A 67014-nucleotide genomic window follows, 5' to 3' on the forward strand; every position below is an offset into this window, starting at 1 on the left:
GGAGATGAAGGTGGTGGTTAGGGTTAGGGTCTGGTGGAAGGTTAGGGTTTTATGGTGGAGTGATGGGAAGAAGGTGAAAGATGGTGGAATTGGGGTTAGGGTTTGTGGGTCTTTCATGGATTTGGTTATTATTGTTATTATTATGTGATTGGAAGCATGGAGTTGCAGGTGGTGAGGAAGAAGAAGAAGTGTGTGATTGATTGGGGATCTTGCAGGTTTCTTTGAATCTAAGGTTGACTTTTTTTCTAATTTTGACTTTCTTTTGAAGTTTCGAATATTTCGGGTGGGATTTTCCGAGACGGGATGCCAGTATTTCTATACGGATTTTGTCATTTTAACGCTCCAGTTCAGACTTATTCATAGGGGTGAGAATTTCATGGGTCATGCCCGTCAAACCTGTGAACCCGTCTGGTATTTCACATACGGTTTAGGATCCAGGTTTGAAAATTCCATCTAAACGGGAAACGGTACGGTACGGGTCATACCCGGCAGAATAATGACGGAACAATGGGTCATATGGGATGTTGGTATTTCTATGTTGATTTTGACGTTACGGTTCGGACTTATTCATAGGGGTGAGCATTTCACGGGTCACACCCGTCAAACACGTGAACCCGTCTGGTATTTCATATACGGTCTGGGATCCGGACTTGAAAATTGCATCTAAACGGGAAAAGGTCCGGTTCGGGTTTTTACGCGGCGGAACCATGATGGAACCCGCGAAGCAATCCTCTTCCGGTTATATCATAATGGATAGAAGCAATACGTTAGTTCTTCTCGTCTAACTTCTTTGCCTAAAGTTTATGTTGACTAACATTATGTTATGTGACGTCATATTATATATTCATGTTCAATATCTACTGTTTCATGTGACATCACATGTTTGAGGTTTTTAATTTTCTATATGTAAATGTCGTAAGTTCTTATATTCAGTGTGATATTAGAAAACTTGTTTGCTAAAGCATAACATCGCATGTTTGTGTAGGAAATCACGGTTTTTTAGTTGTGCTGGAAGTCAAGAATGGGCAGGAAGGCATGCAAACCGGGTTCGCGGGTAACCCGCTTAAAACCCGGGCAGGCCCATATGTTATTGGTCCGATTCCTGGTTTGAAAATCCCTTCTAAACGGTTTCAGGTTTGAACCGGTTCCGGTCCGGGTCAGTCCGAGTTGTACCTGTTGCACACCCCTACTTATTCAGGAATGTTATTAAGAAGGAAATCCACCGTTATGGGAAAACCACTTGAGTCTAGGGGTGTTCATCGGATTGGTAACGGGTTATTCGGTTTGGAGTTTTCAGATTTTAAAACTTTAGGACCTGATATCGAAATCCGATCCGAGTTATGGATATTTCAATATGATTCGAATCTATCCAAATGGGATCGGATTTTTATACAATCTGAATAGTAAAGTTATCCAAATAACACGAAATAAACCGAATAACGAAAATTTCCTAATTTTCAATTCATAACATTTTACTAGTTTAGAATGACAATAAGCATACAAAACTAGAGAATACAAATTATTCAACAATAATCTTAATAAGCATACAAAATCGGAAAATACCACTAAATACATGTTATTTATTTGGGATATCTGAATGATCGAAACATTCCAAAATTTTTAAAATTCCATATCCAAATCCGATCCAATCTGAATAAGAATTATAATCGGTCTATTAGGTTTCGGTTTGGATTTCGGTTTTTTTTCGGATTTCGGTTTTTAAGTTGGTTCAGGTTTTAAATATGAGATGGAAGTATTTTAGAAAAATAAATAAGGACTTCAAATATAAAGTAAATTCAATTAAGCCTAGAACATTAAACATTTAACGGGTCATGTTAAGCCCACAGTTTGGTATGAATGTGTGTTGGATCTTTTGATCCATATAATATTAGAAGTTTTGGACCACTAGGCTTGTGTGCCAAATACAGTAGAAACTCGATAAATTAATATTCGATTATTTAATAAACTCTCTAAGATAATATTTTTTGCTCGTCCCGACTCGGGGATAGAGTGCTAAATTAATAATTCGCTAAAATTATAAGATAATACATTTTTTATAATTTCTTTAGACCCCATATAAAATATAAATTAATAATTCCTTATATATAGCATATTACATGAATGATTTATGAAGGTTTCTTGAAAAATGACTCAATTGTCTTTTGTTTTTTGTTGAAATCAACTTCCCCTTGAATCTCGTCTCTAATTTTCCTTAGCATGGTAAGAACTTCTGGTGTTGTTTTCTCATAGCTCAACAAGAAATTTTTCAATGTGATTGCCGCTTTAATAGTTTCGTTTCGCGAAGGGGGCTCCATTGTAGAACTTTCATCATCTTCTTCATCGATATCATCTTTATTAATTCCAATAACGCTTTCAATAATTTCTTCATCAGTCAACAACTGTGCAACTACATTTTCTTCTGGGTGAGTCAGAACATCTTCGACATCCATTGCATTGCGATAATCCAACTCTTTGATCAAATTCTGGAGTTCTTGAGTGCTTTCACCACCTTGAAAGGTGTTTGTAAACTAAGTATTCTACTATAAATTAATAAAATATTAATTAATATATAAATTAATAATTATTAATTTATCGATTAATTAATAACTCTTTTAATTAATAAATTTTGGTGGTCCCAAGTGTATTATTTTATAGAGTTTCTACTGTAACAGGCTTCTAGTCTTCTAGTAACGAATTTAAACATAAGTTCTAATCATCTTAACATTAGTTGTAATCATCTTTCAGTTGTAACGTAAGTTCAGTACAAACCACTTATTATATTCCTCAGCACTTACAGGCTACAACCTCAAAATAAATGAACTCATCAAGGTAACAATACTAACTTGGTTTTGTGTTCATCGGTTCTCTGAGTATATATCCCAACATGCCTCCATTTGAGTTGTTCCCTTACCGGTTAATCAACAACCAGACTAGACATTCGAATCGGATTTTGAAATCTTTTTAATTAACTTTTTATTTTAAAATCTTTTTTGCTGATTCATTACGGCTTAATGCTCAGCATTTTTTTTTATTTCAAGCTAGAGATGACAATGAGATGGGTAAGCAGGTATTGACAATCTCAATCTCATATTCGTTTATAAAACCATGTCACATGCCCATCGAATATCCACTTTATTACCTTTGTTTGTTAAAAGTTATCATTAAAATTCCCATGTTTTAACAACTACAATAAATTGAATACCTCATATCACATAATTTATTATACCCAAGGACAAATGATATAATATAAAAACAAAATATTGCTAGGTATGCATGTTTCATATACATGAGATGAATATCACCTAATACCATATTCATACCGGTATCCTAAGCCACCAAAATTTTGTCTGTTAATTCCGTACCCGTATACCCGTCTCAATACGTGTTCTTACAAAATACATTAATTTCATATATTATAATATCCTTGCTATGAAGCTTCCTGGATGGTCACACTCACAACCAAACAAGAGTACAAGACACATTTAACGTCTCATTTTCTCTTATTCATTTTTCTTGTTATAATCATCATACAATATATTTAACCATTAAACATATATCTCGTTACCGGTTAAAATATACTAATCCAAACGTTAACTGTTACTAGATCACGTGTCTCTTCTTGGAACACTAAATCCTTAACTTTGTCTTGTTCCGCATTCGGTAATTCCTATGCTTCTTATCCTATGATTGCAACAGCTCGTCTACATATACAACTTTGTTCTTATTGCTCCCTTCAACTTGCCTTTTTTTTATTACTCTTGTGGAATCTGATTAATCGGCATGAATGCATAATGAAACCATCATATATAATTAATAATACGCATGAAGAGAAGGGTGATATAGTCTTATAGACGCTGATAATCTTGTAAAACTATAGCAATATAATACTTAAATTTAATAAAATAAATTGTTGATAATCTTGTAAAACTATAGCAATATGATACTTAAATTAAATTAAATAAATCGTTGATAATCTTGTAAAACTATAGCAATATGATATTTAAATTAAATAAAATAAATGTTTGTTTCTATGGTGTAATTTTTTTAAAGAAAAAATGTTGATGAATGAAAAAATTATGGTTGTTTAAAAATCGTGGAGAAGAGGCGGTTTGAGGTCCAAATGTATAATAATCAATTAGGTTTTATTAATAAAAATTTTAGGCTCAAATTCATTATTTTGGGTCATTTTTTTCGACTCAATTTTCAAACTCAAATGGCTAAACCGAAACAAACAAAATCCTAACTGAAAAACCAAAACAAAGGTTTTTAAAATTCAAAAACCGAAACTTCGGTTTTTGATCAATTTTAGCCCAAAACCGACTAAAACCGAATCATGCACGATTAATAATAAATATGAAACTTAAATATTGTAGCACAAATTTATAATAATCATTAATTATTAACTAACAAAATGGTTTACGTCCAAATTTTTTCGACCCAAAATTTAGAAACATAAAATGCAAAACCAAAAACCTGAAACAAACCGAAATCAAACCAAAAACCGAACCCAAACCGGCAACAAAAAAACCCAAAATAAACGGTTTTCAAAAATTCAAAAACCAAAGTCTCAGTTTTTATTCAGTTTTAACCTAAAACCAACCGAACCCAAACAATGCACACCCATGTTTCTATTCAAACAAAACTAGTTTCCAAATAGTGGGTCTTACTTTTGTCCACTAATAATCACACATCACATATCACATATTATAAATACCCCATTACAAGAGCTTCACTTGAAGTTTTCTTTTCTAATTATCTTCTAATCAAATGAATTCAATACACCAAATAAGGATCATTTTGACCATTTTTACAAGATTCTTATAACAAAAGTTAATATTTTCTTTGAAACATTTTGTCTAATGGCTGGCAAGCTACCAGGAATAGAGTGTGCTCGAAGAAGGCGGTTCCCGGGGAGTAATGGGTGGTCCGATTCTTCGATTATTATCAATTCAGCTTTCGGGTCGACTAGAATTCGGAGATTGTATGATGCCCATTTCACAACCACTTCGTTTTCGGTAAATTGATTCATGCATACAAATAATCTTTGTGTCGTTTGATATGTGGTGTTCATGGGTCGGTTTTGGGCACGGAACAAACTAAAAACCAAAAGTGTTGGTCACTGGCCAGGTTTTGGTTTTACCATTTGGGCTTTAAATTTTTGAGATAATAAAATTGGCCCAAAATGTTGACGTTGAGTCTATAAATTTAACTCTAAAACTTTTTCTTAACTAATGAATAAATATTGATTATACATTTTATTTGAGTTACATTATTTATTAAACTTTTATAAATTACATAACATTCAAAACAAAAAATGAAAAAATATATATTCATTTCGGTTAACCTGAAACACAACTAAAAATTTGGTTTTTACTGAAACATAAAACCAAATTGTCGGTTTTTGTTTGGGTTTGAATTTTTTCAGTTTTCTCGGTTACGGATCGAAGTTTTTTGTTTTCGGTTTTTCAATCTGATTCTTGGAATTAATTACCGGACCGTCCATTTATATGTTGCTTGCGGTACAAAGAAAGAGTCTTGGAATACAAGAAAAGATAATTAATATTAATTTTGTTAATTGTTCTTATTATTTGTATTCGAGTTCTAGCTGTGTTCTTTATGCAGTGACGAAGCTTGGACGAGTTTGTCAGGGGGGGGGGGTTCTCAAAATATATTGAAAAATTCATAAACGCGGGGGCAGGCTCAAATTTTAAGTCGAAAACGAGTACATTTACACTATGTATAAAAATCTTCGGGTGAAAACAGCTAAATTTACACCACTGCGCAAAAAAACAGGGGGGCCCGGGGCTACTAAACTTCGCCCCTAGGTTTATGTTTAGCTATATATATCAAGTCATGATAAGGCTGTAATCAAGTTTTGAGTTATTTTCTTGGTAACATAATTATACAGTTTATTCCAAAATTAATCGTTTTTACTCAAATACGTTTATATCAATTCACCACCAGAGAAGCATGATAAACCAAGCAGACCAAGATGAGAAGCTTGGTGGTGTAGCAAGAAAAGCTAAAGAAAGATTGGATGGGAGGCTTAGAAGCCACTGGAAATCTGAAATCAACAGGTATAGTTTTATTAACCGATAACTGATTAAACCGATTGTTATTAGACAACGTTTCTGTTTTCCAGAATTCGTGAATGCACATTAACTTTCCAAAAAGTGTGAGTTATGTTTTTGTTCGTTTATTTGATAAACGAACGAAAACGAACATGAACAAAAATATGTGTTCTTTTAATTAAGCGAACGAACATGAACACATGTTTCGTTCGTTCATTTATGTTCGTGAACGTTCGTTTATGTTTGCTTATTTATGTTCATTTATGTTCGTTTGCATATTAATAGGAAATAACTAAATATTATCTTGAAGAGTCACTAGTTAGTGTTTTCAAGTGTTCATTTATGTTCGTTCATTTTTGTTTGTTTATCTTTACTCAACTATGTTCATTAATCGTCGTTTGTGTTCGTGAACTGTTCGTTTAGGAAGTTAAACAAACGAACATAAACAAATACGAACATGTTCCTTTTTAAATACACGAACACATATGTGTTCAATTAAGAGTTCCTGACGCAACAGCTCGAAACTCAAATAATCCCGAACGTTTGGAATTAGGCTAGCGTCAAGGCACATTTTATCATAACTACACATAACCCGCTAACTTGCGCATGTGACATCCACTGTACTAAAATCATGTTTGCCTAATCCTAACTGATAAGGCGCATTTTAGCACGAAACTCGGCATGCTAGCATGCTTAATCCCAGTTGTCATAGGGCATTTTAGCACAAGACACATCATGAGTTAACATACGCATGTGACATCGACAAAATTGAAACCACGATTGCCTAACCCCAAGCACAAAACATTAATCGAATAATCCAAATATATATATATGGTAAGGTTAAAATGAAAACCCACTTGAGTTGTGAAAACCCTATGTAACATCGTTTTTTTTTTGTTACATGTAATATATGTTGTAACATTTAATACAAAACATCGAAACATAAAAAAAAAAATGTTTTGCTATTTTTTAACATTTTTTTACTAATTTTTATATATGTTTTCAAGAAACAGAAAAAGTTATATTTATATTTACATTTTTTATTCACTTTAATTGTGGACCACAAGATTTAAACATTAATTAAAAACATGTGGTTAAGAATGAGTTTCTAGAGTTTTCACAACTCAAGTGGGTTTTCATTTTATACTTCCCCTATATATATATATATATATTTTGCCAGTATTCGTATTCGATTAAAAGTTGAACTATTATATTCGTATTCGTATTAAATTCCCAATTCGAAATTCGAATTCAAACAATTCGATCTTATTCAAGTTCACCTATGCAAAAAACTTTGTAAACGATAATCATAATTTCAAAACACACGTATAATTTAAAGTAACTATAGTACCACATGATAATAAATTCAAAGCTAAAGTACAAATTGTCTAAAATTCAAAACGAAAATATTGAAAACGATAAGTCAATAACACCCATAATAGTATGAGATAAGAAACGATAGTATGACCTTTTAGGTTTAATTAATTTGTAATGGACATTTATTATTTTTGTATTTGACACAAATTAAAAAAAATATTATTACATATACACATATGTATGTATATATACTATGAATTCGAATTTCGAATCTAATCGAATAAAAATTATAAATTCGTATTCGATTTATATACTCAAATACGAATTGAATCAAATTCAAATTTTTTAAAACTGAATTCGAATCTTAATAATCGAACTCGAATCGAATTTCGAATGATTCGAATTCGAATCAAAATCTGAACACCCCTACAAACATCATGTTAGCATACACATGTTACACCCACAAAACTAGGGGTGTGTGTGGTGCGGTTCGGTGCGGTTTTAGGCCAAAACCAAACCATACGTTTTTAGATTTTTGAAACCGTTCGATTTTAGTTTTTTCGGTTTCGTTTTTTCGGTTTGTTTACGGTTCAGTTTCGATTTTGCAATTTGAGCTTGAAAGTTTAGGCCGAAAAAAAAGTTGGACAAAAAATAATGAATTTAGGTATAAATAATTTTGTTGATTATTAACTAACTGACTATTATACATTTGAGAGAACCAAAAAATATTTGAGTTGCATATTTATTAAATTCTTGTAAGTTATTTAAAATAAAAAAATCTAGAAATTCGGTTCGGTTTTTTCGGTTTTTATTACATGCAAAACCAAAACCAAACCATAAGTTCGGTTTTTACAAAAACATAAAACCAAACCGTCGGTTTTTGTTTCGGTTCGTTTTTTTTTTAGTTTTTTGGTTTCCAGATCAGTTTTTTCGGTTTCTTGCACACCTCTACACAAAACTAAAAAAATAACCAAAAAGTTGTTTAGTTACCAGAACAAAAAAGTTGCTATCTTTAGTTACCATTTTCCATTTTCTGATATGGGTTTCAATCTTTGTCCTTAATTATGTACCCAAAATAGCCAAGAAAGATCCAGGGATACAAGTCTTGTAGAAGAAACCCCGAGAAAGCCGAAAACTTCCATGACAACGCGGGATTTGCAACCGGGGGGTCTTGGTTCGAAAAAAAGTGGATCAAAGATGTTTAGTTGGGGAAAAATGGGATTTAATCATAAATTGTCGGATCAAGAAGAGTGCGTTGTTTGTTTGGAGAAATTTAAGACCGGCGAGAAGCTAGACCGTTTGCCATGCACGCACAGGTTCCATTCGATGTGTTTGCTACCCTGGTTAAAGAACCATGCACACTGCCCTTGTTGTAGAATGAGTGTGTTTTAGGTTCAACTTGACTTGTTGGTTTTTAACTATGAAGGTTGTAGTTTAATCTAGTGTTTAGTAATAATGTTGTAATGTTTGTGACATAAATATGTATCATGTTAATGTTGGTAAAAGAATTCAATGTGATGTAATGTAAGTAAAAACATTAATCTAATGTTATGATGAAGTTTAATCAAGGTTGTAGTTTAATCTAGTGTTTAGTAATAAGTCTTGTAATGCTTGTGATATAAATCTTGTAATGTTCATTTATCTTCGTTTATGTTCGTGAACGTGAACTGTTTAAATTATTGGTATCATTTGTATCTCGTAATTAAAAGAGAAAAATAAAGAGTGATTAATTTTCTCTACTATTGTCAAGTGTTGTAGTAATCGTTGGTAGTTAGTCGAGTTGTGAGATGAAGCCTAACGATTAATTGGATTTATCGACACCTAGTTTGATTTTTTGCAACTTTTACAGCCATGACTAATTGACTATTGTAGAGTGTCTTTTGGATTAAAAAGGATAACCGCTCATTGACTATTGTAGAGTGTCTTTTGGATTAAAAAGGATAACCGGAATCACATGACACACTTTGCTATTTTTTTAAATCTTTTAATCACACAATACATGTCAAATCAACCCACCCACCCCAGTTGTTCTCGTGAACGTATCTTAATTAGGCTATGGGTGGTACAGAGCTACAAAATAAGAGTGATTTTTAGCATACGTGACACCACATCGACAAATGGACAATTTTCATTTTAAGGGTCAAAATAAGAGTGATTTTTGGCACACGTGGCACCACATCGGCAAATGAACGATTTTTATTTTAGGGGTGCAGTGATGTGTCCCCCCCCCCCTCGCCCCACTTATAGCCAGGGGTTGGTTTAAAGAATTTTTGAAAACCGTCAAATGTGAGTCGGTTTTGATTAAAGATATTTTACATTTGACGTAACCTAACCGACCCATTTTTTTTAACCAACAATATGTTCGGGATTAACTTTTACCTAAACATATTGTCAAGTTATACTATTTTTATTTTTTCGGTTCAACGTTTGTTATCGAAATAACTTGAATTTCATCGTTAGATTATATAATACCGTCTTTTTGAATATAAGTATTGATATTATATAATATAGATTATATACTTTGCTGGATTATGTCATGTAGTTTTTTTTTTATTTGGTACCAAACTTTTAGACTCATTTACATTGTTTTAGTTATAGTTAACCGACCTTAACCGACTCTCTCTAACCTTCAAAATCGATTAACCGAAACTTCCATAACTGACCGATTATGGTTAGGCTATCCATTAACCGACATATCGGTTATGACTATGGGTTTGACCCAAAATCACCCACCGACTATTCAGCGATTATGTTTTTGCAATCCGACATAAAATAAATAATGAAATGCCTTCTTAATTATTACCCGTAGATCCAATTTAATAAAAAAAAAGGTTACTATTTTATTAAATTTCTCTCTTTTCTTATTACAAAGATTTTAATAGAATGTGACATAAATAAAACCAAATTGATATTTCATTGATAAGAACTTTGATTATTGATAAGATGGTACAACATATAGGAGAAAGTCTTCAATAAACATTACCACTTCATTGATATATCATTCATCATATATGATATGAAAGCTTCAATACTTGATGCAAAACACTTAACTCAAACCTCCTTCACTTGAGCTTCCTTAGCCACATCCACTTGTGGTGCAATAGCATCCTTCTTCACTTCCTCAACCACCTTACCATCCTTAGCCAAATCCACACTTTCAACATCTTTCTTAACATCCTCAAGTTGAAAAGCCGACACAGGAAAAGTCCTATACAGGCCAGAACTGGCAGTAAAAGTGATCTTTCCAGTAGGCGGATCATCAACAGTGATCTCACTCAGTGTGATCCACATTAAAAGCTCCTTAGTTTTAACACCCGTGAGTTTCTTGATCTTGAACTTCTCTATGACCGCGGTAACCTCGGTCGCATACGACACAAGTTTACCGATCTTTTCGAACTTGTGCACCTTTGGGTTTTTTTGTTTAAGCCACACAAAGCCAGTGTCCTTGACATACCCACATTCCTCAATGTCCTCTAGTGGCAAAAGACCATTGGGTAGTCCCATTTCAGTCAACAAAAACTTTGACTTTTCTTGACCAAGTGCATCCCCATGGTAAATTTCTGATGCACTTGCCTTGATTTCTTCTGTGACAAGAGACATTTTGGTTTGGTACTTTGATTTGAGTTGGAATTTATCAATTTATAGCTCTTGTTTTGTTTTTTTTTTGTGGAGTGAGATGATTGGTTGTGTGTTGTGTTGCTTATATAATTCATTAGATACATGATTGGTCTAGTTTCTTGTGCGAATTACCAAAATGCCATTTCTAAAATTTTATATTATGGGAGTTTTAAATTATTGTTGGGGTAACATGTACATCTCTTTAAATGTTCGATGGATTGACTTTCCCTATATCATCACAATAAATTGACACGTCTAGAAGAAAGTAAGAAACACACCTTTCAAATAATATGAAGAATTAGTTGTTTGTTAAAAGTTATAAATAGTTTTTAAGAAAGTTGTTATTATTTAATGTAATAGGTCAAGTTATTTTAGAAAGTGAGACAAAAATGAGAATAATAAGAAGAACTTGTTGCAAAAAAAATAAAAATTAATAAAAAAATCATAACTCAAATTTCAATGCAAAAACGAAAAATGTAAAAACATAAAAATGTTTCCAACGTCTTTCTCGTTCAAAAAAAAATCGAAAAAGACACAATATTGAGTGAAAAGATCATTGTGTCTTTCTTGAGTTTCAACAATAAGGTGCTGCATGATTGAAGATATAAAGGCACTTGGTTTTTTTATGTGTCAAGAATAGGTCTAAAGATGTGGGTAGGATTTGAGTAACTTGTAATTTCTGTTTCTAAGATTGTGGTGTTGTTTGCTCTCGTTTCTAATTCAAGGAAAAGAAGTGCCCTTTGTAAAAGGAGGGCGTCAAAGTGGGGAGTGTTCTCCCCATAACGCCTGATGGAGAAAAGAGGGACCCATGGTCCATATACTATACACAACCAATCACTAATTTTTCTTGATCTTTTTTTTCTCTTTTATTTATCTTTTTAGTTAAATCATAACAATCTTATGAAGAGTGAGCTCGTTAAAGTCTCATTGCTTTCATAAGAGTAACGTGTGTTTTAACTAGTATTTTTTAGTTAGCTCATTACACGTAGCATAATAAAATCAAAATTTAAAACACTCTTATTTGCTAGATATGGTGAGGTGTATCTCAATTCAATGACCTTTTACTCGGTCCAATGAAGAGAGTGATTTTGTGTGTGTGAGACAAAGACCATGCGTATGAATTTAGTAAAGAAAGGGTAGATGGGCAAAATAATTAAATGATATAGTTGGGGCCATTAAGTCATATATTTATGGCCAAGTAGGTGTGTGAGGCAACCAATAACCGCCCATATCTTTCAATATAGTTGGGAGGTTCATCAATTTATTGGTCTTTTGTATTTCAATATGATTTATATTGATTTAAATATATCATATCTAACTTAAGGGGATGAATGAAAACAACCATTACTATTCTGCATATAGTTTATATTTCTAAACTAAATTATAATGTACACCCATGAGTGTTGACACAAATGTAACTATGACAACCACTCTTTACTATTTTTTGTACATTAAATGATAAAATTGTAGAGTCAAGTCGAGCTCGAGCTCAACACTGGCTTAAACTAGGTTTGTTTTGACTAATGAGAGTTCAAGCTTGAGCTTGTGAGTTGTTTTTTTAATCTCAGAGTCGGTTTGTTAATTATTTATTAATTAACTTATATGTGTGTTTTTTAAATATTTCTATGTATTTGAATAAAAAACTTAAATGACCTAAGTTCAACTTAAGTTCGTGTAGTACCTTAAACAAGCCAAAGCACAACCCCGAACTCGGATGTACGGTTTGAAATTGATACATAGAAATCCAAAAGAGGTAAAACTCAAAAATACACAAGACTTGTTAAGGCTCAACGAGCCTAAACAATGTTACAATACAAGGCTCGAGCTCATGCTTGATAACTGAACGAGCTTTATTTGAGGCTCGGACTCAGCTTGTTTCAAGCTTTTTGTTGATCTGAACCCAAGTAACTCGCGAGCTCTTGGCTCGTTTGCACCTAATGAATGGTGTATTCCACCTTGTATGGGTAGTTGAGTTTACACTAAATATGTAGTGTAATATAGTAGATGAGACATTTTAAGGAACACATAGCATTGAAAAGGGTAGTTTTGCTCACTTTTGTTTGTTTGGAAAAGTAGGTGACTACCACCTCATAGGGGGCGAAGCCAATTTATAAATTTTACATGTTAACTTACAAAATATGCATTTGACATATGCATATAAAATTTAATTTAAAAACATGCATAGTGGTTTAATAAGAAAAGTGAAAACGAAATTGTTACGTCAGTGCTATGTAAGCATGGAGGCTCTTACTATTTTTTTTCCATAAAAACGTGTAATGGTTTAACCAACAACAAAATTCTTGTTTAATGGTTTTTTTAATATAAATTATGAGTTGATAAATGTGATTGATTGTAAATTTTTTTGGCCCCACACCCGTTTTCCCTTGCGCCTGTTATCCGGTTAGCACCCAAAGAGGTTGAAGCCCCCCCCCCCCCCCCGGGTAATGCCTCTCTTAACGCCCCTATAAGGGTTTGGCTATTGAAAAGTGGGCAAGATGGCGGGAGCACCACTCCAATACGGTTATCTACCGGTGTATCACTTCATTTTTGTTGTTTATATTCCATCTTACTGGTAATATAAGTGGAGTTCAACTTGTTTAACTTACGCTAGCTCACAAGCACGCCTTGTGAATAACTTTTCAAGCTTGAGCTTGGTTGAGACTCACCAAGTAATTTATATACATTTATAGATTGATTAAGTTCGGCTTTATTAGAGTTTTTAGCGAGTCGATCTCAACAATTCAGGCGCGGCTTGACCTTGTTTAAACCCCATAATGTAATACTCGTCCTAAAATAAGATGCCCCCCCCCCCCTCTCTCTCTCTCTCTCTCCTGCAATGTACTTGTCCCCATGTTCGACAAAATGAGACAATGTTCTATGCCCAAGTTTTGTTATCGATTTATGTGCTACCAAAATTTAGTTGCTCGCCGAAAGTTTGGCAATAAGATGACACTGACGTTTATGAATTCATGAAATTTACACTTTTAAGTGTTAGATTTATATGACGTCCGGATACCATCAACATAAGTTATAGTTGAAAAGGTCGTTCTCAAGTTGGAATATTGCAAGTGATTATACGAAATGTGTTGATTTACAGTTGCATAAATCTAGTATGTTCAATAAGTTGGAATGTTTAAAACTAAGCACATCAAATTAATATGGTGATGCCACAAAAAGAAAAACTTAACTCCTAAGTCAAGAGGATTGGAAAAAATAAGATGGAGCTTTTATGTGGAAGACTGAAAGACCACTTTCTCCTTGTATCAAATTAGATGGGATGGAAATGGAATGACAAAGATATGTAACAATGCAATTTAATGTACGGGCGTAGGGCCACGACCATATATTAGTTTTTTTTAACTACTTTAGCACAACTGGTCGAGGGTTCATTAAGGGTTGTTTCTCGATTCAACCATGTGTTACCTAGGCTCGAGTCTTCCCCGTGCGGTGTTACACGTATTCAGGGCTCGCACATGAGTCGGGATTCAAACAAGACCCTAAAAAGGAAAACATAAGAACCCCACCCTGACCACCCATCAAAATTTGGTATGAAAGAGTTAAAGTTGATGTATTATAAAGAAGAGGTGTGACAGTTTAGTTGGTAGTTAGTTTTTTTTATTAATTTGGACCTAAAAAATTATTAAGTTATTATTTAATTAATAGTAGAAAAGAGGAAAGGTTAGTGGCCTACATACATGTATAGTAGTTATTAATAATGTTTTAAAAACAGGTTTTTTACTCATACCGGATGAGACTAAAAAATGGTACAACCGGTTGAACCGGGTTATACCGAGAGGTTCAACCGGTTGAATAGTTTACTTTATAATTTTCTATAAATGTAACTTCAACTCCAAAAATAACCCAAAAGTAAATGATCCCATAACAAAAGATAATCCAAAAGTTAATCCATATTAAAAAAATAATACAAAAGCACTCAATTTTAAAAATTAGTCCTAAAGATTACACATTTGAATGTTAATTGTTGGGTTAAAAGTAATTTTGATAAAATATGGGCCGTAAATATCAAAAATTTCTTGGACTTAAAACCGGTTTGCCGGTAAAAACCGGTATTTTAGAAATAACCTCCGGTACGATGTTCTAGCAAACCGACCAAAAATACCGGGCTCAAAATACCGGACTGCTATGCGAAATCCGGTTTAACCAGTTCAACCGGTTTTTAAAACACCGAGACTTATTATTATTTTTCATGTTACAAATGTCTTGTCATCGATGCTTGGTACCTACACGGATACACCTAGAAGTAGATTTGGAATTAAACAAAATGAAATAAAAGTAAAATTATAAGTAAAAACAAAACAAAATTTTGGTTAAACAGGTTTGAAGGTACGAATATACAAACTGTCGGGGAGGGTCAGGTTGGGAACCGAATTTTAGTGTGATATCGGGTCGGCTCATAAATGGGCATATGTATTAGGCTTGACTGATCCACCATACATATTCAAAGAAAAACTCCGATTAAAAGAAATACTGAATCGACCACGTTAATAAATATAAAAAAAGTGTTAAATATGTCACACCAACAAAATTTCCAGAGACCTTTATTATCATCACAATATTATGAATACAAGCATACAACAAATTACAAATCCATCTGATGGTTTACTATATCAACAAATATGATAATTACATAATGAGTTTAATAAAGAATTTGAATCAATGACCCCCAAAACAAAAAGAACAATAATAATAATAAACATTTTTTTTAATAATTATGGACGCTTATCACTACCAAAATCAACCGATTTATCACTACACATTACTTTACTTCTTTTCTCCATTGCCATAGGTGAAGAATAATTTCTTGAAGCCTTCATAGCTCGAGAATTTTTACATGTTATCGGATATGAAACGTTAGTTACATGAGATGTACACGAACTATGCTCACATGTCAACTTATGAAGAGGGCAATTGCAGTTACGATGATAAGGTCTTCTAGAAATGCTCATATCGTCGAAATTAATGCATACTTCAAATACACCGCCTTGAAGAAACCCGGTGGCCATTTTTGAAGGGTTTCAATGAACTTTCGTTTTAAAGTTCACAAGTTTTATGATACGTATTGTCGGGAAAATGGATGTAGTGGTGCACCAAAATAGCATGTGTGGGTATGATGGTTTATATATAGAGTAGAGGTGTGACAATGGGAGTTTATAGTAAGTTTTATATTTAATTTGGACATTACGTGTAGTTAATTTTTTATGTGATAATAAAACATGCATGAAAGGTGGTTAGTGACCTACATGGTGATTATTTTTTTAGGTTACTAAAATTGGCATTTTATGAGCCTTGTCATCATGGTTGGTACCTACATGGCTATATCTCAGAACTTTAGAACCAGAAATAGACAAATAATAATAATAATAATAATAATAATAATAATAATAATAATAAAATAAAAAATAAAAAAAATGGTTTCCAGAATACAATTAAGGTTGAAGAATGCAGCTGTTAATACAGATTTATAATCCATTTTTGGACACGTAAACTTAAAATATTATTATTATTATTATTATTATTATTATTATTATTATTATTATTATTATTATTATTATTATTATTATTATTATGTGCAATGTTTGTGTTTTAAGTGACATTCGAATTTTACAGATTGGTCTAGGGTCTTCTACAAAGTTGGTTTATTAATCTTCATACTTAAAAATACTTAACACTACATGTTGTTTCATAATTCAAAAATTGTTACGAAAGCGTTATACGTAACATAGGGTTGTCCAGTGGCGGAATCAAGGTTAGTCTGCAGGACTTGGCATCGAACATATGCGAATTAGCTTGGCTTGGGTTGGGAGTTGGGATCCTTTCATGAGCTGAAAATTAAGCTCAAACTTGGCTCGTTTTTAAGTCTAGCTAGCTTGCGGCTCGACTTATCGTCTTGAAATTGAAGAAAATGTGAAAATATAGGCATTTCAATCTTTGTTGTTGACTAAATAGTTTTAACGAAATCATTTTAACTTTTAAATGAAACGGAGATATTTAATAATAGTGTCATTGAGTTTTTGGTGGGCTGATAAGTTGTTGCCTGTTGGAGACTTGAGGACACATTGTCAATGGGCTCATTATTGGTGGGCTGAAAAGTTGTGAAACTGTGTTGATCTGATGGGCCATTGGGCTTAATCTGATATATTAAAAGGCTTAGACAAATATAGTGTTCTACAGTTTTAGATCTTTATATCTTGTAGTTTGATACACATACAATCTTTGTTGATCTTGTAAGGTTTGTATTTTATTGTTTAAGCTGAATAAGATTTAGTTGTAAATTACTAAAGTTCTTGGGTTTTGGCCGGTATAATAAAAGCGTTTCTAAGATTATTAGCAGCATATCACGTGACTCGTTACATATATGCAATGACGTGATGTTGCATACTTGCATGTTATGTTATGTACAGTGTTGGAACCTATTCCTACGAAGGGGGTAAGGTGCCTAACAAGATGTAGAGAATGGTGATCAAATGTTGATAGTGAGTAAAGAGTATGTTATATTATTAGTGAATGTGTGATGATCTTTACATGATTCTTTCCTCCCCTTATATAGAGGGGAGGTATTACATGATGTGTGGTTAGTTTCCCTCCAAATCCATAGGAGGCATGTTCCCTTCAAATCCACAAGAGGCATTTTCCCTCTAAATAAGCTTCTAGAACATTTGGGCTACTGGGCCTCTTGCTGTTGGGCTTGTTGTTGTTACTGGGTTGAAGCCTGCTCATGAGGTCCATCTCATGGATAGGCTCTTCAAGTCCCCAAGTCTATTGCCCTTGTTATTTATGATAAGGGTAATGGACTTAATGACTGTTGTCGCTCGAGTCGTTCTTCACTTTCTTCTTTTTGGGCTTTGGGTACCTGTCCAGTTGTGTATTCCTTCCTTCAGCCTTGGGCCTTCTTTCTTGCTTAATGGATTTTAGCCTACCTCAGGAGCCCAATTCTGAGGTAGGCTCTTCAAGTCCCCCAGTCCATTGTGCTCGTTATTTATGACGAGTACAATGGACTCACAACAAGTCTCTATTCTTCCTTCGTCGTGACCTCTTATGTGATCATCCTTATTCTCCGATTGACCTTTCTATGGTTGGGAGGTACCAAAAGAATATCCATAGAACTATTATATGCTGGTTCTTGACCCACGAGCTTTCCCATAGGCCATTGTTCTCTTTAACTTAGGCCCCATCCATTCTAGCAACATGTGTTATTCTAATCATTTCTTTCGGGTTGATATCACTGTCACACCCCGACCAAAGGCGGCGGAACATGCCGAGGTGTAACGATTGTCCATAAGCACATGACACTAATTAAAGTGACAGTATTTAATAAACTCATTTCATTTCACAACATCGAAAATGTCACATAACAATTATCCATAAAATAACCATGAACAAGATATCACAAAATATGACAAATTGATATTGTTCATTTTTACTAATATCTTAAGGTCTTTGATGTCGTTTTCTTCACAATCATAAATCAACCAAGATGCAAACCTGCAACATTTCATAAAATAAAGTTTGTCAACACAAAGGTCGGTGAGCAATTCATAAGTTTAATCATATTAGTATATAATAAAGATAGCCACAAAACTTGCATACGAAACGATAAATAAAAGTGGTAATTTGGATAAATAGATATCGCTAAACACATTAGCGACACCTAGCTATAAGGGGATGCCAAATAGTCTAGGATTTTATAGTTATCGTTAATTGCATTACGTTAACGACACCTTGCTATAAGGGGATGCCAAATAGTCTAGGATTTTATAGTTCCACCAACCAAAAGCGATAAACACATAGGCATATAAGCATAGAACACCAAATCGAGCAATTATTTAGGTAAAGTATACAACTACGTTTGTGGTTTAAGATTCAAATATAAAGCATTTTGTTGAATAAGTATGAAATGTCACCCCCAAAATAAAAGATGGAAAATGGGGTATGAAGTACTCACCTTCAAGTAGCAAACTTGAAAGATGATAATTTGGAGATTTGTCGGAACGACGAGTTTAACGCACAATGCCTAAAAAGAAAAGAAGTCTTGAATTTAGAAATGTTATCTTGAAGGTCTTTAAACAAAATAAATGTTGAGAAATGTAAATAATTAAAGTTCAAGGTTTAAAATGTGACTATTTAAGAATTTATAATAATAACCCTTTAAAAATGTAAGTTTGCTCGAAACTGGGTTAAAGTATCTAACCTTAATATTTACTCAACCTATGTTAAGTAATAAGATGGGTAAAATGCAAGAATGCAAATCCCTTTGGAATAAAGATACTAAAACGGGGTTTTTTTTATCGAGTGTTCGGGTTGTCGGTTCGGGTCTTGATAATTGGTTAAACCCAAAGTCAACTTTCCAAAATATTGAATGTTATGAGATAACTCAATAAAATTTAATAAGACTTAACCAAGTATGTAGTTCCATTGTTTTAGAACTAACAACGCACGTTAAGCGAGTGTTCGGTTTTGTCGGTCCAAACTTTGTTATGAGATCAAGTTGGATCAAACATTTCCAAGTACTTAAGAAAATATTTAAAAATCAATTTGTAACTATTTTTAAAGAAATATACAAGTCTTGATGGCTAAAAAAACACACTTGTGTGTCTTAAGCGAGCAAGAATCGGTTTGGTTCGGTTTCCATCTTACAACAAGTTCATAGATGGTTTCCACATGTCCAAACACTAAATAACTTGTATAATAATGTACAAATAAAAAAATACCAAAAGTTAACAATAAAGTCTTTAAACAAAAGTTCGGTTTTCGGTTCGAATCGTGTTTCGGGTTAAGACCGAGGTAAGATTCTACAAACCCATAACCATAGAATTTGTAAAAATGATTTTAGAAACTTAGATGTAAAACTAAGTATGTTTAAACAAACAAAACTAGTAACAAAGTTCGGTTTATGGTTTAGAGCTATTTACGGTTAAACCGAAGCATAGACTCTTAAAAACCCATAACCATGGAACTTGTAAACATGACCAACAAACTAAAATAAGCAAGATTAATATGTATGAACAAGTTATATAGATGTATATATATCAAGGACACGAAGTCCTCCATGAAGCCTTGCCTTATGGGGTCCGAAACCTCACCGACCGGAATCGGAGAAGTAACTACCAAAGGTAAACAACCATAAACAAGTATTAATAAGGCTACATAAACTAATTAAGATGAAAGACCAAAATCCTTCAAGAACACTTAAGAAGATAACCTTGAATCTTTGATGTTTGAGAGAGTTTTTTTTTTTTGAGTTGTAGCAAGGGAAAATGAAGAGGAAAGGTGGTGTATATATAGGGTAATGTTGGTGGTCAAATATGGGTGTGAGACACAAAAGTTTTCATGCAAAATGGATCAAGACAAAAACACAAAACAACAAAAAAATAAATAAATAAATAAATAATAAATAAATAAAAATAAAAATAGGATGTTTTCAAGACCCAACAAGTGTGAAACAATATTGTAACATAAATCCATTATTTTGATTATAACATAAGCTTTGGTTTACAAATCGGGTCGGTTTACATAATAAACAAATACAAAAACGAATACAAACAAGACCCGAAATTGTCGAATGTCACAATCACCTCTTGTTTAGATTGATTGGACATGCCCTTAATCCTTTTTTGATTTCATTTAGTTACTTGGAGAAGTCTTTTGGTTACTCTCTTTTGGGCTTCCTTTCTAGGGTAACTTCATCAGGTCTCCCCCGTCTTGTGGTAAGAGTGATGAACCAACTCGGACTTTTCATTGACTTTACTTATCCAATCCCCCTTTTATCTTTTCAGCCTATCGTCACGCCCATACCTAAGCGGGTGACAGTTCTGAAAAAGCTTCTCTTGTTCCCCCAAAGATGTGATGACACATTTTGACTCGCCAGCCTTTCTCATAACTGCTTGTTCCCTTTTCTTACTTTCAAAGTTGCATTTCCTATCTCCTTCTTGTCTGGTTGCCAGACAAGAAAGAGATAGGAAATGCAACTTTGAAAGTAAGAAAAGGGAACAAGCAGTTATGACTAGAACTCCCCAAGTATTTTGGTTTCTTCTGGGCTTTCCTGACTTGGACCTCATCATGGGACGAATACCTATTTTCACAGCAGGCTTTGCAAGTCCCCCTAGTCCTTTTTCTGGTATGGACAAGAGACTAATGTAGTCCTAGCTCATCTATCACATATGAGATAGGTTCATTGCTTTTATACCCACTCATTGGACGAGTTTCGGGCGAGATCCTCCTTTGATATTTTGGTTAAGGTAGATGATACTTAGTTCACATGTTCTTGATCTAATTCTCTTGATAATTTAAATCTACCTTGATAGAAACACGCGGTCCTTCTTCTATTTTGACTTATCAAATTTGGACCCAGTATAGTCGAGATGGAGAAGTCATTGGTGAGACAAAGATTACACATTTCTAAAATCATCCCCATACAATGGACCCAATCCTTGAATCACCTCTTCATTCAGTCATGTAAACAATAGCTATGACACGTTATGCGACCCGCTAGTAAAAAAGTTATTTGTGTGCTTAATAAAGTTAAAATCATATGAAATTTAATATATTTTTATAAGTTCACCTTTATATAAATTACACATATCATATCCTTATCAATCTATCTTGTTGCTTATTTTAATTGAGACTCGGGTTCATTTAAACACGGATTGATTCAAACCTTTAACGACCGAACCTCAAGTAACTTAAAAAGTGACTCGACTCGTCCACATTCCACACCTATATTAATCAGGTGTTTATTCATGAAAGCTAAGCATAGGACACCAAATGACTAAAAACAAAGAAAATAACATTTTGATTTGGTCGTGTATTGTTAAATGTGGATAATATATTACTTGATGAACACGTTGGTTTTACTTGGGCACCAAGGTTGGCATCACACTTATAAGAAAATGACAAAGTCAAAAGGGTACGACAGAAGGTGGTAAGCAGACCTACTTTGTAATCCAAAAGAAGAAGGTTGAAGGTTTTAACTTCATTTCACAAGCTCACATAGTTTTGTTAGTAATTTTTTAAACTCGAGTTTAATTCATTTGTTATTTATTAATTATTTAATTATTTTATTTATATGTCGATGCACTCACACGCTTATACTGTATAACTAAGTGACATTATTAATAGTTATCGAAGTACGAACGTACAAACCTTCAAAGCTACTCAAGGTTTCGTTTTATTGTGGGCCTTTCTCTCTTACAACTTTTAAGATGTGAAGTTTTATATACTTATGAGTTTACCGTTGTGACATTATTAATTTTTAAAAACGTTGCTTAAGCTTTTTCTGCAAGGGTGAAAATTAATGTACAAGCCGTTGAAACCGAGTCTTAAAAGTTCAAACACTCCCCACAACAACACGTGAGTTTCACCCACTAGTTTGTTTATAAGCATTTTCACATATGTTTACGATTTTGGTTTTCATATATAACATAATAAACAATATTCATTTATCTTTTTCATAACTTCATATATAAATACACAGGGTTAAGTTATAATAGGAAGTATATTTTTTATAGGAAGGATAAGAAGTAATATTGTCCATTGATTTTGAATATGGAGGGTTGAGATTGGTTTAGGGAGAAATCAAGTGTGAACACAAGGTAAAGGGCATAAAAGGAATAACACATTTGTTTACTTTCTCTCTCCACATGCAATGCACATACCAAATTCCTCCATCATTTTAAAACGTCAATAACTTTTTTTACGACGTTTTTATTGAAAAACAAATTCACCATAATAACGAGTGTCTTTTTGTCTTTTATATGAGTACCATATTGTAATGTAAAAACCTACACGCAGGTCAGATGAAGGTTAAAGTTTAGCCATCCTACCAAGTGCAAGTGACGGTTCTACCCGCACAATCACGAAGGAGGAAGCGAAACTTTAACCCATTATCAACCACGTTCAAAGGTTCTTATTCTAAACACTTGGAAAATTGCTAATTTAAACTAAGTATGCAAGTCATAAGTTTATAAAGCAAGGAACCCAAAGAAGGAAATAACAATCTTATACGCAAAAAGATTTATATTTCACAAATTAACTATTACAAGAATGGCCGGGTAACTACCCGCCTAAAAGAATAAAACTATACAAGTCATCTTAGCAATGGGAAGGGATCTTCAGGATCAAGCTTCAGGGCCGCTTCCACTTGGACCCGCTCCGTCAGAAGAACGGGGTGGTTCGAGGAACGCTTTGAGGACAGCTAACCCATCATCAGCAGCAGCCACTTCGTCCACCTTTTCCACCACTGGATGCGGGAAGGCGGCGTATTGGTTCAATGCTTGGTCATAAATGGCTTCGGTATCCACATCGAACAAAGGGAAGTTGGAAGGCGGGACGCCTTTCTCAACAAACCCTAGACCAAGCAGGAAGCCGGCCTTTTCCCCATCCTCATGAGAAGCGTTGAGGGCTGCGGTCATAGCATCATCGTAAGAGGTCTCTGAAAAGACCCGACGCACAACCTACAAAGAAAACACAAGTATTAGAACCTTTTCTTACAAAAGAAAAGCGTGAAGATAAAACTAAACATACCTGAGGCAACGCTTCTCGAAGAAGCCATTGGAGGGCAGCTTGAGCTTCGTTATGGGCGCGTTCGGCTTCGCTCTTGTTAAGGTTGGCAAGTAAAACTTCCTTTGCGGCAGCCTCTTCGACGCCCTTAAGTTTCCGCTCGGTGTGGTCAAGCACCCCCCTCTGGTCCAGGATTTCCTGGAGTTTCTTGGCATCTTCCATTGCCAAGGCATCATGAGCGCGTTGGAGAGCCTCTAATTTGGCCTTGAGCTCCTCATTCTCCACACGCAAAGGCTCAGCAACGGCTTCAGCCTTGGCAGCCCTCTCGGTTGCGTTTCGCGCAGTCTCCCTGGCCAGCCGAAGCTGTTCATTCACAGCTTGGGCAGCCTTGGAGCGGGCCTCGAGTCGCGCCTGAACTTCAACCTCGAGGGCCTTGAAGGCCTTCTCCTTGTCGGCGGCAGCTGCCGCCAGCTGTTGGTTCTCCTCCCGAAGAGCACGCGCCTCAGATACGTCCTTGGCGCGAGCTGCTTTCAACTTGTCATTTTCACGACAAAGCAGCTCGACGCACGGCTGCATCCGGGCATGGAGAACCCGAAGCTCATTGGTTAGCCTACCCTCCTGGTAGCTAGCCATGGCTTCCCCCAACGCACCATGAGGAGCAGCGTGGCGAGCCCAGTCCACGCACTCCACAGGGGTACGAAGGGTTGTTCCTCGGCGTATGTTCCATCGCGGAACATACACTTCATTGGAATCCGACACTGCAAAAGAAACAAAGGCAGTAAGGAAAAGATGATAAAAACAAGGGAAAAAGAAAGGAACCCTACGCACCTGTAGGGTCAATGACAGGCCGATAGCCGCCAAACCCATCACCTGAACCTAAAGGAAATCCATCCAACAGGTCAGGCAGACGGGAAGGTGGCAAAGATCGGCGGGAAGCCCTGCGCGTACCTGATGGTCCGGCCGTCGGTGCCGGTGGCGCGGGCATGGTGGCAGCCGCCGTGGTCGCCGTTGTGGTCGCCGCCGTGGTCGCCGCCTCGTAGTCAGCAGCAGCAGTAACCGCCGGCTCTGTGAAGGATGCTGTAAAAATCGCACTCACGGCCGGCGGGGACGTCATCTCAGCTGGAACAGTCTGCTCAGGAGCAACTGAACCAGCGGAAGCAGGCGCGGTCACCTGGGTCGACGCCTCAGGTAGGCTGACCAAGCCTACCGTCATTGGCGGAAGGGTACTCCTCTGCGCTTCACCCCGGAATGCGTCAACATCCACGCCTGCACAAAGAGGAGAATGTTGGATAAATTTATGAAGTGATAAATCTACAGACATTATGATTGTACTTACGGGTTTTCTTGACCCTGAACGTACGGACGGGCGGGGAGGAACCCGATGGAGCCGGCCTCTTGGTACCGGTCACCGTCGTCTTCGTTGGTTCTCCGGAGGTAACGGTCGTAGCCTCCGGAGCAGTGGTCTTCTCACCACCGGGCTTCCCCGCCACTTCTTCACTATCTGACTCCGAGTCAGATAGAACCACTGGATCAGCTGTGGAGGCCTTCTCCTTCCCCTTCACGCCGGCAGCAGCCTTCTTCTTCCGCACCAACGGAGGAGCATCTGAGGATTCCTCAGAAGAAGACGGGTCAGGAATTCCAGCAGCGGGTACAGCATTGAGGGATTGAGGAAAGAATATCGCCTTACCTGGCCGCCGGTGGCTCAGGATCTCGTGGCCCAGCGGATAGACCTCCACAAACCGATCCGCCGTTTGCTCCAGGATGGGCAACTCGCCCTCGTCCAGAGCACGAGTACCCATCCGCGCAGGACCGTCGGTTTCCCGCGGGTACAGAAGCGACTCCAAATCATTTCCCTCTGAAAGAATAAACAGTTAGAAGACAAACGCGTATCAAAAAGAAAGACAAGACATACCATAGGGAATAGAGTTCAAACCGTATTCGAGAAGGATGGGAACCTGAGACGCATCCTTCCACACCCGGCTCATCCCTAACATGACCATCCCGGACTCCGCAAACCGGTAAACCGGAGATTGAATCCGGGATATCTTCGAAAACCATTCCGCCTCCTGGTAGTTGGGGGCGTGAAGGCTCGGTATCGCTTGGCCATTTTTAAACTTCATGGCAAGGGGGATGGCGCGGGCAGAAATGTAGAAGAATTCCTGCTTCCACGCGCGAAGACTGCGCTCGGTGTCGCAAATCTTCAGACCCTTAATACGGGTCGTCAAGGTGTACCACCCCTGGATGCACCTCCAGGTATAGAAGGTCATCAGGCGGTCCACATGGGGCTCGATGCCCAAAATCCGGCACACCCACTCAAAATGGCGATCGCCATGGGGTGCAGCTCGGTCAAATGAACACCGTGCCTCTCAAGGACACGGTAAACAAATTTTGTCAATGGGAATCTAAGATTCCCATAGACAAAAAATGCAGCATAAACCCCGATCTTGCCTCTGGGGGCATCGTACACGGTCTGGTGGGATTCAGGAAACTCAGGCTCGAGATGATCGAGCATGAACTTCCTGACAACATACCGGTACTGATCGCCGGGCAGAGCACACTGGCACTCGCCAGCAGTACCCCTGTCGTCAGCTATAGCTTCAGCATCACGAGAAGACATCTTGCAGAGGAAGAAGAGAACGATTTCGAGAGAATGCTCGATTGAATAAAGGAGTATTCGCCGGAAATCGCCTTAAAGATGAAGAGAAGAGTGAAAAGTGTGAATTGCAAATAACCCTCTCCCCCTTTATATAGTAATCGCAATTAATGCGGTGAATTTAATGCGGAGGAGAGAGAAATCGAATGTGCAATGAAACTATGACATGTGGCAAAAAGCAAGCTGGCAACAGCTGTTGAAAGGACGTGTGCCAGTAATTTCGCGGCCACGCGCCCGAAAAATCGCGCCCACGCGCCTGAAAAAGCGACTGGAATGACCATGTTCTGTCACGTCACCATAACTTCCTGCACGTCCTGACACAGTCAGAAGAAACCGTCGCACGACGTTTCAGAGGTTTGGACTGTTCTGATCTTTTCACCAACTCTTCGAATTTCAAAATTCAAAATTCGAAAATATTAAAAAGTAAGCGGGAAAATACCCCTTTACCCCTTGGCAAACAAGTAACCGTAAGACGGCTGCGGGTACAGTGTAAAGGCAAAACCCTTCACATACCTAGCACCCGCAGGGAATTGAAGCCAAATAAACCTTGGCAAACAAGTAACCGTAAGACGGATGCGGGTACAGTGTAAAGGCAAAACCCTTCACATACCTAGCACCCGCAGGGAATTGAAGCCAAATAAACCTTGGCAAACAAGTAACCGTAAGACGGATGCGGGTACAGTGTAAAGGCAAAACCCTTCACATACCGAGCACCCGCAGAGAATTGAAGCCAAATACCTCGGCAACCAAGTAACTATAAGACGGCTGCGGGTACAGTGTTCAGGCAAAACCCTTCACATACCTAGCACCCGCAGGGAATTGATGCCAGGAATACCTTGGAAGTAAAGTAACCGTAAGACGAGCGCAGGTACAGTGTTAAGGCAAAACCCTTCACATACCTAGCGCTCCGCTGGGAATTGAAACCAAGAAGGATCTTCTGGGCAATGCTTGCGGAAACGGAAATAACATCCCCGCATAGCGGGAACGTCGAGAACTACGTTGTTTGAAGCTCCAGGATGGAATTGGTGGTCTTAACATAATTGATCACTATGTTCAAAACTACCAAAACCACATGGAAAATCCATACAACTGGGACTCAATGCTCCTGACTTGCGAGGAGGTTACAGACCTACCCGCATCATACCCAAAGACCAAGCAGGAAACTCGGGCATTTCTGCAAGTGACAAGGACTTCCGCGGAAAGAATCCCCATGGAAAACCTTACAAAACCCTTTTCAAAACCCTTTGCTCAAGTCCAAAAGTTCACCTCACTTTATTAAACACTCATGAGAAGAACATTGGACTGGGGGGACTTGAAGAGGTAGGTCCCAGCAGAGCCCAGTTGGACCCGCAAGACTCACCTTAAACTGGGAAGTCTGCGCAGAGACCAACTGGATCCGCAGAACCAACCATGCTCAGAGACGTGACGTCCTTACGCGCAGTACGCAAGCTGGTCCCGCAGGAAATGCCTCCCAATGGTGAAGGACTCCGCCTGTCCCCGCAGCCTCGGATACAAGCCATTAGGGAAGGCCACCCGCGCAGCATGGCTACACGCACAAGGCACTTAGCTCTCGATCATTCAGTGTCACCTGAAGGAATGAGCCAAGCCGGGAGCAATCCCGCACAGAGGCGGGAGGGGGAATACTCCCGCCCAAATAAGCCAGTCCGTATACTGAAGGATCTTTTACTGTACCTGACGAGGTATGGGCGAAAGATCTGATCAGAGATACGACAGCTCACTGATACAGTATGGCAAGCAGCATGCTCCTGTGCTGTATCACTATTAGCCGCTGCCTACTCACCAACTACTGTCATACCACGTGCGTAGCCGGCAGTTGGTGGAAAGGGAATAGTACACAGCAGGCCTGGTCACTATCAGCCGCTACCTACCCACCAACTACCAGCAGGGCACGTGCGTAGGCTACTGTTGATGAACAGGAACACTGTAGCAGCCGGCCATACCTCCTTGGAAACCTACCTTCGGCTATAAATACCCCAAATGGTATGATCATCTCAACACATTACATTATCACATTATCATCATATTATACCTGATATCTGCTCTAGCAATCTCTTAATATACTTTTATATTTAAAGAGCAATCTAGTCTGATTCTCACGCCGGAGGGTGGTCACAAGGAGGAACCCCCCCCCTTCTCAGTGACGAGCTCACGGTGTCTGTTTTGCAGGTTATCAGAAGAACCATCTTCCAAGGTTCTAACCCCTCGTGGGAAACAGCTATCCAACCCCCTGGTTACCAGTAATCTGTCTGGGGTCCGGTTAGTGTTTCTTCAGTCACATATGCCAAAATGTACCGAAACCGAATCGGTACAGCACCTATATTCGTTTTTTCATATTTTCTGCATCGGTAACATTCGGTTTCAGTATTTTTTGGTATCGGTGCTCTTCGGTACTTTTCTGTTTGGTACCGGTGAACCGGTACCATATAGAAAAGTACGGAAACCGAAAAATACTGAAAAAGAATGGTACCGATGCTGAAAACATGAGAAAACGAATACGGGTGCCGGTACGGGTTGTGTTCGATCCGTACCGGTTCAGTTTCGGTATTTTTCGGTTTCAGTGATTTTGTATGTAAAAATCACAATTCACATAAGTCATGATACCGAAACCGAACCGGTACGGACCGAACACAATCCGTACCGGCACCCATATTCGTTTTCTCATGTTTTCAGCATCGGTACCATTCGGTTTCACCCGTATTCGTTTTCTCATGTTTTCGGCATCGGTACCGTTCAGTTTCAGTATATTTCGGTATCGGTACTTTCTATACATTTCTATTTGGTACCGGTGAACCGGTACTATACAAAAAGTACAGATACCGAAAAATACTGAAACCGAATGGTGCCGATGCTGAAAACGAATATCGGTGCCGGTACGGATTGTGTTTTGGTCTGTACTGGTTCGGTACGGTATGATGACTTATGTGGATTGTGATTTGATTGAATGTTTATAGGAAAGAGTAAATCAGAAGCGAGAGGTGCGACTGGCAATGGTTCTGGTGGTAAATCGAAAGCTTCGAGTTCCAATTCCAGAGTTATTATTGAATCTCAGAAGCCGAAAATGAATGCTGTTGGTTATAGTTATCCCCAAGTAATGGTTTGTTTCTATACTAAAGCTTGGAGATTGTATCTATTTTCATTTTGCAATTCGTGTGAATTTTGTAGGGCGTAATTTGATTATTTGTACAAAAATTCATGCTCGAATGAGGGGTGTGAATGGGTCGGTTTGGTTCGGTTCGGTTTGGGCTAAAGCCGAACCAAAAACTGAAATGTCGGGTTTTGAGTTTTGAATAGTTTTGGTTTTGCCATTTGGGCTTGAAAGTTTTGAGCCGAAAAAAAGTTTGGAACTTGTTGTGAGGTTAAAATATTTGAATAATCTGTTTTAAGTGAGAAACTGTAGTGAAGTTAAAAGCAGACTCCTTTCATTATTTTGTTGCGATTTGAACCGTGTATTATATACCTAGTCGTGAAATGAAAAATATTAACTTATTTTTGGGTCAACTGAGAAATTTATAGAAGACAATGAAGTGTTGATTTTTCTAATATTTTTAAAACATTTTCATATAAAATCAACATTTTATTATTTTCTATAAATTTAATGACCGGCCCAAAAATAAGTTAATATTTTCATTTCAGAACAAGAAACTATAGGCGGTTGAAAACGCAAGAAGATAATGAAAGGAGTTTGCTTTTAATAAGACTGCTAATTTTTCATTATTATTTTCTATAATTCGTTAATTCGGTTCCATGAATAAAGTTTTAGTCTTTGTTTTGACTCTTGTGATTGCTTGATCATGTGTGGACTGTGGAATGATAATTTTGCTCTACGAGATTTTTGACCGAGTTGACTTAACTGATGTTTTGCAGATGGATCCTAATGAACATAAACAGTTGGACGAATCTGACCCTGTTGTAATGGTTAATACAAAGACCGTTGTTTTCGTTGACCAAACAATAGTCAAAGAATCGGAAACTGAAACTGTCAAGTACACCACCGAGTATGACACAAATTCGGAAGTAGATGATGGTATTCATAGAGGATTAGGATTTCACGAAAAAGAAGACGACCCGTGTGTTGATGAAAAACAAGGTCACGTTTCTGATTCATCAACCTCCGAGGAAATAGAAACCGACCCGTTATCGTCTCCAGAAAAAAATTCAGGATTTTTATCAGTTGGAGGCATGAGAGTATACACCCATGACGTGTCTGATGCGGAAGATGACGAGGATAACGAAAATGAGTCTTCGGAATCTGAAGATTCATCCGACTCGTCGGATAGTGACGCATCGTCTGATGTAGACGACGAGATTGCTAAAGATTACATCGAAGGAATTGGTGGGAGTTATAAAGGTTTAAATCTTGATGTTTCAGACGATGACGATGATGACGATGATGATAATATTAATGATACCGTAAGAAAGTTTGGAGGGATTGCACTTCAAGAGGCATTGAGGGAATACGGTATGAAGAAGCCTCGATCAAGAATGAAAAGTCAAAGTCAACCGAAATCTATGAAGTTTCGAGCTGATGTAAATGATTGGTCTGCTATAGATGATCTTATGCTTGTTAAAGACCCTCGAATTGCTTATAAACAAAAGAAGAAGCATGAAGAAAGTAACCATTCCAGGAGACTCCCAGGTAAAAAATTTTATAAATTTATCTTGATTTAATTTAATTTCAGGCAAATATATAATCTTTAATTGAAATTTGAAAAACTACTAAATTTTCAAGATTTTTGATATAAAGTTAAGTTTTTTTAAAAGTTTGATTTGAGGTGATATGTACAAGCTATTAGGGCAAAATGGTTATGTGGCAGATGACATGTCCATAAGCTTTGATTATACGTACACCACTGACATGTCATACGAGGCGCATGATATGGAGAAAATCCTCATACGGGGTTGTATAGCGTGTTAGAAGAGTACATCATACTGGCCATAACGTTTAATATTTTGTGTGGGGGGGGGTAATGAGTTGGTGTTGTCAACGGCCCGTATGATGTGGTACGCTAACACAAAAGTGATTGGCGTGACCATTGACAAAGTCATATGACTCGTATGACAGTTTTTTCCTGTCATACGAGCACTTACTTAAGTACCTAACGAAAGCATGATAATTTAATTGCTTTCCTTCAATCGTATTGCATATGCTCCTCAGTGTATTATTTCAGGTGAGAAGAAAAAACAACGCCAAGATGCAATCGCTTTGAAGCGTAGGGAGCGTATGATACGCCGAGGTGTTGATCTTGAACAAATCAATTCAGTAAGCACAACTTTTTTTTATTTTTAATATGCAATAAATGTAGTTGATTATACATGTTGATGCATATTTGGCCCTTAAATGTGCAGAAATTAGAGCAGATGGTGCGAAGAAATGATGGTGATATTATGTCATTTCAACTTATGCACTCTCGGGATTGTTCACAGGTATAAACATTCACAAACCATGAATATTTTTTATGATCGATTATTATTATTATTATTAATTTCTGTGCCACTTTAGGTTCAAAGGTTGGCATCAGTTTATCGTTTGAGAAGTTGCAGTCAAGGTTCAGGCAAACGAAGGTTTGTAACCGTGACACGCACGGAACATACTGGGATGCCATCATCCAGTGACAGAATTTGCCTCGAGAAGGCGAGTAAAATTCAGTTTATTCGGTTATTTTACGTATTCATATTATGAATCACATATTCTTGTTGCAGCTTATAGGAGATGCTGATTCTACAGTTAATAATACACCACCAAGCAAAAAAGCTGCAAATAGTAGTAAAAAAGCTTCAAAAGGAATAAGCGGTTTGAGCCCGTTAGACCGAGGCTAACAAAAGCCAAAACCTTTAGCGGATCGAGCGGCAAGAGAATAAGAGAGAAAGATAAGACGGTCGTCACTTACGCTAAACAGCCCGTTTCGTTTATCTCGTGTGGTCACATGGAGCCCGAACCAGATAGACCATTTTACCCTTTGATGAACCAAAACCGAGAGACCAAACCGCCAGCTCATCAAGCTACGGTGCTTTTGAAAACCACACGACTGGTTTCGGCTCAAGAATGATGGCGAAAATGGGGTATGTGGACAGGAACGGGCTCGGGAAGGACGGGACGGGAATAGCCGAGCCGATTGAGGTGATCCAACGGCCCAAGTCGCTCGGGTTAGGAGCTGAGGTGGTTACCGAAGAGACGAGTCCGCCACAAAGGTTAAAGGGTCAAAGCTCTGGGAGTGGTCAAAGTAGGGGCGGGTCGGGGAATGCCCGGTTCGGTTCGTTTGAGAGGCATACGAAAGGGTTCTGGTCGAAAATGATGGCGAAGATGGGGTATGTTGAGGGGTCGGGTCTCGGGCGAGAGTCGCAAGGGATTGTTGACCCTCTTGTGGCTACTAGGCTTCCTAAGTCTAGAGGTTTCGGTGCAAATGGTTGACTTTTGTTGACCATAAAAGTGGTTTAAATTGTTATGTTCTAACACATGATCTTGTTACTTGTCTTGTTGTAGTGTTTTATGTCATAAGATTTTAAAGTTCTTCATGTTGTATTTGTATAACCATAAATGTTTTAGACTAACCATTTTAAGAGAAAATAATGTTAATCTATGACATATTGTAATACATCAGGAAGACATTTTAAGAGTTTTACAGCTTTTTATGTGTTTAATACGACGATACCTAATGCATTTATTTATACAGAACTCGAGCTCGGCTTGTCTCTAGCTTAGCTCGTGAGTAGCTTCTCGAGCTCAAGATTGACTCCGGCTCGGCTCGTTTACTATTTATTAATTATTTTTATATAATTATATTATTTTTAAATATTTTTTCTATTATAATTTTATGTATAAAAATTATATTTTATTTAGTTATGTCGTTTTATTTTTTCATAACATTATATATATTAATTAATAATTGTTAAATATATATTTTAAAAAATTATATAAATGACATGCTCGTTTAGATTCACGAGCCGGCTCAAGCTCGATAAGTGAAGCTCGGGCTCGGACTCGATTATTAAACGAGCTTACTTTTAGGCTCGATTAAGCTCGACTTGATCGAACTTTTAACGAGCCGATCTCGAATAACTCGCGAGCAGCTCGGATCTTTTGAACCCCTAGATATTAATCTTTGAAGTGTAACTGTACTTTTGTCCTTAATCTTTACTGCTAAATTTCTTTTAATTTAATTCTTACGTCAGTTTTTTTACTATTTTTAAACGGTCATGACCTTTTTCATACGCTAATATTTATATTAAAAAAAATTACACTATAAAACAAACATTTTATTCATTATGATTTGTTTATGATACTGCTTTAGTTTTTTCCTGATTAAAAAAAAAATTAACATGTCATGTGATTACCAATGTCTATGTTTCATATGCAATACGTGGATATGTTTTTAGTATTTTAAATGAAAATAAAATGGATATGTATAACTAAAGATATTTATAGAAAATACGTTCATGAAAAAGTACATTATAAATAAAGAAAAAAAAAAGTAAAAAGCTTGATATAAAGACGTGAAATAATTTACTCTGAAGTCTCAACTAATTTTTTATTTATTTATTTTAGTGAATTAGTGGTGTTTAGACTGCCGTTTAATTGTCGGTGGACAAAAACGTTAAGGGTACGTTGTCACATTCACTTTGTATATATTTCTCTTTTCAGATCTATACTTTATATAATGTTAGATGGCCAGCAATCAATTGTTGTACCTTGTAGTTGTAAATTTCTTTATGTTAATACACAATTTGGTGTTAAAATATCTATAAAAGGTTGGTAAATATACAACAAAAGGTTTTTTTTCTTCAATACAAACTAGTTATATGAGTTCCAAGCTCAGCTCGTTAAGAATAAACGAACTTTTAGCTTGAGCTAAAGTTGACTAAACTCCGTTTAGCAGCCGTACTTTGGTGTATTTAATATTTTAATGCTTATTATTGTGACATTTCTCTTAGGTGAAGCAATGTGCTTTTGATTATTGACCATAGCTTATAGCTTTATATTAGGCGAACAAAATTATTATGAGCCAGACTTTAGGCTGTATCAATTATCTATACAACGTTGAGATCTTTAACATTTAGTGTTTTTAGGTTATTATTTGACAATTTTCCTCAAACGGGATTTAAAAGAGTCCAGCACAATATGTTGTTTCGAACAGCCATACCTAATTCTTTTCCTTAATGATCTATCTAATGCCTAACGTTTTCCCTTATGTCATACCTCAAGTTGTTACGTGGATTCAAATGTAACATGTGTATGCTGACCACCTCCCCGTCCAATCCAGATCTCTCATGTCGGTCTATGGTTATCTACACAAATCTTGTTTTAAATGCATGTCATCTACGTATTGGTCCATACTTATCTACACGTCGGTCTACCGTTATCTCACCGTCTCAATTCATAAATACAAAAACATAATTTACCCAAAAACAAACATATTACATGCCATCCTACCCTACTTTCAACTTTATTACCATTTAGAAACCATTAATCATAACATTTAAACACTTAAATAAACAATAATAAACCACTTAGAACGTGTTAAAAAATCCACCTTCCACTTTAATACCACTTTAAGTGACTCTTTACCCAATATTTCCTCCAAGATCACCGACGAAATACAATACAATACAAGATCGACATTTCGTCGAACACCTGGCCTGCATCCTCTTATTTCTCTCACAAATCATTCCACAAGCCATCAATCAACAAACAAAGAACCCAAAAGCAAGTGTTCATCTCTTAATTCGATTCTCCACCATTGATTACATCTTAAGGTCAGTCAAATCTTACCCATTTCCCTCATTGGCATTTCGTCGAACACCTTGCATGCACCTTCAGTTTCTTGTTTTGTTTCACCAATTAAGATTGAATTGTGATGTTTTTAGTTAATGGGTGTTGTAATTGATGGATTAGTTTCATAAACTGTTAACAAATTGTTGAAATTTTAATTGAATTTGTACTGATCAATGTGTTATGCTAATTAGGGTTTACAGATCTGACGAAAATGAAAGTTTTTGATAAATTCAAGATCTGGGTTTTGTTGATCTGCTTGATCTTTGAACTGGGTCATGGGTATTATCTCCCTGGTAGTTACCCACACAAATATGTTGTTGGTGATACATTATCCGTAAAAGTCAACTCTTTGACTTCAATCGAAACTGAAATCCCCTACAGTTACTACAGTTTACCCTTCTGTAAACCCGAAGAAGGTGTTAAAGACAGTGCCGAGAATCTCGGTGAGCTTTTAATGGGCGATCGGATTGAAAACTCGCCTTACAGGTTTAAAATGCACACGAACGAAACTGAGGTCTTTCTTTGTCAAACGAAGCCGTTGTCGAGTGACGAGTTTAAGCTTTTAACGACGCGGATCGATGAAATGTATCAAGTGAATGTGATTCTTGATAATTTGCCGGCGATCCGGTACACCAAGAAAGATAATTTCTTGGTGAGGTGGACCGGGTACCCGCTCGGGATCAAGGTTCAAGACACGTATTATGTGTTTAATCACTTGAAGTTCACGGTTCTCGTTCATAAATATGAAGAAACAAATGTCGCGAGTGTGATGGGTACCGGTGATGCAGCTGAAGTTATTCCGACGGTTGACAAACCGGGATCCGATATTCCCGGTTATATAGTTGTTGGATTCGAGGTACAACCGTGTAGCTTTCAACACAATATGGAGTCGGTAAAGAATTTAAAAATGTACGGGAAATACCCGTCTAAGATTGTGTGTGAAACGAACACGGTCACGATGGGTATTAAAGAAAACGAGCCCGTGGCTTTCACTTATGAGGTTGAGTTTGTGGAAAGTGATATCAAGTGGCCGTCAAGATGGGATGCTTATTTGAAAATGGACGGAGCTAAAGTTCACTGGTTTTCGATCTTGAACTCGTTAATGGTTATAACGTTTTTGGCGGGAATTGTGTTGGTGATTTTCTTGAGAACCGTGAGGCGGGATTTGACTCATTATGAGGAGTTGGATAAAGAGGCTCAAGCCCAAATGAACGAGGAGTTATCGGGCTGGAAACTTGTCGTGAGTGATGTGTTTCGGGTTCCCGATTATCCTGCGCTTTTGTGTGTTATGGTCGGTGACGGGGTGCAGATTCTTGGAATGGCAGTTGTCACGATCTTATTTGCTGCGCTCGGGTTTATGTCTCCGGCTTCACGTGGGACCCTGTTAACGGGTATGTTGTTCTTTTACATGGTTCTTGGAATCTTGGCTGGTTATGTTGCGGTTCGCATGTGGAGGACGATTTTCAGTGGCGATCATAAAGGATGGATGTCGGTTTGTTGGAAAGTCGCTTGCTTTTTCCCGGGTATCGCGTTCTTGATCCTTTTCGTGTTGAATTTCCTCTTGTGGGGCTCGGGTAGCACCGGTGCAATCCCGTTTTCGTTATTTGTTATCTTGATTTTGCTTTGGTTTTGCGTATCGGTCCCGTTAACGCTCGTTGGCGGTTATTTTGGAGCCAAGGCCCCGCATATCGAGTACCCGGTTAGAACCAACCAAATCCCCCGTGAAATCCCGCCTCAAAAGTACCCGTCTTGGTTACTGGTTCTCGGTGCGGGTACACTTCCGTTTGGAACACTCTTTATCGAGCTCTTTTTCATAATGTCTAGCATATGGATGGGTCGGGTTTATTACGTTTTCGGGTTTTTATTCATCGTGTTGATCCTTTTGGTGGTGGTGTGCGCCGAGGTGTCGTTAGTCTTGACCTACATGCATCTTTGTGTTGAGGATTACAAGTGGTGGTGGAAGTCGTTTTTCGCTTCGGGTTCGGTCGCATTATACATTTTCCTGTACTCGATTAACTATCTCGTGTTTGATCTCAAGAGCTTGAGCGGGCCCGTGTCGGCTACACTTTATTTGGGGTACTCGTTGTTCATGGTTCTAGCGGTGATGCTGGCGACTGGGACCGTTGGGTTCCTTTCGTCGTTCTGGTTCGTGCACTACTTGTTTTCCTCGGTGAAGCTTGATTGAGAGGTGAAAGAGGTTTTGTAAGAGGGATTTGAAAGGAAATGAGAATAAGTTTGTTTTGAGTTTTTGTTGTTTTTAGAAGTGATATTTGTAGTTATGGAGTTTGTAATCTTGAGTTTCTTGTTATGTTGGTTTTATTGTATTCATGCACTTTGAATTTAAATGATATTAGAATTATTGGTTTTTACTTTATAGTTTTTATTTATTCATGGGCCTGTGTTCACGAGCTCGAAATTAAACGAGGCAGCTCGGCTAGGTTTGTGTTCGATTTTGTAGTTAGACGAGCCTAAGATCGAGCCAACGAGCCGAGCCTAGGATCGAGCCAACGAGCCGAGCCATGACCTGAGCTGAGCCATGGTCGATTTTGGCTCGGTTACAAATATCAGCCAACTTAATTCAGGTTGTTTCAAATCAAGTTTTTTAGCAAGTTTTATTCGAGCGAGTCACGAGCCGGGGGCTTTTCGAACAGCCCTAATCCAGCCAAACTGTCTAACTATTGCCACTGATATCCTTAATTAAGTGGCAGACGAAGGAAATGTTTTCAGAGATTAGAAATTTTTTGGGTCGGTACTCAAATTACTATTGCTATATTCTCGTAGGGGTTGGTCAGGATTTTTACAGTATAATAGTACTAAAAAATAATTTTCACAGGGGATGGCGGACACCTTACCACAAGGGGAGGTCCGCCCCTTCTTAATCACAACCTGGCTTCAACTGTTGCCACTAAAAGCACAGCAAGCGTTGCTTGAAATCGTTAATCGAAGCAACGTTGTTCTGATTAATGTTCGTGTAAATGTGTACACTTGAAGCAAGCTCTTCGATTCTCATGCTTCGTTGTCTATGTTTCGAGTCGTAGTTGTTTAATTGCCATATGTTAAAATGGATTATTGCATCTTGTGGAATGCCTATAACTTGTTTAATGAGTGTCATGCTAAAAACATTTATTTGTGTTAAAAGGAAATTTGTGTTCTCTTGAAGATCAAGTGTTTGTTATTTTGTCTCGAAGGAACTTGGCTAGAGTTTAAACACCACCAACCCATGTTAAGGCTAATTTTCTTTGTTTTATGTGTCATCATGAATTTGACAATTGGCTCTAGTTTTGATTAGCTGGGCCGGCCCAAAGGTAGGTTGGGCTTTAGCCGCTGCTGAAGGGCCGTTATCAAGAGGGGTCCGGTTACTCAAGCCCACAAGCAATCACCTGCTTAATAGTTAGGGCCCAAAGTTATAAGTTACTCAAGTTACCTCATCGCCTAGTTAACTTAAGGGGAATTCTAGATACTCCATCTAATTTTGCTAAAAAAAAACCCATCAATACGCCCCGTATAGGGTCTCTTATAAGCCCTGTATATCATATACGGGACGTATAGGGTCCCATATAACCCCGCGAATAGCTCTATAAGGGGCGTATTGGGGGGTGTTTGAGTGTCCCTAGCAGGACCCTAATTTAATTAATAATTAGCCTTGTAGAGTTGTAGACTTAACTCTTTATTCTTAAGCCCAGTAGTCTAAAATCGGTTTAATATGGAAAAACTTAATGAATGGCAACGATAGCTATTGATAACGATATATTAGAAAGTATAATTCTGGAGAATCGATCAACAATTTTGTTTCGAATAATGCTATGAGAGCCTCTAGATTCGTTAACTTTGTTTTGTATTTATTTATTTATTTATTGTTACTATAACTTCGCTTTTGTTATACATATGTAGAGATCTCGTTACCCCTCTTAAAATTAGGGTTAAGCTCCCCGATCGCTCCCATGAAAAAATATAACCCAAACGATCGCTATGATCATTGAAGATAGACGACATCATGTTATTCTGCCATTAAACATATATATGGTTCATAAGTATAGTGATATTGTCACACCCCAACCAATGAAGGCGGAAACATCGAGGCGCGACATGATTGCTCATTGCACAATGACACTATAAAGTTACAATATTTAAACAACTCATTTAAATCCATATCATCATAAATAACACAACAATTGTTCATACAAAATGCCAAATAGATAGATAAACAAATAACTTGTTCTTTTATTTTCTAATATCCTAAAGCCAAGATAATAAGTTTCTTCAAGTAATCCAATCAAGCTAACATCAAACCTGTAACATTGCATAAAATAGAGTTTGTCAACACGAAGGTTGGTGAGCAATTTTCATAGTTTTGGACAATAAGTATATAGTATGAAATCCACAACTAGTATATGAAAACAATAAATAATAGCAACAATTTAGATAATAAAACCATCAATAAGAATACATTGACGACAATAATGAAATCGTCAATAAGAATACATTGACGACACCTTTCTATATGGGGATACCATATATACTCGGAATTAACGTATGATCATACTTTGATGAGGCTACCCGCCTTAGCATTCAAGAATTTGCACATAATCATGTAAAGCATATAACACCAAATCGAGCATTTATTTAAGTAAACATATACAATACGTGTTGTGGTTTAAGACTCAAGTATAAATCATTTGAATTTGAATAAGTATGCAATGCCATCCCCAAAATGAAAGATGGAAAACGGGGGATGAAAAAGTACTCACATTAACAAGAAACTTGAAAGATAGTGTCGTGAATAATCGGAGAGATCGGTTTAACGAGCAAGACCTATATTAAACGGGTCTTGTGTTAGTAGGTAGTCTTGGAAGGGTTTAAAATAGAATACATGACAAATAAAGTAAATAAATAAAGTTTAGGATTTAAAATGTAAATATTTGAGAAATTAAAGAAACGAGTTTTGTAAAATAAGTTTACTCGAAACCGGGTCTCGGTATTCTATTCATTAGTTTTTTTCTTTTTTTTACTCAACCTATGTTAAGTAATAATGTGGGTTAAAATGCGATATTGCAAAACCTTTGGTTATAAGAATACCAAAACGAGGTTTAAACGAGTGTTCGGGTTTGTCGGTTCGGGACTTGATAATTGACCAAGCTCACAGTTAACTTCCCAAAATAATAAATGTTATGAGATTACTCAATAAAATCAAAATAGACTTAACCAAGTATGTAGTTCTATTGTGAAGAACCTTAACGTTCGTTAAGCGAGTATACGACCTTATCGGTTCGAACTTGTTATAAGATCAAGTTGGTTACCGACATGCCAAGTATGTTTAGAAATTAACTAAAATTGATTTAAAATATAATCTTGAAGAAAAATATGAGTTTTGGTGGCTAAAAACACACTTGTGTGTCTTAAGCGAGTGAACTCGGTTTAGTTCGGTTTTTGGTTCGGTCCTTGACTCGGAATAAGACCGAGGATGGTTACCACATACCCAATTACCATGAAACTTGTAAAATAACTTATAAATAATAATACTCAAGTTTTACATTCAAAAAGTTAACAATAAAGCTTTTAAACAAAAGTTTGGTTTTTGGTTCGGTCCTTGACTCGGAATAAGACCGAGGATGGTTACCACATACCCAATTACCATGGAATTTGTAAAATAACTTATAAATAATAATACTCAAGTTTTACGTTCAAAAAGTTAACAATAATGCTTTTAAACAAAAGTTCGGTTTTTGGTTCGGTTCTCAACTCGGGATGAAACCGAGGCTAGTCACCACATACCCAATACCATGGAACTTGACAAATATGAAAAATAAACTAAAATATGTAGAATTTAAGCAAGTATAACAAGTTATATGGTTAGATTTGTTAAATATATAAACAAGGACTACAAAGTCCTCCATGTAACCTTGCCTTACTAGTCCGACATTTCAACCGGCCGAGACCGGAGAAATGAAAGACCGAAGGTAAACAAGGAGTGTATATTATATATATGTTGTAACATCAAGCTTTAAGTATTGAGAAGTTAGTTAAAATGAAATATTAGCTTATGAAGAACAACCTTAGAATTCAAGAATTTGAAAGAGAAATGAAGAAATGAGCAAGCACAAATGAAGAAGATGGGTGTGTGTATATAGGGTAAGTTGAATGGGTCTTTCATAAAGGGTGTTTCATGAAAATGGGTTGGTTATAGACCCAAGAAAGCACAAACTACAAATGGGTCCTTCAAGTCTCCATTTTGGTAGTTTTAGTCCCTGGAGTTCGTTTTGAGCGTTTTCGGGGGATTTTAAGAACCGAAAAGGGGTTTTTTTTTTATTCAACAACTATAAAACAAATATTTAACATATAATTCATCATTTTGATAATTTCGAAAGGTTCGGGATACAAAACGGGTCGGGTTTACATTAAGAATACAAGTATAAAATAACCCGAAATTGACAAATGTCACATATATGATCTTAATTGCTTTTGTGGTATTGATGACATAAAAGATATGATGATTGTGTGAAAGATATTTGAAACAAACTATATGATCATGCATGAGTGTATAAGGCAAGAAATGAATATTGCATGGACATAAATATAAGGTGTCGAAACCATAAATAGAAAAGAAAACATAAAATCAACCCAGTCCGTCTCTCTACCCACCCACATGTTTACATGTACGTGACAATGTAACCTGCTAAAGTTACATTCTTATGGTTATATCCAATGTTTTCAGACCTGGCCCGGACGTTGGTCCGGACGTCTTACCGGGTTAAAGGTCAGATCGATCTGGGAGGACGGACCGGTGTGTTGACCCGGATAATGTTATAAATAATTTTTATATATACACACATACACACACATATGTATAAATAATAATAATAATAATATTTTTTGAAAGGTAAATTTCATTCAACCACAAAAACGGCACTTGCTAGTCCTCAAAGCAAGGACCGCAAGAGAAACCAAGTTACATCAAACCAATAGGACACGTACACCAATCATTCCATTCTAAATGTTTATGTCACGACCTATTTGTAATCCAAAAATAAGATGTCGATTTGATCTTGGTCACTACCTCGATAGCTTTAATGTTTATTTATGTTTTATAAATTGTTTTTTAAATAAAGACATTAATAAAGCTTGATAGGTTGGCGCATGTGGCAATTATTAAAGCTTCTATCTCAGAAGTGATTCAAGTTCGAATCCTGGCACACACATTTCATTTTGGATTTAATGAAAAAATGGGTTTTACCGGTTCACCTGTTGAGTCACCGGGTCCGGGCCGACCACCACTCGCAAAACCTGGCCGGGTTTTTAGAAAAACGTCCAAACACCCTGACCAGTCCCACCGGCCGGGTCGGGTTCCAAAACACTGGTTATAATTTTACATTTCTATAACATAAACCCAAATTTAAATATTTTTTTTACAATAATTGCATAAGCGTTCGTATAAAAGATGTGCATAGCTGAGAGAGAAAACGGACGCATGACTATCCTTTGTTAAGGCAACAAGTTTATTTGATTCTTATAGCTCTCTACTTAAATTTGGTTTTATATCGAATGTTCGTTTACTCACATGTTCATTCAAGTTGGTATGTTCTTGTTTTCATTTACCCCAAATTAAGGGGGTGTTTGGGATTGCTTATTTTGACCAACTTATAACTTATTAACTTTTTGAAAATTATTAAGGTGTTTGGGATTCCTTATATTGTGAGAGGAAAAGTTTCATAAGTTACACTTTTGTAACTTATTAACTTAATGAAAAGTTATAAGGAGGTAAAATAAGGAATCCCGAACACCCCCTAATTATGTTTTGAATAAAATTATTAAGCAAAAGGAGAATCGTTGAGTTATATGCGATCAAATTATAAGACCATCCACAATGCATGTATGTGCTAGGTGACAAGACCTAGCACACGACATCTTTCCTCTACATCATCCTCCTCTTTACTACACGTCACCTAAAAATGGGTAAAAACACCTTATCTTAGGTGCTTTGAAAATAGAAATAGAATCAATAAAGATCTAATCGATTGAAGAATATGGTAGATACACAAATCTATGAAGACAAGCTTCACGAGAATCATGGTCAATGCACTAAATAATGTTGAAGTTTAGAGATTAGAAGGGATGTGGGACTACTGCTTGTAAGATTGCGATTAGCTCTAGCGAGTTGATGGAACTAAGGGGGTGTTTGGTACAGAGAATGGAAAAGGAGAGAAAATAGAAATGGAAATGGAATTGTTGAGAAAGAGAATTGGTATGGAGAATGAGAATCATTTCTCTTGTTTGGTACACGAGAAAATAAACAGATAACTCTTCCATACCCAACCCCACCTCCACCCAACCTGACACCACTCACCACCGCAGCCCCACCACCACAGCCCCACCACCACCAGCACCACCACCACAGCCCCACACCACCAGCACCACCACCACAGCCCTTTCTTCAACCACAGCCCACCACCACCGGCTGCCGCCATTGATTGTGTTTTTTTTTACATTGTGCTTTGTGTTTATTTTCGTCATTGATTGTGTTTTTTTTTACATTGTGTTTTTTTTCTTGATATCGCATTATATTTCAGCATTGTATTATATTTTGTTCGGTATTGTGTTATATTTTGCAACCTATTATATCTTTTTTTAGTTATAATTGTGTCTTTTGTTCTTTTTCGTCATTGTGTATTTTCGGCATTTTTTTTAACGGGAATGACGGGGAAACATTTTAGGTTTTTAAATTTTTCGGGTTTCTATTTATATTTTGAGTTATGATTTTTTTATTTTTTTTTTTTAATTTTTTAAGGGTTTTTTTATGTGATCACAAATCCTTCTCACGTTTTTCATTTTTGCATCCCTTTATATTTTTACTTTTCCCTCTATTATCTTGCCCATCATCCAATAATATAATGCCACAGCCATTTGAATATAAAACTACTCTACAAAGTTGCGACACTATCTTTCTTAACTATCCTAAAGCTTACCCGGCTTTATTTGTCATGGTTCACAAAGGCTTCATTCATGGAACGTGAACCAAAAAGCTTACCCGGAGCTTGAAGCCGCTCCACTTGTGGTGTTGCCGCAATACCAATCGAACCCACGGAACACTAGTAATTAAGACTGTATAAAGGAAGAAACGAAAATTGCATCTACTTAAATATATGGAATCAAAACTATAAATAGAAAAACATTAAGACATTTATATGTTTTCTTTTTGTCAATAAACTTTTAAATACCCGTATCTTAAGCAAACGCGTATTACAAATTACAACAAAATATAACAACATATATAATACGGATAAATTATGTTAAAAAAATATTCTTATAAACATACGCGAGACTATTACTAAGAAACTAGACTTGTCATGTTAGCATGCATTACTAAAGTGAAGGTTTATATGTCATGTCTATTGTCTAGTTGTGTCTATTTAAACTGCCCTCGTATTCTGAACTGATTATGTTAGTTGAACCAACGAACTGAACCGGATTTCAAAATTTTTTAAATTGTCCTTATTTAAAACTCCATATACTAATTTATTTGTTATTTCATTTGATCATATTTTAATTTAATTAGTTTATTTAAGACTTTGTATATTATATTGTAAATATATATATATATATATATATATATATATAAAACTTGGGAAAAGTTAAAATACAAAGGGTGACAAAAATTAGAAGTGTGAGAAGGATTGTGACCACACAAAATCCCCTCAAAAAATAATTCTAAAAAATTAATAAAAAAATCATAACTCAAAATACAAATAAAAAACAAAAATGCTTCCTTCGTCATTCTCATTAAAAAAAACGCCGAAAAGACACAATACAGAGACAAAAGACACAATGACGAAAATGAACAGAAGATACAACTCTAACTAAAAAAAGACATATAAATAACAAAATATAACACAATGTTGAACAACATATAACACATTGTTGAGTAATAGAATACAATATCAAGAAAAAAAAGACACAATGTCAAGAAATAAAGACGCAATCAATGACGAAAATAAACACAAAATACAATGATAAACAAAAAGACACAATGATCTTTTTCCCTCAACATTGTTTTTTTTTGTTAGAACGAAGAAGACGGTGGAAAAATTTTTGTGCTTTTACTTTTTTTTTGTTTTTTGTTATATTTTGAGTTATGATTTTTTATTTAATTTTTTTAAGGACTTTTTTTGTATGGCTATAAATTCTTCTCGTCTTTCTTATTTTTATCTCACTTTATAGAATAACTTGACCCATAAAACTTTAGCTTTTAACTTATTAATTTATGACCCAACCCGTTTACGGTATTTCTAGAAACTGTTGATTATTAAATAAGGAAAAAAAATGTCATATGGATAGGATTGGTCTATATAAAGAGTGCTATGCATGAATCAAATTCCATCATCCCTAAATATAGCAAGCTAGTCTTATGGAGTCCTCACAAGGTTTCAAGAGTCTTAAACAAATCAAAACCACTACCAAAAATGATCCAAGATTTATAGAAGAAGGCCAACCTTTGAGCCCTATGGCTAGGTTGTTTCATGAACCTGGTTCCAATGTCTATATCATATCCATGTTGGGGAGCAAAACCAAGATCAAACCTGATGTTGTCAAACAAAATTTGGTTCATTCTCTACTCCGCCACCCTCGGTTCTCGAGCTTGCAGGTTAAGGCCTATTCGATACTTGTTTATAAATGTTTTTTATACGTCATACTTAACGAGAGACCCAGATATAACTTACATGCTCAAAAATTAAGTAGATGCATAAAGAAGAAAATCTTAAATCCGTCACTGCTAAGAGCTTGATGATTAATAAATGTCATATTCAAACTTGCACTCGAAGTTTCCAAATTTACTATTTTTTTTATAGAATGGCTCTACAATGTTTATACCTACACCTAAATCTATACCAATGACCACATTGGAACCAAAACTCTCAACCACATATAATTGAATGAACACTTTTATTATTCCTTTTAATTTTTAGGGGCTAAAATTTTTTGTATTTATATTTTCTTTATATATATATATATATTTAAAAATATAAAATTTATGAAATATGAATTATTTTTTACCATCTTATAATTGTTAGGCCCAAAATTCTTTTTTATCCATAATCCATTTAATCAAGTTTAAACTAAAACTAAAAACTAAAAAAATTAAATAAAACTCCGATGCAAAATAAAAGAAATAGCGGTCGTTTGAAATTTCTCTTTGGTTCCTGACTTCCTTCCTTCTTTGCGAATGCCGAACAATAGCCAACCCAACCGACCACCACTGTTGGTTCATTGTTAATCACCAGGCTTTCCTCCACGGTTGACCAAGCTAGCCACCAAGGACCAACCTATTTTTTTTTCCAATGTTAGGAGAGTTTCACAAATCATTGGTTAATCGTTAGTTGTTACGGTATTTGATTTTAATAATATATTTTTCTATGTTTATTGTAATAACATTAAGCCTCGTTCAGAAAAATTACCTTATATATTTCGTTACTCGTTAAGGTTATGGGTCTTTTTATTTCAGCTCCGCCAAGGTATTTAAATCCTCGGATATGACCCTGAGGATAACCCTAGTAAGTGGCAATGGTATTAGTTGATTTTCTTACAAAACTATTACATAGTTAATAACTAGTTTTATTTAAACTATTGCATGTTCCTAAAAACTAATACGATTTCGTGTTGTGTTTGTGTTCATATTCCGTAACATTTCGTATGGATGTTGCCATATCCCTAATTACCCTTGCATCAAATCCATATTTCAGGTTACCAACAAAGAAACCGGAAACATTGTATGGGTTCCAACAAATGTTAACATCGACAACCATGTAATCGTCCCCGAAATTGATCCAAACGTCGAGTTTCCTGATAAATTTGTCGAAGATTACATGTCAAACCTCAGCAAATCTTCGATCGACAACTCCAAACCGTTATGGGACCTCCACCTTCTTAACATCAAGACGAGTGACGCAGAAGGAACCGGTGTTTTTCGTTTCCACCACTCTTTAGGCGACGGTTTGTCGCTAATGACACTTTTTCTTGCTTGTACACGCCAATCGTCGGATATTGAAGCTTTACCGACACTTCCTATGAACAAAGACTCGGGTTACATTAAAGTTACTAGTTTTTCGTCGGTTCTAGAAATGCTTTGGAACTCTATTGTTGCATTGATGATGTTTGTGTTCACCGTGTTGTTTCTTAAAGACACTGAAACACCGTTGAAAGGGTCGATAGGTGTCGAGAATCGACCTAGGCGATTCGTTCGCAAGAGTGTCAGCTTAGCTGATGTTAAGGTGGTGAAGAATGCCATGAATGTGGTAAGTTATATTTATGTGTCACTAAAAAGACTAGAAAACAAGAGGTTTTGTTACGTGATTTTTGTCTCAAATTGCGACGAATTTACGACAAAGAAAATACTCTAAATTTTCTATGAATTTTGCTGTTAAATTGTGACACAATAAAAACTCTAATTTTCTTTGCATAGCCAACTCAATTTTCTTAATTCATATCAATGTATAAAAATAATAACATGAAAGTACGTATTTATTATATATTATTTATACTTTATGATGCATTTGCTATGCACGATTTATACAAATCTAAAAATTACAAGTTTCGTTGCAAACGCGTCATAAAATAATATTGTCGTTATATACTACCGACAAAATCTTCAGCAGTATAACAATACTGAAAATATTTATATATAATGTTGCAGACGTTGAACGACGTCGTACTTGGAGTCACACAGGCGGGTCTATCACGATACTTGAACCGTACATACAGTGAGTTTCATTACACAAGCTTTCACATTTTCGAGATTAACACTTTAAAAGTGTCATAATAGATCAATATTTCCTAGTGAAAAAAATGGCATATTTATTTGTTAAGAAGTGTTTGGCAAGTTAATTTCTTGTCGCTAACAGTAACAAATTTGAGTATAATTTCAGGAGAAATTGAGGTTGTCAATAAGACTGTTGATCATGATAAAAAAGACTTTATCCCTAAAGACATTCGACTTCGTGCAACATTCTTTTTCAACCTAAGAGCAACCACGCGGATCGATGTGAGTTCGTCACCATTTACACTTAGGCCTGTAAACGAACCGAACGTTGTGGTGATTTGTTCGTGAACCGTTCATCCGGAAGTTCGTTTATTTAATAAACGAACGAACATTAACAAAAAATTTGTGTTTGTTTAATTAAACAAACAAATATTAACACATGTCTCATTCGTTCATTTATGCCCCTGAACGTTCGTTTATTTATGTTCGTTTATATATTAATAGAAAATAATTAAATATTGTTTGGATGAGTCATCTACATAATTGTTTTATCTTTGTTCAGTTATGTTCATTTATATTCATTTATGTCCGTGAACTATTCGTTTAAATTTTTAACAAACGAACACAAACGAACACAAACATGTTCATTTTTTAAGTAAACGAACATGAACATGAAATATGTGTCCGATTAAGTGTTCATGCTCGTTTAAAGTTAAATGAACCAACACGAACATGCCCTTATTCGTGTTCGTTCGGTTCGTTTACAGACCAATGACTACACTTTCCAGAAAATACTACAAACGACGCCTAAATTTGTTGCTAACCATTAGCGACATAATTTGTCGCTAATCCAAACTAACCCTTTTTTTGGTGCATCACTAGACTCTAGTGGACTCGATGAAAAGCGGAACTTTGGGCCGATGGGGCAACCAAATAGGTTACGTGCTTCTCCCGTTAGCAATGGGACTCAAAAGCAAACCGTCAGACTATGTGAAAGAAGCCAAAGCAGTCATCGATCAAAAGAAACTCTCGTTGGAACCTTTGTTTGCTTATTTTGTCGTCGACATGGTCCTCAAGTTGTTTGGAATTAAGGTACATACGCTACTACTTCACATTGCCGACTTTCATATATTACAAGTGTGCTACTTATACTTATATGGTAAATTTGGTGTTTATGCAGGCTGTAGGGAAATTAAACCACAAGGTGTTCTTTAATACGACCTTGTGGTTCAGCAATGTTCCCGGACCGCAACAAGAAGTCACATTTTATGGGCATGATTGCACTTATATTGCCCCAAGTTGTTATGGACAACCTAATGTAAGTATACATGTAACCAACTATATACAAATGTATTGTATACACTAATTTATGTTTTAACTTTTAACTTTTAACTCTAACTATATTTATTTATATCGTGTAGGCATTGATGATCCATATAGTGAGTTATATCGACAAATTGACGTTTGTGATATCAGCAGACGAAGAAACCATACCGGACCCTCATAGGTTAGGTGATGATTTTGAGGAATCTCTTCAACTAATAAAGGCTTGTGCTTTAGCAAAAGAGAGTTCCAAAACCAAGTGCTAAAAGGAAAGAGAATATATAGATGATGTTTGGATCACATCAATAAAGTGTCATGGTTGAAATTATAACATAAGTTTTAGTATTTTGTTTGTTAATCTAAGTGACTTGTGGTGGATACACCAATCACATATTATATCAAAATAGGCCTTAGTGTGGTGTTGTAACATTTTCTAAATGTTGTTGTATTGTACTGTTTTCTAAATAATATATTTCTTGTGGTATAATGATATTGATGCAATCCAATTTGATTGGCTTTCTTCAAAACAAGATCAAAACTCTCTAAGCCTTCGTTGTTCTTAAATTATTCCTTCATTTTACTCTCATTCAAAGAATCTATGTTTTGTTTTGTATTTTAGTTGTTTTGAGACCAATTTTTTTAACTGCCCCTTGGTGGTTTTCCACCGTGTCGTACGGCTGAATATTTGTATATACATCTAAAGAAGAAGAAGAAGAAGAAGAAGAAGAATAGGTAAAAGCATGTAGGAAAAATGGAAAAAAGTGAGGTGAAAAAAATAAATTTTTACCATTATTTGTAACTTAATCGAGTTAGAGTAAATAAAATTGGGCTAAAATTGTAATCAGATTCGCCAAAATTAAATAATCACTATTTGTTATATTCAGTGTAGTTGGGTTATTCTGCACCATAGCTTTCGTCTAAACAGGACAACACTCTAACCGATTGAACTACAATCCCAGGAAATGACCCGCCTGCTTTCTTATCCTTGTTTCGTAAATTTCACACGTACACATTTATTTGCTCAGACTGCTTATTCAGTGTAACCAAAAACAAGTTTTGAATTTAGCTCGATATTTAATCGGTTTTGCGTTTAGACAGACCAGAGAATTATACTTTTAAAAGTTTTCATTTTATTATGTACTAGGGTCAATCTCAAACTTTCATATAGGTCGTCTCAAAGTTCTACAAGGGTCGGGGTCAGAATTCACGGGGGTCGGCCGGGATTTTACACCATATTAATACTAAAAAAATTTTCACAGGAAACAACCCACGGTATTTAATCAGCTTCAAACCGAGCAACGAAAGAGCGATGTTAAAATATACCATAAAAGTTAGAGGGCCACTAATGCAGCATTCTCTAAAACAAATAATCCTAATACTCCACACTAACCGTTTCCGCCGTTGCTCCTCCGTGAAACCCTAGATTATTAATTTCCGGCGAATCTCCATTACCGCCGGCATCAGATCCGTCACAATCAACGGTACGTATCCTCATTCATCACACCTTCAGCTTTCATTAGGTTTAATAAACTTTAATTAATCAATTTACATAATGAAGAAACATGAAATGAATCTGACCTGATCCAAGACACTGTTCCTCGGTGTTCGAGATAAACGAACCACAACTTCATCTTCTTCCCCGGTAGCTTGAGATCTGCAATGGTTTTTGGGGGTGTGGAGGTGACTGCTAAGAAATCTCGAGGATCTCTTGTTTACAGACACAAAAATGGTTATGGTGGTGGCTCTTATTGAGAACAACAACCCTTAATAAGGAGGTGGAGACCTCCTTATATAGGGAGCCTCATGGCCACCATCATGGTACCCTAATGGGCCTAGCCCAGTTAGGGTTACCTCCACAAAACCCCCTCAGCCCAATAATATTGTATTAGTCCATATAATAAAATAAGCCAGACATAATAAATTAAGGTCGTAAGCCGGGTTTAGTACCATACCCCTACAAGCCCCCCAAGTCCAGTGTTGCTCCTAGGCGTGCAAGCGTTTAGGTGGAGCGCTGGACTTCATAAGGTGTGTTAGGATATGAGGCGGTTTTTTCCCCTTTCTTCGGCCTTGTCTTTATTGTCTTTGAGTTTTTGAGAGGTTTTCTCCATGATGGTGACATGTTGTGATCCTTATGATAATAATGGTGCACTGGCATGAATAAGATATAGCACGCATCATAACAATAGTGGCGCGGGGCCTGATAAAAGATAGAGTGCGCATCTTGATAATAATGTAATGCAACTTGCGCGCGAGGCAGCTTACGAGCTATAAAAATAATGAAGCTTGCGCGCGAGGCGACTTACGAGCTATAAAATAATGAAGCATGCACGAGTTGCGGCTTATGAGCTATAATATGATGATAATGACTGGCCCACAAGGGCCTCTTCTACGCAGGATGACTATCTCAACTTGTTTTCAAAATAATAATGGAGGCACAAACGTCCAGATAATAATAATAATGTCATAGGTGCTTGTGCGACTCGTAGCCGAACCTGCAAAAACATATCAACTAAAAGTGGATGTATTACAAGGTTCCCATCCTCGGGCCAATTATGAGGTGTGCCCAACCTATGTTGGCGCGTGGCCGTTTGGGATATTATTAGGCTCCCGACCTTTATGTTTGGCGCGTGGCCATGTGGGATATTATTAGGCTCCCGACCTTTATGTTTGGCGCGTGGCCATGTGGGATATTATTAGGCTCCCGACCTTTATGTTTGGCGCGTGGCCTTATGGGTTTATGAGGATTCCCAATCTATATATTCGGATGTCTTCCATCCTTAGGCGAATTATGAGGTGTGCCCAACCTAATATTCGGCGCGTAGCCGAGCGGGTTTATTAGGATTCCCAACCTTTAAGTTTGGCGCGTAGCCATATATTTTGCATTAATATAAGCACTTTTTGTGCCATTTCATGCAAATCCTATATACTCATACATCAAGAAAACACCTTCATTCATCATACGAAAGACATCCAGATCGCTTCTTCAGTCCCCGATGATGGTGGTAGAGTGAATTTCATCCATGCGGAAGCGTGACGAGCCCCGGTAGTAACCCGCAAAAGTTGTTTACGGACGCGGAATGGCGCGAATCAACCCGCTATGGAACTCTCTCGTGATCTGCGGGAGCCAGAAATGACCCGTGATACATCCGTGATGGCTGAAGTTAACTTGTGGGAGTGCGCATGCGGCTCTTTATGGTTGCTAGTTGATCCTCGTGAGTGCCCAGATGACACGTCGTTAGTGTTTCATGGTGGCACTGTGCCGGGGCTGGAATATCTGAGCGCTTATGTCACCCGCGGGAGTTGAGCGCGCACGCATGGCGGAGAGTTGAGCGCGCATGCATGGCTGGAGTTGAGCGCGCACGCATGGCGGCGAGTTGAGGCCGGAGAGTTGAGCGCGCATGCATGGCGGGAGTTGAGCGCGCATGCATGGCGGAGAGTTGAGCGCGCATGCATGGCGGGGAGTTGAGCGCGCATGCATGGCGGGAGTTGAGCGCACATGCATGGCGGAGAGTTGCGCACAAGCATGGTAGAGGGTTGCGTGCACATGCATGGCGTTGAAGTCTTCTACATAAAACCAAAAGCATGGAGTCGTCTTTCGAACTCACATGGTGGTTTCCGCGGGCGCGCATGCATGGCTGCGGAGTGAGGATCCGCGGGCGCGCGTGCATGGCGGCGGAATGGTGACCCGCTGGCGAGCATGCATGGTGGCAGTCTTGATCCCGGCGGTGCGTACGTATGGTGGCGGAATGGTGATCCAAGGTCACATATGCATAGCGGCGGATTGGTGATCCGCGGGCGCGCATGCATAGCGGCAGAAAGTTGAGCGCGCATGCATGGCGGAGAGTTGAGTGCGCTTACATGGCGAAGGGTCGAGCGCGCATGCATGGAGTGTTGATCCGCGGCTGCATGCATGCGTGGCGGGGTAGTGCGTTATCCGCGGCCCGCGCATGCATGATGGTGGAATGCTCATCCGCGGGGACGCATGCATGCATCGTGGCGAAGTCTTCCATAGGTGGTGGAGTGTTGATCCGCGGCTGCACGCATGATGTATGAAGGCGTAGTGCACTATCAGCAGCGGCGCGCAAGCATGTCGGTGGAGTGCAACATGTGCATGGCGCGCATGCATGGCGGCGGATTGTTCATCTGCGGAAGCGCACGCATGGCGGCGTAGAGTTGATCAGCGGGACACGCATGCATGCACGGTGACGCGATGATCCTTAGCTCGCATGCATGGTGACGTATTGTTGAAACCCATCGGCGCACATGAATGGTGGTCGGGTGCTTACCTGCGGAGCTTGCAGGTGACCCGCCTTGGTCAGAGTTTGTTATGTCGGAGCACGGCGCCCATGAATGGTGTCGTCTTCCAAGCTCATATTGTACTATTTTTGACCCTCATGGGGTCGTCTTCCAACCCGCATGGGGTTTTGATCCGCGGTGCGCATGCATGGCGGCGGAGCGGTTACTTCGGGGCGCGCATGCATTGAGGCGGAGTCTTCTGCGTAAAACCGAAGGCATGGAGTCGTCTTCCGACCCGCATGGTGGTTTCCGCGGGCGCGCATGCATGGCTGCGGAGTGAGGATCCGCGGGCGCGCGTGCATGGCGGCGGAATGGTGACCCAAGGTCGCATATGCATGGCGGCGGAGTGGTGATCCGCGGGCGCGCATGCATAGCGGCTGAAAGTTGAGCGCGCATGCATGACGGAGAGTAATCGCTGGGAGCGCGCATGCAACCCGCTGTGGCGGAGAGTAATCGCCGGGAGCGTGCATGCAACCCGCTGTGGCGGAGAGTAATCGCCGAGAGCGCGCATGCAACCCGCTGTGGCGGAGAGTAATCGCCGGGAGCGCGCATGCAGAATCTGAAGTTGACCCCCAAGGCTTTGATTGCGCCTCGCGGGAACTTTGCTCACGGCTCGCGGAAGCTTATCTTGTGGAAGCTGATTTTTGGACTTCCATAGAACAGATCTGAAAGAAGAAATCGTAGATCTAGAGTATTTGATGAACAGATCGGAGGACCGAGACGAAAAACGAAGTGTGGTTCGTTGCCGGTCCCACGGATGGCGCCAATGAAGAAACATGAAATGAATTTGACCTGATCCAAGACACTGTTCCTCGGTGTTCGAGATAAACGAACCACAACTTCATCTTCTTCCCCGGTAGCTTGAGATCTGCAATGGTTTTTTGGGGTGTGGAGGTGACTGCTAAGAAATCTCGAGGATCTCTTGTTTACAGACACAAAAATGGTTATGGTGGTGGCTCTTATTGAGAACAACAACCCTTAATAAGGAGGTGGAGACCTCCTTATATAGGGAGCCTCATGGCCACCATCATGGTACCCTAATGGGCCTAGCCCAGTTAGGGTTACCTCCACAAAACCCCCTCAGCCCAATAATATTGTATTAGTCCATATAATAAAATAAGCCAGACATAATAAATTAAGGTCGTAAGCCGGGTTTAGTACCATACCCCTACACATAAGTTTCGAGCTTAGACGTGTTAGATAATTAGACGCACTAATCACATACGCTGTTATAGGATTAATTCGTTCAGATTTTGATGTTTATGTTGTCAATCATACTCTGTCCAGTTATATAGAAATTTGATTAAGTTTTTATATATCATATGTTGATTCAGAAGGTTAGGGGTGTAAACTAGCGGAGCCGAGCTCGGCTCATTTTGACTTACGGTATCTCGAGCTCGAGTTACGCTCGGCTCGGCTCGGCTCGTGAGTCGTTTTAAGCTCGGGCTCAGCTTACGGTTTTAATTATTTTTATATGTTTTGAGGAAAATCTTAAACGAGCTTGGCTTGAGCTCGGCTGTGCAGTGTGAAATAGGAGTGTGCACGGTTCGGTTTAGTGTCGGTTTTGGGGTAATACCGAACTTCGGGTTTTTGATTGTTTGAAAACTGTTTCTGTTTTTTGGTTTTTGGTTCGGGTTCTGTTTTTTCGGGGTTTTCATTTAAGGTTGAACATTTTGGGCCGAAAAAAAATTTGGCTTAAATTATTTTTGTTTATTAATAACTAATTGATTATCATACATTTGGGCTAAAATATTTTAGCTGCATATCATACTATCGAGCCGAGGGTCTCACCGGAAGCAGCCTCTCTATTCCTACGGGGTAGAGGTAAGGCTGTCTACATCTTTACCCTTCTCAGACCCTGCCATAGCTTTGCTATTGGTGGGATATACTGAGTACGATGATGATGATGATGATGATGATGATGATGATTTATTAAATTCTTGTAAGTTAAAAATAAAAATATATAATTTCGGTTCGGTTTTTTAGTTTTTATAACATGCAAACCAAAACCAAACTGTCAGTTTTTGTTTTGGTTTAGTTTTTCCGGTTTGGTTTTTTGGGCTTCATGCACACCCTTTGAAATTAATACATAGAAGTCCAAACAAAGGTGAAACTTAAAAATACACAAGGTTCATTAAGGTTCGACGAGCCTAAACAAGCTTCTCATACAAAGCTCCAGCTCGATAACTAAACGAGTTTTATTTGAGGCTTGAGCTCGAAAAGGCTTGGCTCTTGAGCTTTTTATAGATCCAGTCTCAAGTAGCTCGCGGGAGGTTTGGCTCATTTGCACACTTAATTCCGACATCTTAAACTGATATGGATTCATTGAAAACAATCGTAGAATACTGATATACTGATATAGGTATTTTGTGATATTGTTCATAATCTAGTTTCAGAAAGGGGAAAAAGTGAAAGATGCCTCTTTATGATTGTATGCTACTGTTGAAGCCTCATGTTAGAAATGAATCACTCATAGAGTTGGTTACTCGCATTGGTAAACATGTGTATCGAAGAAATGGCGTTTTAACTGAACTGAAATCGCTTGGAACCGTTCAGTTAGGTTATGGAGTCAAGAAGCTTGATGGCAGATACTATCAGGTAAACTCTTTACATCTTCTTTATTGTTACCGAACGTTTATTCATGGTATAGGGTAAACTGATGCAAATGACAATGATGACCCCGCCAAGCTTTAACGAAGAGCTTCATTATTTGAACAAAGAAGACCGCTTGTTACGTTGGATTCTGGTCAAACACCGGGACTTAAAACCTGACGGGGAGCTTGTTTCTGGAGATGATGGTGATTTTAAAATGCTTAGAGGCAGTATTTTTGATGATGATAGTGAAGAAGATGAAGAGACTGATGAGGAAGATGAGCGAAAGTAAGTTGACCATTTTGCCCTTTCGAGTTTGGTTTAGAGGATGTTCTTAGATTGAATGATGATTGGTGATGCTTTTATTATGTTGTTTAGTATGTTTGTGTTTTGCAGACTTTTGAGGTTATTATAAATGGCAGAAATAAAAACCATTTGTTGGGTCAAAATGGGCTGTTTAAAATATAGATTAAAGGTTCTAGATGGTTTGGGTTGGCTTAGAGTGAGTTTAGCCACTATATTTGTTTCTATGAGGTGGTGACGGTGGCGGGTGCTAGCAGCGGTGGTGGTAACGATGGTCAGGAAGACGGGGGGGACGATGTTGGTGATGACTATAGTGGAGACGGCGTTCGTTAATCGTATTGATGGAGCAGTGGCTGTAGTAGCCTCGTAGGTGTGGATATTAACAATGGCCATCTCTGGCTATTCAAAAAGCTCGAGGCTCCTGGCTCGCTCGGTAACAGGTCGAATAAAACTAGCTAAAAAACTTGATTTGAAACATTCTGAGGGGATTTGGCTCATTTTTGTAACCGAGCCAAAATCGACCCAGGCTCGGGTCGAGTCATGGCTCGGCTCGTTGGCTCGATCTTAAGCTCGTTTAACTTCAAAATCGAGCTAGAGCCTAGTTGAGTTGCCTCGTTTAATTTTGAGCCCGGGCTCAAAACCACCTTGGCTCGATTCGTGAACAACCCTGGGCCATGAGTAGTCTTAGTGCATTCGGACTCATGTTAAGTGAAGTAGTTTTATAATACGGTCTGTTTTTTTACTCTTTGTATGGATTAAGTAGACCTTAATTGTCTCTTTAAATTTGAGTTGACCCAAATGAACCTGAATCCATATTATTTTTCTCAAATCAAATTATTATTTGAAAGTTGCTCATGCCCGTGACTTGTAACCATAATTTAGGAGTGCCATTGTGGTTGTGTAAACGAGTTTCGGGTTTTTGGGTTGGGTTCATCAGTTTTTTGTGGTTGGAAACGTAACAAAATAATGACCCGTATATGTTTTGGTTAATCGAGTTTTGGGTTCCGGATATATGTGAAGTGGTTTTAATCACGAATTGGTGTCTGGGCTTCTGAATAGGCAGAACCCGATAGTGTATGTATACATTAAAATTGCTTAAAGAACTATATAAACCTAATAGCCCACAGGGGTTCGGTTTTATTTACTAATCGGGTTGGGTTCCTCGGATTAGTCCTTAATCAGGATCGGGCATCTTTGTTTCAGGTTTGGTAATCGGGTTCGGGTAAAAAGTATCACCCGTAAACCAGATACACAATGATAAATGTGTATTATTAATTATGATTTCACTTATTTTAATCTTGTTTTTTTGTATTATTGTAAGTTTATGATTATGATATTTCAAATATATTGAGGATATGGCTCGATAAAATAGGCATGTTGCTAGCTAAAATTTAATTAATAGATTTTAATAGCTAAGATTAAATACTATAAATACTATAATTATTTTTGCTAGCATTAAGGGCCCGTTCGTTTCACGGACTTTTTTTAAAGGATTTGGAATTAGAATGGAATGGAATGTTTGAGAATCCCTTTCATGTGTTTGGTTGGTTAATATGTATTGGAATTGGAATCTTCTTCATTCTCGGTTTTTTTTTTAAGAACGAGGACAACGAATGAAACATTTTAGTTTTTTTACATTTGTCATTTTTGATTTATATTTTGAGTTATGATTTTTTTATTAATTTTTTTGAATTTTTCTGGAGTGGTTTTTATTTTCCATAACAATCCTTTTAAATAGGTGGGATTTTGAAATCCCATGAAATGTGGGATTTGATGGGATTTAGTTTCCATTCTCATTCTTTCATTTAATGAAACGAACATATCAATTCATGGGATTTAAAATCTCATTCCTTAGAATTTCTTCCAAATTCTTGAAACGAACAGGACCTAAATACTATTTTGATAAATAAAATAACTTGTTTTAAGGGTTTTTTTTCCTTAGTTGTTTTTTATTTGACTATACCCGGATGAAAATTGTTTAAAATTATTTAATTATGAATGAACTTGCCACTAATGTATATTTTTTTTCAAATAAAAATTACCAAAGTATTTTTAGAAAACTGTATTTGTTTAAACAGAAAAGATACTGATAATTTTAAAATAATATCATAATCAACGTAACGCATGCCACATTGAATATTTAATATTTGAAGTTTGATTACCTGATTTATAGCTTAATATTTATTTGAAATTGCTTAATCAACAAATCATAAACACACACTACACATCATACATAAATCTATATAAACACCCATAAGTCATAACCATGCCACAACTCACTCTATACCGTCCATGATATCGGCTCCCTTCCAAGTTTCAAGATAATAATTATCATAGTTATGGTCAATCCAATCACCTTCATATCATCCCCGATATCGGTTCTTGTCCAGAACACTTCTCTCACCTTCATAAACATCCCTTGGTTGTATACCTTCACCAAGAACCCGTAATTTAATATTAATAGTTATGGGCTTTTGGCTCTTGGTGAAGGTATACAACAAAGAAATGTTTATGAAGGTGAGTTCTTGGCGGTATGAAGGTGATTGGAGTGACGAGAAGTATGATGGTTGAAAGAAATTAAAAGAACAAAGGCTTCGAATTCAACTTCCATTGGTAGTTATTATATACTACACTTATTTTAATCTGTTCTTTTGTTATATAAATATTGTAAGTTTATGATATTTGTTTCTCCTGGAATTGGTTGGTTTTAGTTCCGAATTGGCGTCTGGGCCTCTAAATAGGCCGAAACATAACTGAGAGGTTTATTATTTTGGGCCTTTATTCTGTTAACTTGCTATAGTTTTGGGCTTGTATAGTGTATATGGGCTGCTGTTTTGGCCCTATAGTATGCTGTTTTGAACCTCATAGTTAGGGGTGTTTTCCGGGTCGGGCTTTTCGGGTTTCAAAGTTTTAAATCTAGACCTGAAACCCAACCCAAATCTCTCATTGTTTCTTCAGGTTCGTGTAATTCGGGTTCAGATTTTTTCGGATTAGGTTAATCGAGTTTCGAGTATCTTAGGACAACCCTACTAATAGTGTATATATACACATTAATATTTTTTTAAAAGAACTATATAAACCTAATAGCCCACAGGGGTTTGATTTTATTTACTCATCAGGTTGGGTTCCTCATATTAGTCCTCAATCGGAATCGGGTATCTTTGTTTCTGGTTTAGTAATGGACTAATGGGGTTCGAGTAAAAGCCCCACCCGTAAACCTCAAACATGAACGATAACATGTATGCGGAATTTTTCCGTGATAAATGTAATATCTTTTGTCGAATATCTAAATTATTTATGGCTTCATTTATTTTAATTTTGTTTTTATTATTATTATTGTAAGTTTATGATATTTCAAATGTATTGAAGATATGGCTCGATAAAATAGGCATGTTGCTAGCTAAAATTTGCTAATTGTTTTTGAATTGCTAAGATTAATACTATAATTATTTTTGTTAATATCAAATGTCATACTACGTATTTTGATAATATAACTTGTTTTAGGTTTTTTTTTTTTTTTCATTTAAGTTTGGTTATTAGTTATGTTTTTATTTGACTATACACGGATGAAAAATGTTAATTATCCGTATCTATTAATTAATTATTAGCTTGCCACTAATATTTACTTTTTTTTAATTTATAAAAGTTGTATTAGTTAAAACAGAAAAGATACTAATATTTTTAAATACTACAAAAATCAACGTCACGCATGCCACATTGAATATTTAATATTTAAACTTTGAATATCTGGTTTATAGCTTAATGTTTGTTTGAATCTGTTAAATCAACAAGTCATAAATACACATTACACATCATCATACATAATAAATCTATATAAACACCGATAACCATGCCTCAACTTGGTCTATTATGTCTATGATATCGGCTCCCTTACTTCCGAGTTTCAACATCATAATTATAAAGTTATAGTCAATCCTATCACATAGCAAATCCTGTAGCCACTTGTACTAAAAAACAAGTAAGCGTAATCCTCCCTAGACAATAAAATATGTTTACATGAGGAGGAACATATTTACTAGTTATATCATCCGCAATCGTCTGAACTTCATATCTTACACAATATCGATTCCCGTAGGAACACATCTCTCACCTTCAATTAAGCATCCCCTGGTTGTACATCTTCACTAAGAACCCATAATTTAATAAGGCTATTTGTCTTTGGTGAAGGTATACAACAAATGAATGCTTATGAGGGTGAGAGTTCTTGGAGCTGTGAAGGTGATTGGATTGTCGAGAAGTATGATGGTTCAAAGAAATTAAAAGGAAAAAGGTTTCGAATAATTAACCGAATAATGTAAACCGAATTGTTCTACACAAGGAATTCCCACCGCAATGCACGAGAAATTCCATTGGTAGTTATTATTTACTATACTTATTTTAATCTTGTTTTTTGTATACTTATTTTAAGTTTATGAGATTTGTTTCTCCTTGAAGTGGTCGGGTCATTTACCGGTCTACGATTGCGAGGGTGGGTGACCTTTTGTTAATGGGTGTAATCGGGTGACCAGGCTTTGTTGATTATTCAAAAAAGTTGTATTTGAAACTTAAGCTTGAAAATCAATGTTAATACTATTAACTATTTTTACTAATATTAAGTATTATAACTATTCTGATAAACATAACTTGTTTTATTATTATTATTATTATTATTATTATTATTATTATTATTATTATTATTAGTCATGTTTTTATTTGACTACTCGGATGGAAAATGTTTTATTATCCATGTCTGTTAATTACTTTGCTTTATATCTGTTTCTTTTTTTGAACAACTAAATATTTACATAGTATGGAGTTTGAACTCCTAACCTCTTATATTTGATTACTGATATTTATGGTTTTTTACGATATAAATTACCAAAATATTTTAAAATAGCTACACTATAACATAAATATACTATTAGGAATTAGGATATTCTTATTATTATATATAAACACACACATGCACATATATATTGAAATCCTCACTTGGTTTGGTCGCTTGGTTTTTATGGTATAAGGTAGCGGTTCCTTGGGTTGGTTTATGAGAGGAGGCTTTTGTATCGATTTCGTTGGGTCTTTTTTTTGTTGTTTTTTTTATTTGGTATGTCTTAGTGTAGCTCTTCATTTTGATGTAGTTTTTTATAGGTCAAATTATTTAGTTGCTTGTTAGATAGTTTTTTATGATATATTTATCGTTCTAAGTGAAAAACTTATGACGTTGCTTGTGAAAATCAATGAACTCGAGTGTTACCATGTTTTTAAATTATAGGGTAGATTTTGTAACTTTAGGTAACTTATGGGATGGCAAATGTAAAAGGTAACGACAAGAATTTCAAATTTTAAAAAATTCAAATTTTCAAAATTTCCAAATTAATATATAGTATAATTAACAATTACGGTCATATTACTCCTTAGTTACTAAAACTAATACAATTAAAAATCTACGTGATTAAATAAGCTATATGTACAACCTAAAAAAGCATAAAATCTTTCTAAAAAGTATGCTTTTGAATAAATAAAAGGAAAAAAGGTAAATTATAATGACCTGAAACCAATGCTTGCATTTGATTTAACTAAATCTTAAATCTAAGCAGCACTCGCCGCCATCGTCCTCTTCATCCGTTCATCTGCATCGCACCTGAGATAAGTTTAATCTTATTTCCATCTTTATATTCATCTCCATTCACAGATCCGCTTATTTTAAAAATCGCCAGATTTAAGGGCTGAAATTAGTGTCGCGATCAAGTCCAACCTTGACCGATAAGGATCAACTATCGATTAGGACCATCGATTACCTAAAAAATAACCTTCTGATTAGCGGCTAGTCGCCGATTAAATCCAATTTTTGAAATATTAGTTATGATATTGATATTTTTAAGGAAAATCATATTACGCTTTTAACAAAAAAAAAGTTGTCTTTCTTCTTTGTTCTCTAAATATATGAAGGAAAAGTAGAGGTTCAAAGAAGATTATTTAAGATCCAATAAGGCAAATGCTACTATAGACCAGGATGATTTTTCCTTGGTGATTTAAAAAAATAATAATAAATAAAATTGTAGGATTTTTGTTTCCTGGTTTTAATAATTATAATTAATTGTTAATTTTAATTTGTGTTTTTGTATGCCTTTCAATTGTTTTTTTTTTTTTTGAAAGACCGATGATTTTATAAAAAAAAAAAAAAAAAAAAAAAGGAACCACTTGCAAGCCACAAGAGGTCAAACAAGATAACAAAGTACAAAATACAAGACGAACTACAACCGCCTACAAATAATAAAGGAAAATTAACGAAATTAAAACATGAAGAATTTATTAGTTCATACTTCATACAGATGTCCATGTGTATTGTTTTAATTCATATGAAATTTATAGCATTATGTTATCGCTCACAATTTTATCAATTTGGTTGTTTTAGTTTATACGGCCAAATTGATTTTAGAATATAGTATTTGTATGTTTAATCGTGCTTCATATTAAATAAACGCTCGTGAACTTACAAATACTATAAACATACAAATATTTTTATTTTATTATTATTATTATTATTATTGTTATTATTATTATATAATATTTTTTTTGTTGTATTTTTCATACATATTTTGTTACATAATTCATTATGTTTTAATCTCACATACATATAAATCACATTTACCAAGGCTTATATGTTCACCTTTGGTTATAATTGAATTTATAGTTTTAGTTTACATGAAAACCATTTGTAGTGTTTTATCTTAAATTAAGTTATGGACATGGATTTTTAGTTATGAGTTAAAGATGGCTAACGTGATATGTGAAAGACGATTTCCTAAAGAAAAATTTTGAATTGAAGATAATTGGGGCCGGTTCTAAGGATTTAAACACCTTGGTCGAGCCGAAGTAAACAGGCTCATGCCCATATTGAGTTATTTGATTATTTTCTTTTTTTACCTTTTAAATTTAGTTTGGACCAAATAACTTAAATGGCTTATGGATAAAAAGAAGTTTTGGGCCCAATATATTTAAGATGATTAAGATCCATACATATTTTACTAGAAAAAATAAAAATACATGTAAAAAAATTTTGGGCCCCAAAAATTACTTGTCTTGACCGGTTGCCGGGTTCACACTACCCTAGAGTCGACCATGAAGATAGCCAACGTAGCGTTAGAAACAAACATAGTGTTTAAGTTCATACTTTTATTAGTCATTTTTTATGGTTATTTTATTTGATTTTTTTAGCAAAGAACTTTTTCACCTAAAATCCGTTAACCATGCATTTGTAAGGATTTGAACCAATCACCTTCTTTTTCGGAAGGATAAACATTATACCACTAGGCCACAAGGACATAAGTAGTTATAGTTCATATAAAAATGCATTTTCATATTGTGGTGTTTTGTTTCTGAGTTCATTTAAGTTGTAATTTTTATTCCATTATTATTTAATTTAATGGTTGATAACTCTTCTTAAGATTCTTAAGCACGCTAGCCTTTTTAGTACGACTCACCTATATATCTATACTTTTTAATAAAATGTTATATGTTGTGCCGTTTGTCACTCTCATGTTTAGTCCTTAAAAACTTCTAAAAATTTATATATTATTAATTTAATATATTTCTTAATGTATCATGTAATTCAAAATTAGTAAATTAACACCCATAATGCAACAATATAGCAAAGCAAGAAAACTCGGATTATAAAATAATTACTAACTATCCTACAAATTGAATTTACCATTTTATAACTAAATAATCTAAAGGGACACCTTTTTTCTAAAAAAAACTCAAAATATTACCATGTTACTTTTATTATAACTTTTATTAATTTTAATCAAACAAATTATCAAGCTAAAAAAAACTTTTTTGCTTATATGTTACGTTTTTAGAAAAATCGTAGTCTAAAAAAATAAATAATAATAAAATAAAACAATGTCAGTTTCCGAACTACTTGTTTATTTTTAAATTGTTATAAATTATATTGTGCGATGATTTCGTATTAATAGTGTATGATAAGTATATTGTTAAATTGTAGTTTAATTATTTATTAAATATATTATTGTAATTGATTACCTGTGTAATATAATAGTTTCAAACTAATATATATTTGCATCTACATATCTACCTATTCTAATAAAGAAAAATAACTGAGGGCACGTGCCATTTGGGTATTCATTCATAACATAAATTTGCCGCTCAAAATATTATTCTATTTTTAATGAAAACATATTTGTGTCAATATAATCAAAGCATATCAATTCATTATTTAATCAAATAACTAATATCTAAATTACATGGATTAAAAATATATGATTATGTATTTCAATATAATTAAAATGTTTGTATATGTAATAAAATCAAATCTACATATTTGTGTTAATATAATCAAAGCATATCAATTCATTATTTAATCAAATAACTAATATCTAAATTACATGGATTAAAAATATATGATTATGTATTTCAATATAATTAAAATGTTTGTATAATTATTTATTAAATATATTATTGTAATTGATTACCTGTGTAATATAATAGTTTCAAACTAATATATATTTGCATCTACATATCTACCTATTCTAATAAAGAAAAATAACTGAGGGCACGTGCCATTTGGGTATTCATTCATAACATAAATTTGCCGCTCAAAATATTCTTCTATTTTTAATGAAAACATATTTGTGTCAATATAATCAAAGCATATCAATTCATTATTTAATCAAATAACTAATATCTAAATTACATGGATTAAAAATATATGATTATGTATTTCAATATAATTAAAATGTTTGTATCTGTAATAAAATCAAATCTACATATTTGTGTCAATATAATCAAAGCATATCAATTCATTATTTAATCAAATAACTAATATCTAAATTACATGGATTAAAAATATATGATTATGTATTTCAATATAATTAAAATGTTTGTATCGGTAATAAAATCAAATCTACCCTTTCTATCAAATCAATTTATATATACTTTTGAGTGTAGCATATGAATGTGTTAAAAATTCAACGAACGATAGTTATAGGTCTAAGATGATGAAGATTATAAGAAATTATGACTGGATATTAATTTTATTATCACATATTCATTTAATCATCATAGATCTGTGGAATTTATCCATCTCTTTTTAAAATATAATACAAAAATATGTTTTATTCATACTAATTTTATATATGATGTCCTTTTTTTGTTATTCATAATGAAGCATCTTATCATCTTTTGTTAGAATTCGCTATTCAATTAAAAAAATATAACAACTTATAAAATCACTAAGTGCATCATTTTCGTGATTATGAAGAAATTGCGTGAGAATACACTACATATTCGTTTGAATATTCCATTAGAAAATATAAATTAAACTTATAAAACCATTTAATTTTTATAGCTTAATTTCATTTCTTTTAAGTATCTCGTGAATCATACGAGCTCTAAAGCTAGTATTGTAATAAAAGAAAATAATTGTTGACACATTTCAGTTTAAGATTTATTCATAGTCTAAATTTCCTGCTCAAACTATTATTTTTTTTATTGAAAACATATTTATGTCAATAAAATCAAAACATATCAATAGTTCCTTTAATCAAATAACTAATTAACTAAATTGTAGGTGTTAAAATTGTGCGAGTATTTATGCCAATATAATCAAAATATTTATTTCGGTTAGGAAATGAGATCCACCTTTTTTAATTAAATCAATTTATATACACTTTTGAGAGTAGAAGATGAATGCGGTAAACCCATTAAACAATATTTATAGGTTTAAGTTAAAGAATAAATTATAAATGAACAACGATATTATTCTCACATATTCATTTAACCTCCATTGATATATGGAGTTTTTATCCATCTCTTTTGAAAACGTAATATAAAAGCATGTTTTATTCATGCTAATTATATATATGATTGCTCTTTTTTTATGTCATTCATAATGAAATATATTATCATCTTGTGTTAGAATTTGTTATTTCATTAAAAAATATAATTTGAACATATAAAACTAATTAATTTGATAAAATATAGTTTGTTTGTTTTTTTTAATTTATCATTTAGTTTCCGGAACTTAATTGTATTTATTTTAAGCATTTCATGTATCACACGGGATTAAAGCTTAAATTGGGTCAGAGGGTTTTTTGACATTTTCTCACATAGAGGTGCGTTTCCTCCTGAAGTTAAATTGGAAATAATCGAGTGGGTCAATAATTTGTTAGTGGTGCAAATTAGCCGTTTAAAAAAAAAGAACAAATCTCAGCAAATCATTTTTTTCCCTTGTTATTCATTATTTATTTAATTACCTTGTCATGGTGTGTAATAGTAAATGTAGATTTGATTTATTTATGTGTAAGCATTAAATTTCTTCTCTATTTTAGGTAGTTTAGTTACTCTCTATCCACCATATTCAATGGGATATCTTTAAAATTCATGACCTTAACAGATTGAGGCAACGATGAGTGTATGTATCAATCTCAAATTTTCATCGGCCTTTAATAAATTGGCATTAAATTTTCTACATATGATTTAACAACAACAACAACAATAATAATTAGCATCTCGTACCAATGCGGCGTGGTGGTCGATTGACAAAAGCAAAACCTTTAAGCAACTGAGTTTAGGTGGGGGGGGGGGGGTAGGGGGTATTGAGTTCAAGTCCCACGGACGACAATGATTAAAAGTAGTTTGCCGTTAAAAAAAGAAAAGAAAAAGGAAAAAAATAGCATAACTCGTAACAATGCCAAAACAACCAAATCAAAACGCATCACAATATTATATAACGTTCACCAAAATCATAACACGTAAGAGTCAT

At 36.0% G+C, this 67014-nt stretch overlaps 6 protein-coding genes and 1 long non-coding RNA gene across 8 annotated transcripts in view; 5 read left to right on the plus strand and 2 right to left on the minus strand.

Annotated features, from left to right (window-relative positions):
* Positions 1-117, minus strand: part of LOC143556882 (putative glycerol-3-phosphate transporter 5) — a 2411-nt gene extending 2294 nt beyond the window's left edge. Inside the window, exon 1 of the mRNA XM_077046098.1 lies at positions 1-117. This exon is cut by the window's left edge and continues 790 nt beyond it. Coding sequence (XP_076902213.1) covers positions 1-117 — 117 coding nt within the window.
* Positions 118-4731: 4614 nt separating this feature from the next.
* LOC143556883 (uncharacterized) lies at positions 4732-8999 on the plus strand. Its single transcript, XR_013139461.1, has 3 exons — positions 4732-5015; positions 5965-6077; positions 8468-8999. It is a non-coding gene; the product is annotated as an uncharacterized LOC143556883 (long non-coding RNA).
* A 1271-nt stretch (positions 9000-10270) lies between these two features.
* LOC143556884 (uncharacterized) lies at positions 10271-11038 on the minus strand. Its single transcript, XM_077046099.1, has one exon. The coding sequence runs from the start codon at positions 10986-10988 to the stop codon at positions 10440-10442; it is 549 nt and encodes a 182-aa protein (XP_076902214.1). The 5' UTR covers positions 10989-11038; the 3' UTR covers positions 10271-10439.
* A 17994-nt stretch (positions 11039-29032) lies between these two features.
* On the plus strand, positions 29033-32013 carry LOC143556897 (uncharacterized). The gene is made up of 7 exons (XM_077046109.1): positions 29033-29066; positions 29148-29290; positions 30061-30832; positions 31365-31456; positions 31543-31620; positions 31697-31828; positions 31897-32013. Exons 1-7 carry the CDS (start codon positions 29033-29035, stop codon positions 32011-32013), a joined length of 1368 nt encoding a protein of 455 aa, XP_076902224.1.
* A 3149-nt stretch (positions 32014-35162) lies between these two features.
* Positions 35163-37334, plus strand: LOC143556905 (transmembrane 9 superfamily member 11-like). The gene has a single exon (XM_077046117.1). It carries the CDS (start codon positions 35178-35180, stop codon positions 37149-37151), a length of 1974 nt encoding a protein of 657 aa, XP_076902232.1. The 5' UTR covers positions 35163-35177; the 3' UTR covers positions 37152-37334.
* An 8028-nt stretch (positions 37335-45362) lies between these two features.
* Positions 45363-49531, plus strand: LOC143556885 (wax ester synthase/diacylglycerol acyltransferase 11-like). The gene is made up of 7 exons (XM_077046100.1): positions 45363-45602; positions 46699-47250; positions 47649-47715; positions 47881-47996; positions 48597-48806; positions 48895-49032; positions 49136-49531. Exons 1-7 carry the CDS (start codon positions 45366-45368, stop codon positions 49301-49303), a joined length of 1488 nt encoding a protein of 495 aa, XP_076902215.1. The 5' UTR covers positions 45363-45365; the 3' UTR covers positions 49304-49531.
* An 888-nt stretch (positions 49532-50419) lies between these two features.
* On the plus strand, positions 50420-56390 carry LOC143556887 (uncharacterized). Of its 2 annotated transcripts, none has more exons than XM_077046102.1 (3): positions 50420-50505; positions 55724-55931; positions 55984-56390. In XM_077046102.1, the coding sequence occupies exons 2-3, from the start codon at positions 55749-55751 to the stop codon at positions 56215-56217; spliced, it is 417 nt and encodes a 138-aa protein (XP_076902217.1). In that variant the 5' UTR covers positions 50420-50505; positions 55724-55748; the 3' UTR covers positions 56218-56390. The 2 variants fall into 2 exon arrangements, with proteins under 2 accessions (XP_076902217.1, XP_076902216.1); XM_077046101.1 differs by having other exon boundaries at positions 50434-50518; positions 55730-55931; positions 55984-56389.
* Positions 56391-67014: the final 10624 nt, after the last annotated feature.

Source organism: Bidens hawaiensis, unplaced genomic scaffold, assembly GCF_021521415.1.
Source record: "Bidens hawaiensis isolate Kalapana, Puna unplaced genomic scaffold, B.hawaiensis_p1.1 tig00018749_1, whole genome shotgun sequence".
Taxonomy (NCBI): domain Eukaryota; kingdom Viridiplantae; phylum Streptophyta; class Magnoliopsida; order Asterales; family Asteraceae; genus Bidens; species Bidens hawaiensis.

Bases quoted from the DNA above. Each gene is read 5' to 3' on its own strand.
- LOC143556905 (XM_077046117.1), top strand. From the start codon at position 35,178: ATGAAAGTTTTTGATAAATTCAAGATCTGGGTTTTGTTGATCTGCTTG.
- LOC143556887 (XM_077046102.1), top strand. From the start codon at position 55,749: ATGCCTCTTTATGATTGTATGCTACTGTTGAAGCCTCATGTTAGAAAT. The intron at 55,932-55,983 runs GTAAACTCTTTA...TTCATGGTATAG, and splicing joins TTGATGGCAGATACTATCAG to GGTAAACTGATGCAAATGAC.
- LOC143556885 (XM_077046100.1), top strand. From the start codon at position 45,366: ATGGAGTCCTCACAAGGTTTCAAGAGTCTTAAACAAATCAAAACCACT. The intron at 48,807-48,894 runs GTACATACGCTA...GTGTTTATGCAG, and splicing joins TCAAGTTGTTTGGAATTAAG to GCTGTAGGGAAATTAAACCA. The intron at 49,033-49,135 runs GTAAGTATACAT...TATATCGTGTAG, and splicing joins GTTGTTATGGACAACCTAAT to GCATTGATGATCCATATAGT.
- LOC143556884 (XM_077046099.1), bottom strand. From the start codon at position 10,988: ATGTCTCTTGTCACAGAAGAAATCAAGGCAAGTGCATCAGAAATTTAC.
- LOC143556897 (XM_077046109.1), top strand. From the start codon at position 29,033: ATGGTGCCGATGCTGAAAACGAATATCGGTGCCG. The intron at 30,833-31,364 runs GTAAAAAATTTT...GTATTATTTCAG, and splicing joins CCATTCCAGGAGACTCCCAG to GTGAGAAGAAAAAACAACGC. The intron at 31,457-31,542 runs GTAAGCACAACT...TTAAATGTGCAG, and splicing joins ATCTTGAACAAATCAATTCA to AAATTAGAGCAGATGGTGCG.